Source organism: Bombina bombina, chromosome 7, assembly GCF_027579735.1.
Source record: "Bombina bombina isolate aBomBom1 chromosome 7, aBomBom1.pri, whole genome shotgun sequence".
Classification (NCBI taxonomy): Eukaryota; Metazoa; Chordata; class Amphibia; order Anura; family Bombinatoridae; genus Bombina; species Bombina bombina.
The window spans coordinates 159055384-159127472 of record NC_069505.1 but is presented as its reverse complement, the minus strand read 5'-3'; positions in this window follow the sequence as shown (position 1 = coordinate 159127472).

The following is a 72089-nucleotide window of genomic DNA, read 5'->3' as shown; positions in this document are numbered from 1 at the left end:
ATGCTTTAAAGGTAGTTTTTACATTGAGAATTGTGTATCTCATTAAGGGGAGTTCCTTAATTTTCTTTTTGTGAAGGAAATATAATGCTCAACAAAATGCGTTGATGACTTCTCTCCATTCTGATGACCTTTTGATTCTTGAACCCTAAAGATGAGTTGATTGCCTCAAAGGTGAAATTAATTTAGGGCTGAGTAAGTAAAGAATGAGATGTGCTTCCCCTCAAAGAATAAGTCTTACATGTAAGTTAGGCTAGTTTGAATAGGAAGGTTTTGAGGGAATGTTTAATGCTAGGCAGAGTCTGATGGACTGCGTCAGTACAGATGCAACATAAGACCTGCAGGTTAGAACATCAGGTGTTAATCATGGGGGCTGCAAGATGTAAGTCAGAGCAAGAGCAACAGAGGAAACTTGGTGAGTTTATGGAGACAATGTGAACAATGTGAAAAGTTGTAGAGGGTTAGATTTTTGCTTAGATTCTGAAGGGTAATGAAAGCCACTGTAGACATTAAAATAAAGAATTGACAGAAGGTGACTGGTGGGTCAGGAAGATGATTCAGCAGAGTTTAGAAAAAAAATGCATGGAGAAAAGTCTAGTGACAGATAAAGAATTTAGATAGTAATCAAGTTGGATTAAGATAACTGAAGTTGGAAAGTGACACATTTTTATAATGTTTTACAAAAGGAATTAGTAGGTCACAGACAGATAATGGAAGTGATTAGGGAATGAAAACTCAGGATATCAGCATATTTAGGAAAATGGTGCAATGGTGGAGTCATAAACAGTGATGAAGATTTCCAGCATTGTCAAAGGTTTAGGAGAGGGAAATAGTTTATTCCTTGACATATTACATTTGAACATGTGACATACCATCAGGGAAGTGATGCTTGAGAGGCCATCTGTCATTGGAGTCTAGATGGGAGAGGGATATGCTGAGAAAAAATTGGCTATCATTTTCATAGATGTGGTACTTGGACCCAAATGAGCTTATTAGTTTGCAAAGTCCTTTTAATCAATCATATAAGGTCTCCTACCTGGAGCTCACACTTCCAGCAAGTTTTGGTGAATCTAGGTTATTCAGTTCAGCAGTCATATAATCAAATAAAATATTTACAACATTCAATGAAAACATATAACCTGAATTCTAAACTGTTTAGGTAAACTTTTTTTTTTTTTTTTTTTTTTTGCAATAAGAAGTGGAATGATGGTTTTATTATGACACAAAAGTTATGTCCACTCTGTCAGATTTCATTACAAAAAAATATTCTTTGTTTGGATTCTTGATGGCATATATTCTCACTTAAAAGGCTGATATAAGATTCACTGCTGTAGATGAATGAGTCATCCAGCCACTGCCTGTAAACACAGTGGAAACTCAGATAAAATTGTAATGCCGCGTAAGAATTATGTTTTTATATAATTAATTTGTTCTGAGAATACTAAAAAGTTCTCAATTGACTGCTTTTATTTATTTGGAATTGTACAATGATTTTTGGTTTAAAAAGCTTTTAAACAATAACAAACAAAAAACAAAAAGAAAATAACAACTGATCAAAAAATAGGTGGATGCTAAAACATAAAACAGGTTACAGATTCTTTATATGCAAAGCCTTTGACAGGGTCATATGTTTATTTTTATTCCAAGCAGTTATACAGTCATGGCCAAAAATATTGGCACCCCTGCATTTCTGTCAGATAATGCACCACTTCACCCAGAAAATTGTTACAATTACAAATGTTTAGGCATTCTCATGTTTATTTATTTTGTTTGTATTAGTATGACACAAAAATGTGGAGAAAAAAAAAGCAAAATCTGACACATTCCACGCAAAACTCCAAAACTGACCTGGACAAAATTATTGGCACCCTCAAATTAAAGTGCCATAAAACATGTTGAGATCTGTGCATATCCTAAAAGGGCTAATTAATTAACCATTTGAGTGCTAAGCAATTTCCCACCTGGGTGCTAAGCTGGATTTGAGGGTTTTTTGTTTTTGTTTTTTTAAATATGTTTTTTTTATCTTTTTTTTTTAGATCCCTTTCCAATGGCGGGCCTTGGGGGTCTGTGGCTGCCTAGATGCCTGAGATAGAGGCTTCTAAGCAGCATGCCCCCATTTCCCTATACTGTCCATTGTAATTTTTCAATAAAGTTGCACGGTGACGTCATCATCACGTCATTGCGTGTGACATCAACATGCAAAACGTGAAGCCCCGGTGATGACTGTCGCTATACAGGGCTAGCGACGGCTCTGAGCCGTCTTCAGCACCTGACTGGGAAACTTTGAAATGGCTTAGAGCCGTCGTTAGCACTCAAAGGGTTAAAAATAGTTTGCAGAAATTTTTTTTCAAAATTGCGGACAAGTCTTTTAAAATAATTTTCAAAAATAAGCAAAAATACTTACATTGCTAAGCTGCCTGGAGCAGTCTCGTCCACCCCCCTTATCAGTGTTTAGACACGGGCATTGTATTTTTACTGAGTTTACAGCTTCTAGGCATCCTCCAGCAGATAATCCATATGCACCTCTGCATTATACCAAAGCAACAATAGCTATAAATACAGCCATAGAAGGAAATGTGTGTGTGTGTGTGTGTGTGGGGGGGGGGGGTAGAGCTTTTCAATTCGGAAACTTAAATAAAAGGGTTAATAGTAAGGCACTGCAGTATGCATTTGCAGGTAAAGTAATTGAAGTACATATTATTATTGTTTGTCTCTATCCCAACTTGTTTTATGTCCCTTTAATATTTGGTAGCACACCCCTTGGAAAAAATAACTGAAATCAATTGCTTCCTGTAACCATCAATGAGTTTCTTACACCTCTCTACTGGAATTTTGAATCACTCTTTTTTTGCCAGCTGCTCCAGGTCTCTCAGATATGAAGGGTTCATTTTCCCAACTGCTGTTTTGAGATCTATCAATGTGCTCTATGGGATTAAGATCTGGACTCATTGCTGGCTAGTTTAGTACTCTCCAGCGCTTTGTCTTAAACCATTTCTGGATGCTTTTGATGTGTGCTTTGGGTCATTGTCCTGCTGTAAGACCAATGAACTCTGACAGAGACCCAACTTTCTGACACTGGGCCCTACATTGCACCACAGAATTCTTTGGTAGTCTTCAGATTTCATAATGTCATGCACACAGTCAAGACATCCAGTGCCTGAAGCAGCAAACAACCCCAAAACATCAGTGAACCTCCGCAATGTTTGACTATAGGGACTGTATTCTTTTCTTTAAAAGCCTCATTTCTTTTTCTGAAAACAGTAGAATGATGGGCTTTACCAAAAAGCTGTAATTTTGTTTCGTCTGTCCACAGCACATTCTCCCAAAAGGATTTTGGCTTCCTCAGGGAGGTTTTCATAATCTCCAATCTGGCTTTTTTTATGTTTCTGTTACCATAGCATCCATTTTTATTCAGATGCCGACGTATAGTACAAGCTGACACATTTGAACCCTGTGCCTGTAAGTCAACTTGAATTTGTCTGGAAGTTGATCAAGGTTTTTTATCCACCATTCGAATAATTCTTTGTTGCAATCTTTGATCAATTGTTCTCTTTCGTCCAAGTCCAGAGAGATTAGCTACAGTGCCATGGGTTGTAAACTTCTTGACAATGTTGTGCACAGTGGACACAGGAACATTAAGATTTCTGGAGATGGACTTGTAACCTTGAGATTATCCATGCTTTTCCACAATTTTTGTTTTCAAATCCCAAGACAAGTATTTGCTGCTCTTTCTCTTCTCTATGCTCAGTGTGGCACACAGAGACACACAACAGAAAGGTGGAGTCAATTTTTCACCATTTTAACTGGTTGCCGGTGTGATTTCTATATTGTCAGCACCTGTTAATTGATACGGGTGAGTTTAATTACAAATTACTTGAGCATCACAAACTTGGAATGCAATTATTTCTTACAATTTTGAGAAGGTGCCAATTATTTTGTCCAGTCCATTTTTGGAGTTTTGCATGGAATTTATCAGATTTGGCTTTTTTCTCTCCACTTTTTTGTGTCATACCAATACAAACAAGATAAATAAACATGAGAATGCCTAAACATTTGCAATTGCAACAATTTTCTGGGCAAAGTATTATCTGACAGAAATGCAGGGGTACCAACATTTTTTGCCATGACATATATATTTATATATATATATATACACATAATATTATTTTTACTGTATATATGTTCCATAAACAGTGGTTCACAATTCACTTAAAAACAAGGAGCAGTACACTTTTAATACACAGGCCATATGCTTTATACAAGTGAAATTGTTTTGAATTTAAATTTAATTTTGCACGTTATTAATGTCTAGGAGGAAGTGAAAATATACATATTTTAAGTCAATGTTTGCATCTTAAAATGTATTACAGTTTTGTAGTGGGGTTTGTAGAAGGCTCCCATTCTTATTTTTTGTTATATTTATGGAGGCCTGTATTTTTCCACCAATACATCTGTGGGAGGTGTCCTTATCAATCAGTAAGTAACTGTTACTTGTGTACCAGTTAAGCAAAATATGAATGTCTTCATAATTTCAATATCAATATAACATATTGCATTTGAAGGATTTTGCCTGTTGAAACCTCTACCTACATAGAAAATGTGGATACTTTAGTATTCTGTTTTTTTTTGTTTTTTTTTTTGAGTTTTCAAAAAGCTTTATTGGCCATCAGACAGAAATTACATATAATAACAAGGGTAAAGAACTTAGGAGATACCCCTGTTACAGGAGTGGTCCAAGGACCCAAGTATATGGTATAACAAGACGGTGTGATCACAATTACAAATCAGGTAATTATACAATAAAATAACAAATACATTTCTCTGTAGTGAAATATAAAGACTTAGAATATAAAATTAAAGTGCAATAAAGACACATTGTCCTTAAACTTTTCTAATTCGTTGATTCAAGGAGAAGGGGGGGGTAACAGGAGGAGGTACTATTTTGCTCAATGGTCTGAAATGTAAGTCACGTCCATCCTCTACAACATTATGCCCAATCAGGAGTCAGAAGTCAAAATATTAAGTCTCCACCCTGTGTCATTACTCTCTTTCCAGTCTGCCCAGACAAGTTCAAACATGTTTGAGTTGTTAACTTTATAGTATATATCCTTCTCCATGGTATATATATATATATATATATATATATATATATATATATATATATATATATACACACCATGGTGTTACAAGTTGTGGACCAGTTGGGAGGGGATTCCTTTTCTCATGCACAGGCTATAGCATTTTTAGTAGCTGTGAAAAGGTAAATACAAATGTATGAGTGGTGCTTCGGTAAAGTATGGACCTGCTATATGTAATAAGGCTATGGACGGTGATTTGGGGAGGAGTATACCTAAGCTGGACAGGGCTGAGAAACATTGGTGCCATAAGGGCTGAATTACAGGACACTCCCACCAAATATGTAACGTGTTGCCTCTCTGACCACATTCTCTCCAACATTCAGGTGATGCACTCGGAAACATCTTCGCCAATCTAGTAGGGACATAATACCAGTGGGATAAGAGTTTGTAATAGGTTTCATATAATATTGTGCAGTGGATAGCTTTCTGAGTGAGTTCAAAAGGGTGTTCCCCTATGTGGGGGGGTACTGGTGCATCTAGTAAAGACTCCCAGCGCATTAAATGAGCCAGAGTTTTGGAGAATAGGGGTTCCTCTGAGTAAAGAATAATGGAGGGATAGAGGTCTACACAGCCTATCACCCTTATTCCAAATGGTCTCCCAACTATTTAAATAACTTTTAATTCTATGAAACTCAAAGGGCAAATATGGTGGGATTAGAGTTCCAGAACTAATCTGGGTAAGATGCTTAAAGGAGTCCTGAGGGGCAGAGGACCACAAGTCTGAGACCAGGTTGATTCCTAGTTGTGCCCATTTACCTGGATGGGTTTCTTGCAATCCCGTAAGAAGGCCAGCCATAGAAGTAATAGGAGAAGGATGCAGAGCTATATAAGGATGGTGTCTAAGCTTGTCCCAAATATCTAGACACTCACAAACCACAGGATTAGTCAGGTCTAATTCTCTACGGCAGTGTGGGGGAGTCCATATTAGGTCTCGTAAGTAGATGGTATAAGGCAAGGAAGCCTGCTCGATTGATCTCCATTTAGATTGGGAGTGTTTAACTCCCCATTGTGCCACATGAGTGAGCATTGCCCCCTCATAGTACTGAAGTACAGATGGCGATGCTATACCCCCTGAGGTTTTAGGGAGTTGGAGAATTCTATGCGCCACTCTAGGTGGCTAATCTTGCCAGATATATTTTGTCAGCCCACTCTGAAATTGCAGGAGAATGTGCTTAGGGATCCTAATGGGAAGGCATCTAAACAAGTAGGTAAGCCAGGCAGAAAGGACATTTTTAGTGCAGCTATCCTACCTAGCCAGGATACATGGGATAAATCCCAATAGCTTTTAAGGAAGAGGAGCGATGAGAAAAGAGGGAGGTAATTGTCCTTAATTATCTGGAGGAAACAGCCAGAGAGCCTGACTCCCAGGTGCAAGACATGTTTCTCTGTCCAGGAAAATTAAAATCTTGTTTTCAGATAGGTTAACTGATCGCCCGGGATACTCTTCGTGTACACCTCTATTTTTGAGAGGTTCAACTTGCAGTAAGAGTGGGCTCCGAAAGAGGTCAAGATCTCCATGAGTTTGGGAATAGATTTTGCAGGTTCCGACGAAAAGAAAGTGACGTCGTCCGCAAACAATGCTATTTTGTGTACAGTGCCAAACATAGTGACTCACTGTATTTGAGGATCCGCCATAATTTGTTCCGCCAACGGTTCAATAGCCAATGCAAACAATAAAGGCGACATCGGGCAAACCTGCCTATTGCCGTTTGTTATGGAAAAGAGAGGTGAGCAGAAACCTAGCCCACTCACCGAGGCGGTGGGGGTTAAATAGAGGGCTTTGATCGTGTCTACTATAGCACCAGGAAACCAAAAGCAATCGAGTACCTCCCATAAGTACTGCTACCTCACCCATTTGAAAGCCTTCTCAGCATCAAGAGAGATAACCGAAAGAGGCTTATTAAGTTTAGTAGAGAGTGTAAGGATGTTAAGCAGCCTCCTAGTGTTGTCCGGGCCTTCTCATTGGAGGACAAACCCCACCTGGTCCGAATTGATGAGGGACAGTAAGAGATTCACCACCCGGTTAGCTAAAATCTTAGAATAAAACATTATAGTGTTTATCAGAGATATCAGCCTATAGCTGGCGCACAAGGAGGGGTCCTTGTTCGGTTTTAAGATGGCAACAATTGTGGTTTTGAGGAATTCCTTTTTAAAACAACCTTCCTCTCTAGCAAGATCGTAAAGCCTGAGTAATAAGGGTGAGAGCTCCTGAACAAAGATTTTGTAGAAGTGAACTGAAAAGCAATCTGGACCTGGCGACTTAAAGGACTTTGCATTTTTAATAACCGTCTGTAGTTCCGAAAGCAAGATAGGGGAGCTTAGGAGGTCACGCTGCCCAGAAGTAAGCGTGGGAAGTATTAGGGTATCTAAATAAGCGTGTATATTGTCTAGGGAGGTTGCCTGGGGCTTTTCAGATTTGGATATATTATACAGATTAGAGTAATATTCAGCAAATTCTCCACCTATTTGTGATGGGATTTCAAGGAGGGAATGTGAAGATCGTATGCTGTGGATGCGTGAGGCCCCCACCCTATTCCTTATTTTGTTGACCAGCAAGGTGTCCGCTTTATTACTTTTATAGTAGAACAGCTGCTTTAATTTGGTGAGGTTAAGAATATGGTTCTTAACAGTGGTAATTTTTGATGTTATGGCTGGATCCTGAGTTCACCTATTTTGGGCTTCTAACTTTTGCAGCTTAATGTGGGCTTGTGAAAGGGTAAGGCTGGACTGCTTTCACAGATGTGCCTGCTTGGTGATCAAGAGTCCCCTTATAGTGGCTTTCGCGGCCCCCCATAAAGTGTCATCCCGGAATGACGCATTATCACTAATTTGTATGTAGTGTATGATATCTCTACGGAGATCTTCTCTAAATGGTACATGTGGATGCCAAAAGTGTGTGTTGTCCTTATCTGTTGGATGGAGGGCTCTCCAAATGTTATAAAAACCTGAACAGGACATTAGATTACAAAACCTGTTAGCCAAATGTTCAGCGGGTGAATGCGCTTTGTCTGTATTAGTAATTTTTCTGTCAGCTCTATGGTCCCAAACCATGTTAAAGTCCCCCACCAAAAGGACTCTACCCTGTTGGACCTGGTCTAGAATGTGCAGGATGTGCTTTAGACATTTCGGCTGATGAGAGGGACAGAGGCCAGTGTATAAACCACATGGTTTAGTTTACTAATTAGAATGACATATCTCGCTTGGGGATCTTTGATAACCTGGATTAATTCAAAAGCAAGTCCCTTATGTAGTAAAATCATCACTCCTCTGGCTTTCTTGGTAAAAGGGGCCGATTTAATGTGAGTATAGTGCTTGGAGGTAAGTTTGAGAGGCTCGTTCACTAACCAGTGTGGTTCCTGAAGCTTCAGAGATCTAATCAACAGACTGCATTTGTGAGGGGAATTAAGGCCTCTGACGTTATGGGTTATTAAATGAATGGTGGACATGTCCGGTATGGGGGTTGCAAGTAAAACTAAGGTAATGTGAGTAAGCTATTGGGTGGGGATAGATGGGAAGGGGGGGGGGTTAGGGCAGGTATAGGTAGGGTGGGTTAGACACTAGAAAAGTATCTGAAGATGCGGTGGAAGTAGTCCACCTCAAAGAAGCCCTAGTGTGGGCTTCTAATGGGGTGGGACACTTTGGTAAGGAACAGAGTAAATGAGGGTCGAAATCATCAGCCCCTGCTCTACAAAAATCAAATATTTAACCATCACTGAGAAACAGTAAACCTTAACCTAGAAAAATACAAAGTAGTTTAGAAAACATTTTGATAGTGCATATTTAATCATGTTTAGTTGTAACAGAATAACAGTCCATTACAAACAATAATTTGTCAAGTTACATAGGTTTATGAGCGTGATAGAGAAACGTTCACATAAAGAGTAAGCCACGACATGAAGAATCAAGAAGCATCCCGAGAGATCTACCAGTGTCCAGAGGTTGGTGCATCTTAGGGCGTTTTTATCTTTGGTCTTCTGCTGACCATTCTGGTGCAGAGGCGTGCAGTTTGTGATGAGGAGGTGCTTGTAGTGGAGGAGGTTCAGATAGGAGACCCCAAGATGTTAGAAGAGAAAGACCTTTAGCAATTGTAGTGGCCACGAAAGTTTGGTTGTCCTTCGTAATGATGTGTCTTGTGGGATAGCCCCATCTATATTTAATGTTGGTTTTATGTAGGGTGGAAATGACAGGCTTAAACTGCTGCCTTTGCTGGAGAATATGGGCTGAGAGGTCAGGAAGGAGTTGTACATCTTTAAATCTCTCATTGAGGAGTGGTTTCTTAAAAGCTGCTTGCATTAACCTGTCTTTGTATAGAAAGCTGTGAAAACAAGATATAACATCTTGCGGCTTATCTGGGGCCACCATCCTGGAACGGAGGGCCCTGTGAGCTCGCTCCATGGTGCTGATTAGGCCCTCTGGGGAGCCTACCAACTCACGGAACAAAGCTTGTAGGTATTCTTCAAACTCTTCCGGAGTGACAGATGTAGGGATGCCCCTAAATCTGTTGTTAATGCATCTGGTCCTGTCCTCAATATCTGCCAAATTGAATTCCAATTGTGAAATTTGGTCTGCCAGAATTTCAGAGTATGAGAGTAGGCTAGATTAATCCACAGCAATATCATCCTGCTTTGGCTCCAGTGCCTGCACTCTCTTTCCAATTTTAGAGATCTTCTTCTTGAGTTCGGCAGAGCTGCGCTGTATCTCTTGAGTTATGGATTTTGTTTGCATAGCCAACATTTTTTTCAGCGTGGATTCAGTAATGAAGTGTTGGGAGGTAGTAGCAGAGTGGATGCTAGATTGAGACTCCTCGTCCTGAGAGTCAGGATCTCTTTGAGACTCCATGCTTGGTCCTTTAGTTGACTGTGTGAAGTGGTCGTATACTGTCTTCTTTGACTTAGACATAGACTTGGGGTGCTTCCTGACTAAATAATGCATTTTGGAGGACCCTAAACTCTAATCAGAGCAATATGAAAGAGGACTGTAATACTTTAGAAAATCACAAAATATGCACCGCTGTTGAGAGAAAAGGTTAGATATACAAATACACATAGTAGGCATTACACATATACCTTTAGAACGGAGCTGGGTGGTATCTCACAGGAAACACTATCACATTTTGGGTATTTTTGTGAAGTCACCCTCTAGGGTTAACAATAAACTCTGTTGGAACTCCTGCAGGCAAATAGGTTACTTGGACAGGACACAGGTATGCTCCCTCTCCCCAGGGATTGTGGGGTACTTCCTCTAACGAGGGGGGAAAAGGAAAGGGGAGGTGACCCACCTAGACAGGCTAGGCGGGAAAGGGGGAGGAGAGGGTGTGACCCTGCACAGGTTGCCTCTGTAAAGAAAAATTAAGAATCCTACAGAATAACGCAATGGCACACTATGGCCTTCACACAGAAGTTGTTGGTGCTCCTAGGGGACACCTATTAATCAAGGCAGCTACTAAAGCTAGTCACAGATAAGTTCTCTCCCCACAGGAAACATGATACTGCCTCACCAGACGGGGGAAAGGGGGAGTGGAGGTGACCCACCCAGATGAGCTAGGCGGGAAAGGGAGAGGAGAGAGGGCTAACCGTCGCATATTATATCACACGATTGGCATATAATTTGTAAACAGAGTCACAGCAAGACACTTACAGGAAGAGCCAGCCAACCCCCTCTTATTTCAGGAAATAGGGGAAATGACCCGAAGGAAGGGGAAAGGGTAGTGGGAAGTGACCAGCTCAGACAAACTGAGCCGGAAAGGGACAGTCTCCAAGGGATTCAACTGATCTCAGTACCCAAGGTAAAATTTCAGTACAAAAACATGGTAAGTAAATCAAGTCAAATGACACGTGGCCTAGTGGTACCTAGTATAGAACTGGAACCCTGTAAAAAGAAAAGTTAAGGTTAAGTAAATAATGACACTACACTTTGGGTTAGTTTCCCAAAGACAACCAAGCTGATGCAGCAGCCACAGAGGATTGAAAATGGAATTTAAGGGCCAAACTGTGTCTGGGGACACCGGGCCAGAAGCCACCCCTGGGGGTTCCAAGGAGAGTTACTGAGGTTACTAATGAAGCGTGAATGGTAGCAATAAGAGTCACCCCCAAAGTCTCCAGTGAGGGGACAGCTATAAATGAGAGCCTTTAGGCTACTCAAATGGAGGCAGAGGAAGTCCAAATCAGGAATAGGCCTGAGGCCACAGCCTCTCCCCCTTCAGTCCTCCAGGTAAACCTCAGAGTGTCCAGATCAGTATCTTAGGGAAATACCTATGTGAAGGTTTAATTTGTTAAGCTAGTAGTATCGGGAAATGAGTGTCTAGGAAGCTTGTCCCAGATGCAGCACCTCTTAACCTTCTTTCAGAAATGGATTTCGGTCTCCCTAGACCATGCCGAAGTGGGGTATGGTGGATTTAGGAGTGGGACTCAGCTGCAGGAACATTCCCTTTGTGTGTTTACTTAGTTAGGCCTGTATAGCCCAAGGCAGATCACTTCATATGGAAGATACAGGACCGACTGTTGTGGTGACCAGGTCATGCAGCAGGGTCTTACAGGGGTATAGTAACCAAAATCCCTGACTTCTGGCAAGGTGCAGTTAAGGGCTAAGGAAACAAAATTCAATGTGTGCTCCCTGGGGCTGTCTAGGTCTCTAAACACAGGGTAATAATTATCAGTCCTGGACCTTAAGGTAAACCTCAGTAGGGTGCCTTATACTTTTTTGAGTGTGTTTGATAATAGGAAAACTTGATACTGAGTATGTTGTTTTGTGAATATGAGGCAATTACCTTACTCCTCCACGCCACCTGGGCAGCTGCTCCCGTTGTCAGCTTAGTCAGCAGCTCCTTAGTTGCAATAGACCCATCCACATCTGTCTCCAAGTCTGGGTAGAGGATGGGCAATAAGGCTGATTCGCCTAGGAGGGATGCTCTAACTTCGAAATATCAGCACCCTGTTCATGCGGAAGGAAGATGAAGGACCAAGATGGCGGATCGTTCGTGCAACACCACAGCTCACTTTGGTGGGATTCCCCAGTCCCCTGATCACCTCCTCTGTCTCCCTCCGGTATTTGCCATCACCGACTTCTAATTCCGGCCTCTTCAATTTCACCCAGGCCCCAATCGACTACTCCTCCTCACTGGATCAAGAGCGTGGGTGAAGCGGTATCTCTCCGGTCACCTGTTTAGCCGCAGCCTGCCTGCACTCCTGGTCAAAGCTGTCTCAGTTGCTCTGGAGCGGATCCCCGACCCTCTGGAATGGAAGTACTGTGTAGGGGCGAGTGTGAGGAAGCAACTGTTGGTAGGCCGCAGGGCCGTGGAGTTGCGTGATTTATCTTCTCCTCTTTGTCGTCACACTCTGGTAAGTCTCAGGGGGAGATGCCCCAAGGTCCCACAGCCAATTCACCTCCTAAATCACGGTGTGGGTAGTCTCTGGAGGGGGGCCCCAACCCTCCAGAGAGCGGGATCCCCCGCAGCTGCTGCCGCATCCTCTGCTCAGCAAAGTGCCTCAGATCATCGCTACAGGGGTAGGGGATTCACTCGGTGCAGTAAACTTCTCTTGGCCAATAAAAGTTTGGGTACTGGTCCCCACTGCTAGCAGACCACCTTCAGCCAAAAATATGTTCTTTAGCGCTAGTGAATACTTAGTTTTTTAGCACTCTTAGAGCGGAGCTTCTCCTGAACACATTTTTTCAGTATGGCGGTTAACTCCGCCCCCAATATTCTGTATTTTAAAAGCTATGCAAACAAGAGACAGCAAGCAAGTTCCCAGTGGGAGTGGAATAGATATATCATACCATTATCATTTTAAATTGATCTCTCTAAGTATTTGTAATTGTGTGTAGACAGAGAGATGAGATAAGGAGGCCTAAATGTATAGTGAGGTGGATAGCAATTGGAGGTCTGCCATTTTGAAGGCTTGGCCCATTTAGGACCAGATTACAAGTGGAGCAGTATTTAACACTCCCGCTCAAGAGCTAACTCCGCTAGAACAATATTTTTTTGTGTGCATCATATTACAAGTTAAAATTAAAAAAAGTTTTTGCTCGCACACTAAACCGATGCGCATAAAAAGCAGAACTTTGAATATCGTGCGCGATAACCTATTCCCCCATAGATGTCAATGGAGAAAAAAAGTGGAAAAGAAACCTAACATCCTACTCGTGTGCAAACCCGATCGCATATTCTCAGTTGCACTAGCCTGACATGAATATATCTGAATATTTCACATTCCAATGTTCTTCATATTTCAGAATATGTTTTATTTATTCAAAAATACATATTTCTATACATATAGTATGGTATTTTGGTACAATATACAGTATATACCTATATATATATATATATATATATAAAATTATATATAGGTATATATATATATATATATATAATATATATATATAATAGGGATATCTATTTGTAAATACTTAGAGCTTACTCCCCTATGTGCAGAACATTGGAATGTGAAATTTTACAGTTAATACACAGTGTAACACTTTATTAAAAATTTAAATTGCATAAATATGCTTTTTCCTGTTTTCATCTACTTAAAGTGAAGGTAAACGTTGATGAATGAAAGCCCGGTTTTTAACAATATTATTAAAAACAGGGACACTTTTATTCATCAAAGTTTAGAAAGCAACCATTTTGTTTAAAAACGTACCCTTCTTCTCTTCACACCAGGAGTAGCTTCCCCCACACGGAGATCCTCTCTTCACAAGTCAGCAATGACTAATTCGGCTTCCTCCAATCATGGCTTTCCCCCCAGGGGAATCATTGCCTGAGGCCATGCCATGATTGGAGGAAGCTGGATTTGTCATTTCTGACATGTGAAAAGAGGATATCCGGGTGGGGGAAGCTGCTCCTGCTGTGTAGAGGAGAGAGATAAGTTTTTAAACAAAACAGCTGCTTTCTAAACTTTGATGAATGAAAGTGCCCCTATTTTTAATAGTATTTTCAAAAAACTGGCTTTTATTCATCAAAGTTTACCTTCACTTTAATTGCAAAGGGCTCCAATTCACTTATATGTGTGTCTATATGTGTGTACATGTGTATTTATGTGTTTATATGTATATATATATGTCTGCAAATACATATATACACATATAAATGCATAAATACATATGTACACGCATATATACATGTATACATACATACATATCCATTTGTTCTTTCCTATTACATCAAGGTACAATAATGTATGGCATTAGATATTGGGATTAGGGTTAGGGTATGGAGTTATATATTGAGTTTTACTATTTGTGTCTGCATTATACTCAGGATTAGGTATTTTGTTTAGGATTCCTTTTTGGGTTGAGGTTAGGATTTCCTTTTATGTGTGTGGCATTAGAGATTGGGATTAGGCAGCAGTGGACCTACTCAACAGAGGGCCCTGGTGCAATTAGTTTTTGAGGCTCCCAAAAGTTAACTCAGTAGTAATATATACAGTAATAATCTAATGCTGCTCTGTATAATGATTTTGGCTAGATAGATAGATAGACAGATAAAAGATATATAGATAAATGATAGATATATAGATAGATAAATGATAGATAGATAGATAGATAGATAGATAGATGGATAGATAAATGATAGATAGATAATAGATATATAGATGATAGATATAGATAGATAGATAGATAGATAGATAGATAGATAATAGATAGATATATAGAAAATAGATAGATGCTACACCAAAGGTAGTTCCACCACTGGGATAAGGGTTAGGTTTAGAGTAAGATATTGAGTTTTACTATTGGTGTCTACATTACACTTAGGTATTGGGGATAGAGTTTCTTTTTTAAATGAGTTTAGGGTTTTGTTGTTTTTTTTTTAGATGTGAGGCATTAGACATTGGGGGTAGGGTTAGGTTTGGGGTTAAATACTGAGTTTTAATATTGGTTTCTGCATCACAGTAAGTTTCGGTATGTTGGTCAGGGTTTCTTATTAGATTGAGATTAGGGTTCTTTTTAGGTGTGTGGCATTAGACATTGGGATTAGTGTCAGGTTTGGGGTTAAATACGAAGTTTTATTGTTGGTGTCTACATTACAGTTAGTATTAGGTATTGGGGTTAGGGTCCCTGAGTTTAGATCACTGGTTTTCAAACCTGTCCTGGCCTCCCCAACAGGACAGGTTTTCCAGATTACTTTGGATGAGAGCAGGTAAAATAATCATGGTTAGTAATCAGCTGATTATTTCACCTGTGCTCCAGTTCAGATATCCACAAAATGTGACCTGTTAGGGAGGCCTGGGGACAGGTTTGAAAACCAGTGGTTTATATTAACTTTTTTGGTATAGTTCAGGTCAGAATTGGAGTTATAGTTAATATAAGGGTTAGGGTTAGCCCCATAAATGTCAGATCCGAAGAACTTTTTAGATCAGTATCTGTGCATATTCTACTTTATAGTAGTGTCTATTACATGCTGTTATATGAAAATTGGTGTATACTGTCCCTTTAATTAAAATGTCCAAAATATGTTAAGATACTTTTAGTGTAAACATATAACAATTAATTATATTATAATAAAAACAAATAATGAAGGGGGCGTGTCTCTGGGCAGCACCTTGAATGGTAGCAATATTGGGAGCTCCGTGTGGATCACTGATAATTTGCCTGTTACCAGTGAATTAAATGATCAACTAGTCAAATCATTCTAAAATTCAGACTCTACTGATAAAGATAGTTTGACAGCTGAACTTTTTGTGAGCATTCTGCAGTTGCACTCCAATTCGGAGCGTTGAGGCCTAAGGCAAGCTCTTAATTGAGAGGCTCTCAACACCCCCCCCCCCCCGGTAATACTACAGGCCTGGTAAGCATTGCATAGTCACTGTAAGAACTACTTCACTTCAAACCAACATTATTTGTGATTCCTCAGTACCGTACATGCTATAAACTACAGACAGAAGGAGAATTGAGTGCCTTTTCAACCACGCACGCACCTGTTAAAGATGGCGTCTGGCGCCAGCATCCTACTTGAGGCTGTGGCAAGCTTACTCCAGGAACACCATGAGAATATTTTGCAATCCTGGTCTGCTGAATGGAGTAACCTCCGTGCTCTAACTCAGCGAATTAACCAGCAACGTCTGATTCCAAGCGATTCACCAGAACAACCTGACAAAGTTTTAAATTTTTGGGAGCTCATCCTGCCAAACCCTCCACCCCAAGCCCAAGTTCAAGTTAAGGCAATCCAGAATATAAGTATACCCGTAAGCAATCCTCAGGCTAATTACCCAGAGGGCAGCTTAGACAAGAGAGCGTTAAAACTATACCCCTCAGTGAAGCAACTTGACTTAGAGGCGACTCACCTCTCCCCGATCCTCAAAGACACAGACGAGCTGTTTCAAGAGCAGGAAGACTGGGAGGCCGATGTCCTTGCAGAGTTACAGACCATAGTAGTGCAGCCCAATATTGCGGAGGTTCGCTTTACATGCGATGATGCCGGCTTCCACTATGCAGCATCCCAGGCGATACATATTAGAGAAGACTGGCCAGATAACAGGATATGTTTACCCTAGGGCAAACTTGGATCCTATGAGAAAACCCACAGTAAGAGACACTTACACTTCCTTAATACCAAGAAGCTCACGGAGGGATCGGCTTTCTCGGTGGACCTGCGGGACTTCATTAAGCTTCTGCAGAGGTGAAGGGTCAGCTGGACAACAAACAGTGAGTCAGCCCCTGAAGACACTGTTTGTAGGCACAGAAGTGGCCAGCTTGACTCAGCGATGTGGAGTGGGTTAAAACTTATATACTCTGGGGGTCTTGCTGGACATACATTGGATGCTGCTTTTTCTTTCGCTTTGGACTTTTTTTTTTTTTTTTGCCTATGCTCATGTTGTTTGTATGGGCGACATGATTGAGTCAGATCCAGTAAAAGTTTAGATCTTTTTTTTTTCTTACTCATGTCGCTAGCGCATTTGGTATATGCTGGGCAATGTGCAACTTGTATGCAGCTGTATATTACTCTATGCAGAGCCGCGTTAAAGTTTATCCATATTAACCCAAATAGACAGGTAATGGTAAAATAAGGCTGGGATCACTTGCTACTCACCTCATATAGGGGAATGGTTTTTATGTAAGGATATTATAGTAAATCTTATGAGCACGCCTCTGAAATATCTATGGCATTCCAGCTAAAAAAATACTAAGACCTTAAGCATTCAAACTAAGAATAAACAATGCCCAAGATACTCAATATATCTGAAACTGATAAGGTGGCCTTTTAGCAGATTTTTGAATGTCTACTGCTAATGTTTGATTGTTATGTTCATGTCTATATTATTTTACTAGCCTATTTACCTATTTATCATCAAGATGTAGTTCAATATATTTTGCAATAGTACATTTTAGTAGTTACAGCTAGGACATTTGTTACGAATGTACCCTTAAAAGGCAAAGGACACTCTAATCTATAGCTACCTGTATTATATTATAGAGCGCCCCCCACTAGGGATCAGCTAAGATTTCCCCTGCTTCTGTGGGGTGGGTTTATATTTCAATATTGCATATTTTATAAAATATAAAATCATAATAGCATGGTATTACTTTATAGTGGGTAATAACCAACCCTGTTCTTACTTATAAGAGTCAGTTGCATACAACGTAGCCTTAGACTGATTTGTTCCTTTGTTTAGCATGATCTAATCTGTTCATTGTAGACATGATTTTAGATCGCTTAATAAAGACTTTCTTATGTAAACACTTTAATCTGTTTAAAATGTGCGAATACCTAAAGATGTCTACAATAATGTTTGTAATATTGTGCAGATTTGAAAAGCAAACCTGTGATATTTCAGTATTGTCTGTATGGGCAATTCAGTGTAAGGAAGAAAACAAATAATAAAAAAAAAAACATGTCTACTGTACAACAGGTGTTTGAGATCCTTGAAAAATGCCATAAATATTTGTTCTACTTTGCCAAAATTCCATGGCCAAACACAAATTATTCATCTACCTTAAGACATGAAACCCAACCTTTTTCTTTCATGATTAAGATAGAACATACAATTTTAACCCCTTAATGACCAGACCAGACCATTTTTCAATTTTCTTACCCTTAATGACAAAGGCTATTTTTACATTTCTGCTGTGTTTGTGTTTAGCTGTAATTTTCCTCTTACACATTTACTGTACCCACACATATTATATACCGTTTTTCTCGGCATTAAATGGACTTTCTAAAGATACCATTATTTTCATCATATCTTATAATTTCCTATAAAAAAAATATAAAATATGAGGAAAAAATTGAAAAAAACACACTTTTTCTAACTTTGACCCCCAAAATCTGTTACACATCTACAATCACTAAAAAACACCCATGCTAAATAGTTTCTAAATTTTATCCTGAGTTTAGAAATACCCAATGTTTACATATTCTTTACTTTTTTTGCAAGTTATAGGGCCATAAATACAAGTAGCACTTTGCTATTTCCAAACCCCTTTTTTTCAAAATTAGCGCTAGTTACATTGGAACCCTGATATCTGTCAGGAAAACCTGAATATCCCTTGACATGTATATATATTTTTTTAGAAGACAACCCAAAGTATTGATCTAGGTCCATTTTGGTATATTTCATGCCACCATTTCACCGCCAAATGTCATCAAATAAAAAAAAAAGTTCACTTTTTCACAAATTTTGTCACAAACTTTAGGTTTCCCACTGAAATTATTTACAAACAGCTTCTGCAATTAAGGCACAAATGGTTGTAAATGCTTGTTTGGGATCCCCTTTGTTCAGAAATAGCAGACATATATGGCTTTGGGGTTGCTTTTTTGGTAATTAGAAGGCCGCTAAATGCTGCTGCGCACCACACGTAAATTATGCCCAGCAGTGAAGGGGTTAATTAGGTAGGTTGTAGGGAGCTTGCATGGTTAATTTTAGCTTTAGGGTAGTGTAGTAGACAACCCCAAGTATTGATCTAGGCCCATTTTGATATATTTTATGCCACTATTTCCCCCGCCAAATGCGAGCAAACAATTAAAAAAAAATTCATTTTTCACAATTTAAGGTTTCTCACTGAAAGTATTTACAAACAGCTTGTGCTATTATGGCACAAATTGTTGTAAAAGCTTCTTTGGGATACCCTTTGTTCAGAAATAGCAGACTTATATGGCTTTGGCATTGCTTTTTGGTAATTAGAAGGCCGCTAAATGCTGCTGCGCACCACACGTAAATTATGCCCAGCAGTGAAGGGGTTAATTAGGTAGGTTGTAGGGAGCTTGCAGGGTTAATTTTAGCTTTAGGGTAGAGATCAGCCTCCCACCTGACACATCCCACCCCCTGATCCCTCCCAAACAGCTCTCTTCCCTCCCCCACCCCACAATTGTCCCCACCATCTTAAGTACTGGCAGAAAGTCTGCCAGTACTAAATAAAAGGAGTTTTTCTTTTATTTAAATAAAAAAAAAAAAATGTTTTAGCTGTGATGGACCCCTGCCTTAGCCCCAACCTCCATGATCCCCCCCCAGCTCTCTAACCCTCTCCCCTACCTAATTGCCGCCATCTTGGGTACTAGCAGCCCCCCACAATACCCCAACCCCCTCCCAGATCCTTATATATTTATTTTTTTAAAATCTTTTTTCTCCCCTCTTCCCTCCTCATTGGTGTCAGTGGCCAGCTAATCGCGCGTGCGCACGCGCGCCCCCGTGCACACGCGCACGCGCGCCCCCGCACGCTCCCGGCACCCGGCATGCACATTTTACTTACAGGAACCGGATGCCGGGTAGCGATGGGCCGCCCACCCACCTCCCTGTTATGCTCCCACCCACCAACGAACGGCACCATCGCTACCGGTGCAGAGAGGGCCACAGAGTGGCTCTCTCTGCATCGGAGTCTTCTAAAAAGGTATTGCAGGATGCCTCCATATGGAGGCATCACTGCAATACCCTGAGAGCTGCTGGAAGCGATTGCGATCGCTTCCAGCACTCTGTTAGACAACTGACGTACCAGGTACGTCTATTGTCATTAACTGGTTGTCAATGAATGACGTACCTGGTACGTCAGTTGTCATTAAGGGGTTAAACAACCTTTCAATTTACTTATTTTATCAAATGTGCTTCATTGTCTTGGTATCTATTGTTGATGTGGCAGCAATTCACTAGTTAGAGCTAGCTGAACAAATCTGGTAAGCTAATGAAAAGAGGCATATCTATATATATTTGTATAAAAAAATGAAAATAGGGAGAAAAACTATTGTTTTCTAAAACACCTAAATACTGGTGTTTAAAAATTAGAAAATATCTTTAGTTATTTTTTTATGTAAAACCTAGACCGCGTTAACTGATCATAGGCCTGGTGCAGACCCCTAAAAATCATATAAATTCAGAATGTTTTTATAGGAGAAAAACATTATGACATAGCAGAGCTATACGAGGATACTATGTGTAAAGTAGGGGAAAGCAGCACTCAGAAATAGTTAACTCCTAGTTGATCTAATATGTAGATTGAAGGCTGAAAAAGTGTATCCAAACAAAGAAACATCTAACACATACCGGTCACTTCAAAATACCATGGCCTAGATTTGGAGTTCGGCGGTAAAAGGGCTGTTAACGCTCCGCGGGCTTTTTTCTGGCCGCACCATAAATTTAACTCTGGTATCGAGAGTTCAAACAAATGCTGCGTTAGGCTCCAAAAAAGGAGCGTAGAGCATTTTTACCGCAAATGCAACTCTCGATACCAGAGTTGCTTACGGACGCGGCCGGCCTCAAAAACGTGCTCGTGCACGATTCCCCCATAGGAAACAATGTGGCTGTTTGAGCTGAAAAAAAACCTAACACCTGCAAAAAAGCAGCGTTCAGCTCCTAACGCAGCCCCATTGTTTCCTATGGGGAAACACTTCCTACGTCTGCACCTAACACTCTAACATGTACCCTGAGTCTAAACACCCCTAACCTTACACTTATTAACCCCTAATCTGCCGCCCCCGCTATCGCTGACCCCTGCATATTTTTTTAAACCCCTAATCTGCCGCTCCGTAAACCGCCGCAACCTACGTTATCCCTATGTACCCCTAATCTGCTGCCCTAACATCGCCGACCCCTATATTATATTTATTAACCCCTAATCTGCCCCCCTCAACGTCGCCGACACCTGCCTACACTTATTAACCCCTAATTTTCCGAGCGGAGCTCACCGCTATTCTAATAAATGGATTAACCCCTAAAGCTAAGTCTAACCCTAACACTAACACCCCCCTAAATTAAATATAATTTTAATCTAACGAAATAAATTAACTCTTATTAAATAAATGATTCCTATTTAAAGCTAAATACTTACCTGTAAAATAAATCCTAATATAGCTACAATATAAATTATAATTATATTATAGCTATTTTAGGATTAATATTTATTTTACAGGCAACTTTGTAATTATTTTAACCAGGTACAATAGCTATTAAATAGTTAAGAACTATTTAATAGTTACCTAGTTAAAATAATAACAAATTTACCTGTAAAATAAATCCTAACCTAAGATATAATTAAACCTAACACTACCTTATCAATAAAATAATTAAATAAACTACCTACAATTACCTACAATTAACCTAACACTACACTATCAATAAATTAATTAAACACAATTCCTACAAATAAATACAATTAAATAAACTAGCTAAAGTACAAAAAATAAAAAAGAACTAAGTTACAGAAAATAAAAAAATATTTACAAACATAAGAAAAATATTACAACAATTTTAAACTAATTACACCTACTCTAAGCCCCCTAATAAAAAAACAAAGCCCCCCAAAATAAAAAATTCCCTACCCTATTCTAAATTAAAAAAGTTACAAGCTCTTTTACCTTACCAGCCCTGAACAGGGCCCTTTGCGGGGCATGCCCCAAGAAGTTCAGCTCTTTTGCCTGTAAAAAAAAACATACAATACCCCCCCCCCAACATTACAACCCACCACCCACATACCCCTAATCTAACCCAAACCCCCCTTAAATAAACCTAACACTAATCCCCTGAAGATCTTCCTACCTTGTCTTCACCATCCAGGTATCACCGATCCGTCCTGGCTCCAAGATCTTCATCCAACCCAAGCGGGGGTTGGCGATCCATAATCCGGTGCTGAAGAGGTCCAGAAGAGGCTCCAAAGTCTTCCTCCTATCCAGCAAGAAGAGGACATCCGGACCGGCAAACATCTTCTCCAAGCGGCATCTTCGATCTTCTTCCATCCGGAGCGAAGCGGCAGGATCCTGAAGACCTCCAGCGCGGAACATCCATCCGGACCGACGACTGAACGACGAATGACTGTTCCTTTAAGGGACGTCATCCAAGATGGCGTCCCTCGAATTCCGATTGGCTGATAGGATTCTATCAGCCAATCGGAATTAAGGTAGGAATTTTCTGATTGGCTGATGGAATCAGCCAATCAGAATCAAGTTCAATCCGATTGGCTGATCCAATCAGCCAATCAGATTGAGCTTGCATTCTATTGGCTGTTCCAATCAGCCAATAGAATGCGAGCTCAATCTGATTGGCTGATTGGATCGGCCAATCGGATTGAACTAGATTCTGATTGGCTGATTCCATCAGCCAATCAGAAAATTCCTACCTTAATTCCGATTGGCTGATAGAATCCTATCAGCCAATCGGAATTCGAGGGACGCCATCTTGGATGACGTCCCTTAAAGGAACAGTCATTCGTCGTTCAGTCGTCGGTCCGGATGGATGTTCCGCGCTGGAGGTCTTCAGGATCCTGCCGCTTCGCTCCGGATGGAAGAAGATCGAAGATGCCGCTTGGAGAAGATGTTTGCCGGTCCGGATGTCCTCTTCTTGCCGGATAGGAGGAAGACTTTGGAGCCTCTTCTGGACCTCTTCAGCACCGGATTATGGATCGCCAACCCCCGCTTGGGTTGGATGAAGATCTTGGAGCCAGGACGGATCGGTGATACCTGGATGGTGAAGACAAGGTAGGAAGATCTTCAGGGGATTAGTGTTAGGTTTATTTAAGGGGGGTTTGGGTTAGATTAGGGGTATGTGGGTGGTGGGTTGTAATGTTGGGGGGGGGTATTGTATGTTTTTTTTTACGGCCAAAAGAGCTGAACTTCTTGGGGCATGCCCCGCAAAGGGCCCTGTTCAGGGCTGGTAAGGTAAAAGAGCTTGTAACTTTTTTAATTTAGAATAGGGTAGGGAATTTTTTATTTTGGGGGGCTTTGTTATTTTATTAGGGGGCTTAGAGTAGGTGTAATTAGTTTAAAATTGTTGTAATATTTTTCTTATGTTTGTAAATATTTTTTTATTTTCTGTAACTTAGTTCTTTTTTATTTTTTGTACTTTAGCTAGTTTATTTAATTGTATTTATTTGTAGGAATTGTGTTTAATTAATTTATTGATAGTGTAGTGTTAGGTTAATTGTAGGTAATTGTAGGTAGTTTATTTAATTATTTTATTGATAGGGTAGTGTTAGGTTTAATTATATCTTAGGTTAGGATTTATTTTACAGGTAAATTTGTTATTATTTTAACTAGGTAACTATTAAATAGTTCTTAACTATTTAATAGCTATTGTACCTGGTTAAAATAATTACAAAGTTGCCTGTAAAATAAATATTAATCCTAAAATAGCTATAATATAATTATAATTTATATTGTAGCTATATTAGGATTTATTTTACAGGTAAGTATTTAGCTTTAAATAGGAATCATTTATTTAATAAGAGTTAATTTATTTCGTTAGATTAAAATTATATTTAATTTAGGGGGGTGTTAGTGTTAGTGTTAGACTTAGCTTTAGGGGTTAATACATTTATTAGAATAGCGGTGAGCTCCGGTCGTCAGATTAGGGGTTAATAATTGAAGTTAGGTGTCGGCGATGTTAGGGAGGGCAGATTAGGGGTTAATACTATTTATGATAGGGTTAGTGAGGCGGGTTAGGGGTTCATAACTTTATTATAGTAGCGCTCAGGTCCGCTCGGCAGATTAGGGGTTAATAAGTGTAGGCAGGTGTCGGCGACGTTGAGGGGGGCAGATTAGGGGTTAATAAATATAATATAGGGGTCAGCGATGTTAGGGCAGCAGATTAGGGGTACATAGGGATAACGTAGGTGGCGGCGATTTGCGGTCGGAAGATTAGGGGTTAATTATTTTAAGTAGCTGGCGGTGACGTTGTGGGGGGCAAGTTAGGGGTTAATAAATATAATATAGGGGTCGGCGGGGTTAGGGGCAGCAGATTAGGGGTACATAAGTATAACGTAGGTGGCGGTCGGCAGATTAGGGGTTAAAAATTTTAATCGAGTGGCGGCGATGTGGGGGGACCTCGGTTTAGGGGTACATAGGTAGTTTATGGGTGTTAGTGTACTTTAGAGTACAGTAGTTAAGAGCTCTATGAACCGGCGTTAGCCAGAAAGCTCTTAACTCCTGCTATTTTCAGGCGGCTGGAATCTTGTCGTTAGAGCTCTAACGCTCACTTCAGAAACGACTCTAAATACCAGCGTTAGAAAGATCCCATTGAAAAGATAGGATACGCAAATGGCGTAGGGGGATCTGCGGTATGGAAAAGTCGCGGCTGAAAAGTGAGCGTTAGACCCTTTAATCACTGACTCCAAATACCAGCGGGCGGCCAAAACCAGCGTTAGGAGCCTCTAACGCTGGTTTTGACGGCTACCGCCGAACTCCAAATCTAGGCCCATGACTTTTATTTCCACAACATAAAGCAAAAACAAGAGAAGCATGTTAATTTAAATGCTGAAAATGCCACTGCAGTGGATTGTCTGTTTGGAAAAGTAACCACATGGGTTTATGTTTGATATGTTACAAACAGACAATATGTATCGGAACCTACTAAACATCTAGTTATTAAGGCCTAAAAGGGCTGTTAACGCTCCGCTGGCTTTTTTCTGGCCGCACCATAAATTTAACTCTGGTATCGAGAGTTTAATCAAGTGCTGCGTTAGGCTCCAAAAAAGGAGCGTAGAGCATTTTTACCGCAAATGCAACTCTCGATACCAGAGTTGCTTACGGACGCGGCCGGCCTCAAAAACGTGCTCGTGCACGATTCTCCCATAGGAAACAATGGGGCTGTTTGAGCTGAAAAAAAACCTAACACCTGCAAAAAAGCAGCGTTCAGCTCCTAACGCAGCCCCATTGTTTTCTATGGGGAAACACTTCCTACGTCTGCACCTAACACCCTAACATGTACCCCGAGTCTAAACACCCCTAACCTTACACTTATTAACCCCTAATCTGCCGCCCCCGCTATCGCTGACCCCTGCATATTTTTTTTAACCCGTAATCTGCCGCTCCGTAAACCGCCGCAACCTACGTTATCCCTATGTACCCCTAATCTGCTGCCCTAACATCGCCGACCCCTATATTATATTTATTAACCCCTAATCTGCCCCCCTCAACGTCGCCGACACCTGCCTACACTTATTAACCCCTAATCTGCCGAGCGGACCTGAGCGCTACTATAATAAAGTTATTAACCCCTAATCCGCCTCACTAACCCTATCATAAATAGTATTAACCCCTAATCTGCCCTCCCTAACATCGCCGACACCTACCTTCAATTATTAACCCCTAATCTTCAGATCGGAGCTCACCGCTATTCTAATAAATGGATTAACCCCTAAAGCTAAGTCTAACCCTAACACTAACACCCCCCTAAGTTAAATATAATTTTTATCTAACGAAATAAATTAACTCTTATTAAATAAATGATTCCTATTTAAAGCTAAATACTTACCTGTAAAATAAACCCTAATATAGCTACAATATAAATTATAATTATATTATAGCTATTTTAGGATTAATATTTATTTTACAGGCAACTTTGTAATTATTTTAACCAGGTACAATAGCTATTAAATAGTTAAGAACTATTTAATAGTTACCTAGTTAAAATAATAACAAATTTACCTGTAAAATAAATCCTAACCTAAGATATAATTAAACCTAACACTACCCTATCAATAAAATAATTAAATAAACTACCTACAATTACCTACAATTAACCTAACACTACACTATCAATAAATTAATTAAACACAATTCCTACAAATAAATACAATTAAATAAACTAGCTAAAGTACAAAAAAAAAAAAAAGAACTAAGTTACAGAAAATAAAAAAATATTTACAAACATAAGAAAAATATTACAACAATTTTAAACTAATTACACCTACTCTAAGCCCCCTAATAAAATAACAAAGCCCCCCAAAATAAAAAATTCCCTACCCTATTCTAAATTTAAAAAGTTACAAGCTCTTTTACCTTACCAGCCCTGAACAGGGCCCTTTGCGGGGCATGCCCCAAGAAGTTCAGCTCTTTTGCCTGTAAAAAAAAACATACAATACCCCCTCCCAACATTACAACCCACCACCCACATACCCCTAATCTAACCCAAACCCCCCTTAAATAAACCTAACACTAATCCCCTGAAGATCTTCCTACCTTGTCTTCACCATCCAGGTATCACCGATCCGTCCTGGTTCCAAGATCTTCATCCAACCCAAGCGGGGGTTGGCGATCCATAATCCGGTGCTGAAGAGGTCCAGAAGAGGCTCCAAAGTCTTCCTCCTATCCGGCAAGAAGAGGACATCCGGACCGGCAAACATCTTCTCCAAGCGGCATCTTCGATCTTCTTCCATCCGGAGCGAAGCGGCAGGATCCTGAAGACCTCCAGCGCGGAACATCCATCCGGACCGACGACTGAACGACGAATGACTGTTCCTTTAAGGGACGTCATCCAAGATGGCGTCCCTCGAATTCCGATTGGCTGATAGGATTCTATCAGCCAATCGGAATTAAGGTAGGAATTTTCTGATTGGCTGATGGAATCAGCCAATCAGAATCAAGTTCAATCCGATTGGCTGATCCAATCAGCCAATCAGATTGAGCTTGCATTCTATTGGCTGTTCCAATCAGCCAATAGAATGCGAGCTCAATCTGATTGGCTGATTGGATCGGCCAATCGGATTGAACTAGATTCTGATTGGCTGATTCCATCAGCCAATCAGAAAATTCCTACCTTAATTCCGATTGGCTGATAGAATCCTATCAGCCAATCGGAATTCGAGGGACGCCATCTTGGATGACGTCCCTTAAAGGAACAGTCATTCGTCGTTCAGTCGTCGGTCCGGATGGATGTTCCGCGCTGGAGGTCTTCAGGATCCTGCCGCTTCGCTCCGGATGGAAGAAGATCGAAGATGCCGCTTGGAGAAGATGTTTGCCGGTCCGGATGTCCTCTTCTTGCCGGATAGGAGGAAGACTTTGGAGCCTCTTCTGGACCTCTTCAGCACCGGATTATGGATCGCCAACCCCCGCTTGGGTTGGATGAAGATCTTGGAGCCAGGACGGATCGGTGATACCTGGATGGTGAAGACAAGGTAGGAAGATCTTCAGGGGATTAGTGTTAGGTTTATTTAAGGGGGGTTTGGGTTAGATTAGGGGTATGTGGGTGGTGGGTTGTAATGTTGGGGGGGGTATTGTATGTTTTTTTTTACGGCCAAAAGAGCTGAACTTCTTGGGGCATGCCCCGCAAAGGGCCCTGTTCAGGGCTGGTAAGGTAAAAGAGCTTGTAACTTTTTTAATTTAGAATAGGGTAGGGAATTTTTTATTTTGGGGGGCTTTGTTATTTTATTAGGGGGCTTAGAGTAGGTGTAATTAGTTTAAAATTGTTGTAATATTTTTCTTATGTTTGTAAATATTTTTTTATTTTCTGTAACTTAGTTCTTTTTTATTTTTTGTACTTTAGCTAGTTTATTTAATTGTATTTATTTGTAGGAATTGTGTTTAATTAATTTATTGATAGTGTAGTGTTAGGTTAATTGTAGGTAATTGTAGGTAGTTTATTTAATTATTTTATTGATAGGGTAGTGTTAGGTTTAATTATATCTTAGGTTAGGATTTATTTTACAGGTAAATTTGTTATTATTTTAACTAGGTAACTATTAAATAGTTCTTAACTATTTAATAGCTATTGTACCTGGTTAAAATAATTACAAAGTTGCCTGTAAAATAAATATTAATCCTAAAATAGCTATAATATAATTATAATTTATATTGTAGCTATATTAGGATTTATTTTACAGGTAAGTATTTAGCTTTAAATAGGAATCATTTATTTAATAAGAGTTAATTTATTTCGTTAGATTAAAATTATATTTAATTTAGGGGGGTGTTAGTGTTAGTGTTAGACTTAGCTTTAGGGGTTAATACATTTATTAGAATAGCGGTGAGCTCCGGTCGTCAGATTAGGGGTTAATAATTGAAGTTAGGTGTCGGCGATGTTAGGGAGGGCAGATTAGGGGTTAATACTATTTATGATAGGGTTAGTGAGGCGGGTTAGGGGTTCATAACTTTATTATAGTAGCGCTCAGGTCCGCTCGGCAGATTAGGGGTTAATAAGTGTAGGCAGGTGTCGGCGACGTTGAGGGGGGCAGATTAGGGGTTAATAAATATAATATAGGGGTCAGCGATGTTAGGGCAGCAGATTAGGGGTACATAGGGATAACGTAGGTGGCGGCGATTTGCGGTCGGAAGATTAGGGGTTAATTATTTTAAGTAGCTGGCGGTGACGTTGTGGGGGGCAAGTTAGGGGTTAATAAATATAATATAGGGGTCGGCGGGGTTAGGGGCAGCAGATTAGGGGTACATAAGTATAACGTAGGTGGCGGTCGGCAGATTAGGGGTTAAAAATTTTAATCGAGTGGCGGCGATGTGGGGGGACCTCGGTTTAGGGGTACATAGGTAGTTTATGGGTGTTAGTGTACTTTAGAGTACAGTAGTTAAGAGCTCTATGAACCGGCGTTAGCCAGAAAGCTCTTAACTCCTGCTATTTTCAGGCGGCTGGAATCTTGTCGTTAGAGCTCTAACGCTCACTTCAGAAACGACTCTAAATACCAGCGTTAGAAAGATCCCATTGAAAAGATAGGATACGCAAATGGCGTAGGGGGATCTGCGGTATGGAAAAGTCGCGGCTGAAAAGTGAGCGTTAGACCCTTTAATCACTGACTCCAAATACCAGCGGGCGGCCAAAACCAGCGTTAGGAGCCTCTAACGCTGGTTTTGACGGCTACCGCCGAACTCCAAATCTAGGCCCATGACTTTTATTTCCACAACATAAAGCAAAAACAAGAGAAGCATGTTAATTTAAATGCTGAAAATGCCACTGCAGTGGATTGTCTGTTTGGAAAAGTAACCACATGGGTTTATGTTTGATATGTTACAAACAGACAATATGTATCGGAACCTACTAAACATCTAGTTATTAAGGCCTAAAAGGGCTGTTAACGCTCCGCTGGCTTTTTTCTGGCCGCACCATAAATTTAACTCTGGTATCGAGAGTTTAATCAAGTGCTGCGTTAGGCTCCAAAAAAGGAGCGTAGAGCATTTTTACCGCAAATGCAACTCTCGATACCAGAGTTGCTTACGGACGCGGCCGGCCTCAAAAACGTGCTCGTGCACGATTCTCCCATAGGAAACAATGGGGCTGTTTGAGCTGAAAAAAAACCTAACACCTGCAAAAAAGCAGCGTTCAGCTCCTAACGCAGCCCCATTGTTTTCTATGGGGAAACACTTCCTACGTCTGCACCTAACACCCTAACATGTACCCCGAGTCTAAACACCCCTAACCTTACACTTATTAACCCCTAATCTGCCGCCCCCGCTATCGCTGACCCCTGCATATTTTTTTTAACCCCTAATCTGCCGCTCCGTAAACCGCAGCAACCTACGTTATCCCTATGTACCCCTAATCTGCTGCCCTAACATCGCCGACCCCTATATTATATTTATTAACCCCTAATCTGCCCCCCTCAACGTCGCCGACACCTGCCTACACTTATTAACCCCTAATCTGCCGAGCGGACCTGAGCGCTACTATAATAAAGTTATTAACCCCTAATCCGCCTCACTAACCCTATCATAAATAGTATTAACCCCTAATCTGCCCTCCCTAACATCGCCGACACCTACCTTCAATTATTTACCCCTAATCTTCCGATCGGAGCTCACCGCTATTCTAATAAATGGATTAACCCCTAAAGCTAAGTCTAACCCTAACACTAACACCCCCCTAAGTTAAATATAATTTTTATCTAACGAAATAAATTAACTCTTATTAAATAAATGATTCCTATTTAAAGCTAAATACTTACCTGTAAAATAAACCCTAATATAGCTACAATATAAATTATAATTATATTATAGCTATTTTAGGATTAATATTTATTTTACAGGCAACTTTGTAATTATTTTAACCAGGTACAATAGCTATTAAATAGTTAAGAACTATTTAATAGTTACCTAGTTAAAATAATAACAAATTTACCTGTAAAATAAATCCTAACCTAAGATATAATTAAACCTAACACTACCCTATCAATAAAATAATTAAATAAACTACCTACAATTACCTACAATTAACCTAACACTACACTATCAATAAATTAATTAAACACAATTCCTACAAATAAATACAATTAAATAAACTAGCTAAAGTACAAAAAAAAAAAAAGAACTAAGTTACAGAAAATAAAAAAATATTTACAAACATAAGAAAAATATTACAACAATTTTAAACTAATTACACCTACTCTAAGCCCCCTAATAAAATAACAAAGCCCCCCAAAATAAAAAATTCCCTACCCTATTCTAAATTTAAAAAGTTACAAGCTCTTTTACCTTACCAGCCCTGAACAGGGCCCTTTGCGGGGCATGCCCCAAGAAGTTCAGCTCTTTTGCCTGTAAAAAAAAACATACAATACCCCCTCCCAACATTACAACCCACCACCCACATACCCCTAATCTAACCCAAACCCCCCTTAAATAAACCTAACACTAATCCCCTGAAGATCTTCCTACCTTGTCTTCACCATCCAGGTATCACCGATCCGTCCTGGTTCCAAGATCTTCATCCAACCCAAGCGGGGGTTGGCGATCCATAATCCGGTGCTGAAGAGGTCCAGAAGAGGCTCCAAAGTCTTCCTCCTATCCGGCAAGAAGAGGACATCCGGACCGGCAAACATCTTCTCCAAGCGGCATCTTCGATCTTCTTCCATCCGGAGCGAAGCGGCAGGATCCTGAAGACCTCCAGCGCGGAACATCCATCCGGACCGACGACTGAACGACGAATGACTGTTCCTTTAAGGGACGTCATCCAAGATGGCGTCCCTCGAATTCCGATTGGCTGATAGGATTCTATCAGCCAATCGGAATTAAGGTAGGAATCAGCCAATCAGATTGAGCTCGCATTCTATTGGCTGATTGGAACAGCCAATAGAATGCGAGCTCAATCTGATTGGCTGATTGGATCGGCCAATCGGATTGAACTAGATTCTGATTGGCTGATTCCATCAGCCAATCAGAAAATTCCTACCTTAATTCCGATTGGCTGATAGAATCCTATCAGCCAATCGGAATTCGAGGGACGCCATCTTGGATGACGTCCCTTAAAGGAACAATCATTCGTCGTTCAGTCGTCGGTCCGGATGGATGTTCCGCGCTGGAGGTCTTCAGGATCCTGCCGCTTTGCTCCGGATGGAAGAAGATCGAAGATGCCGCTTGGAGAAGATGTTTGCCGGTCCGGATGTCCTCTTCTTGCCGGATAGGAGGAAGACTTTGGAGCCTCTTCTGGACCTCTTCAGCACCGGATTATGGATCGCCAACCCCCGCTTGGGTTGGATGAAGATCTTGGAGCCAGGACGGATCGGTGATACCTGGATGGTGAAGACAAGGTAGGAAGATCTTCAGGGGATTAGTGTTAGGTTTATTTAAGGGGGGTTTGGGTTAGATTAGGGGTATGTGGGTGGTGGGTTGTAATGTTGGGGGGGGGGTATTGTATGTTTTTTTTTACAGGCAAAAGAGCTGAAATTCTTGGGGCATGCCCCGCAAAGGGCCCTGTTCAGGGCTGGTAAGGTAAAAGAGCTTGTAACTTTTTTAATTTAGAATAGGGTAGGGAATTTTTTATTTTGGGGGGCTTTGTTATTTTATTAGGGGGCTTAGAGTAGGTGTAATTAGTTTAAAATTGTTGTAATATTTTTCTTATGTTTGTAAATATTTTTTTATTTTCTGTAACTTAGTTCTTTTTTATTTTTTGTACTTTAGCTAGTTTATTTAATTGTATTTATTTGTAGGAATTGTGTTTAATTAATTTATTGATAGTGTAGTGTTAGGTTAATTGTAGGTAATTGTAGGTAGTTTATTTAATTATTTTATTGATAGGGTAGTGTCAGGTTTAATTATATCTTAGGTTAGGATTTATTTTACAGGTAAATTTGTTATTATTTTAACTAGGTAACTATTAAATAGTTCTTAACTATTTAATAGCTATTGTACCTGGTTAAAATAATTACAAAGTTGCCTGTAAAATAAATATTAATCCTAAAATAGCTATAATATAATTATAATTTATATTGTAGCTATATTAGGATTTATTTTACAGGTAAGTATTTAGCTTTAAATAGGAATCATTTATTTAATAAGAGTTAATTTATTTCGTTAGATGTAAATTATATTTAACTTAGGGGGGTGTTAGTGTTAGGGTTAGACTTAGCTTTAGCGGTTAATCCATTTATTAGAATAGCGGTGAGCTCCGATCGGAAGATTAGGGGTAAATAATTGAAGGTATGTGTCGGCGATGTTAGGGAGGGCAGATTAGGGGTTAATACTATTTATGATAGGGTTAGTGAGGCGGATTAGGGGTTAATAACTTTATTATAGTAGCGCTCAGGTCCGCTCGGCAGATTAGGAGTTAATAAGTGTAGGCAGGTGTCGGCGACGTTGTGGGGGGCAGATTAGGGGTTAATAAATATAATATAGGGGTCGGCGGTGTTAGGGGTAGCAGATTAGGGGTACATAGGGATAACGTAGGTGGCGGCGCTTTGCGGTCGGAAGATTAGGGGTTAATTATTTTAAGTAGCTGGCGGCGATGTTGTGGGGGGCTGGTTAGGGGTTAATAAATATAATACAGGGGTCGGCGGGGTTAGGGGCAGCAGATTAGGGGTACATAAATATAACGTAGGTGGCGGTCGGCAGATTAGGGGTTAAAAATTTTAATCGAGTGTCGGCGATGTGGGGGGGCCTCGGTTTAGGGGTACATAGGTAGTTTATGGGTGTTAGTGTACTTTAGGGTACAGTAGTTAAGAGCTTTATGAACCGGCGTTAGCCAGAAAGCTCTTAACTCCTGCTATTTTCAGGCGGCTGGAATCTTGTCGTTAGAGCTCTAACGCTCACTTCAGAAACGACTCTAAATACCAGCGTTAGAAAGATCCCATTGAAAAGATAGGCTACGCAAATGGCGTAGGGGGATCTGCGGTATGGAAAAGTCGCGGCTGAAAAGTGAGCGTTAGACCCTTTAATCACTGACTCCAAATACCAGCGGGCGGCCAAAACCAGCGTTAGGAGCCTCTAACGCTGGTTTTGACGGCTACCGCCGAACTCCAAATCTAGGCCTAAATGTTTTACGAAAGACAGCAAAAAATACCATATAATCAGTATATTATGCAGACACAGATGGAAAATCATAAACCATAGTCCTGTATTAAGAGACTGTTGTTATCCAGATTAATATCTTATATGTCTCAAAGTCACTGCTGAAAATGGTATTATGTATCACACATTTAACTGACAAAACCGAGGTAAAAACAGAATTTATGCTTACCTGATAAATTACTTTCTCCAACGGTGTGTCCGGTCCACGGCGTCATCCTTACTTGTGGGATATTCTCTTCCCCAACAGGAAATGGCAAAGAGTCCCAGCAAAGCTGGTCACATGATCCCTCCTAGGCTCCGCCTACCCCAGTCATTCGACCGACGGACAGGAGGAAATATATATAGGAGAAATCATATGATACCGTGGTGACTGTAGTTAGAGAAAATAATTCATCAGACCTGATTAAAAAAACCAGGGCGGGCCGTGGACCGGACACACCGTTGGAGAAAGTAATTTATCAGGTAAGCATAAATTCTGTTTTCTCCAACATAGGTGTGTCCGGTCCACGGCGTCATCCTTACTTGTGGGAACCAATACCAAAGCTTTAGGACACGGATGAAGGGAGGGAGCAAATCAGGTCACCTAAACGGAAGGTACCACAGCTTGCAAAACCTTTCTCCCAAAAATAGCCTCCGAAGAAGCAAAAGTATCAAATTTGTAAAATTTGGCAAAAGTGTGCAGTGAAGACCAAGTCGCTGCCTTACATATCTGGTCAACAGAAGCCTCGTTCTTGAAGGCCCATGTAGAAGCCACAGCCCTAGTGGAGTGAGCTGTGATTCTTCCGGGAGGCTGCCGTCCGGCAGTCTCATAAGCCAATCGGATAATGCTTTTAAGCCAAAAGGAAAGAGAGGTAGAAGTCGCTTTTTGACCTCTCCTTTTACCAGAATAAACAACAAACAAGGAAGATGTTTGTCTGAAATCTTTAGTAGCCTCTAAATAGAATTTTAGAGCACGGACTACGTCCAAATTGTGTAACAAACGTTCCTTCTTTGAAACTGGATTCGGACACAAAGAAGGTACAACTATCTCCTGGTTAATATTTTTGTTGGAAACAACATTCGGAAGAAAACCAGGCTTAGTACGCAAAACCACCTTATCTGCATGGAACACCAGATAGGGCGGAGAACACTGCAGAGCAGATAACTCTGAAACTCGTCTAGCAGAAGAAATTGCAACCAAAAACAAAACTTTCCAAGATAATAACTTAATATCTACGGAATGTAAGGGTTCAAACGGAACCCCTTGAAGAACTGAAAGAACTAGATTTAGACTCCAGGGAGGAGTCAAAGGTCTGTAAACAGGCTTGATTCTAACCAGAGCCTGAACAAATGCTTGAACATCTGGCACAGCTGCCAGCCTTTTGTGAAGTAAAACAGATAAAGCAGAGATCTGTCCCTTCAGAGAACTTGCAGATAATCCTTTCTCCAAACCTTCTTGTAGAAAGGCTAGAATCTTAGGAATTTTTATCTTGTTCCATGGGAATCCTTTAGATTCACACCAATAGATATATTTTTTCCATATTTTATGGTAAATTTTTCTAGTTACAGGCTTTCTAGCCTGAATCAGAGTATCTATTACAGAATCTGAAAACCCACGCTTTGATAAAATCAAGCGTTCAATCTCCAAGCCGTCAGTTGGAGGGAAACCAGATTCGGATGTTCGAATGGACCTTGAACAAGAAGGTCCTGTCTCAAAGGTAGCTTCCATGGTGGAGCCAATGACATATTCACCAGGTCTGCATACCAAGTCCTGCGTGGCCACGCAGGAGCTATCAAGATTACCGAAGCCCTCTCCTGATTGATCCTGGCTACCAGCCTGGGAATGAGAGGAAACGGTGGGAATACATAAGCTAGGCTGAAGGTCCAAGGTGCTACTAGTGCATCTACTAGAGTCGCCTTGGGATCCCTGGATCTGGACCCGTAGCAAGGAACCTTGAAGTTCTGACGAGACGCCATCAGATCCATGTCTGGAATGCCCCATAATTGAGTTATTTGGGCAAAGATTTCCGGATGGAGTTCCCACTCCCCCGGATGGAATGTCTGACGACTCAGAAAATCCGCTTCCCAATTTTCCACTCCTGGGATGTGGATTGCAGACAAGTGGCAGGAGTGATCCTCCGCCCATTGAATTATTTTGGTCACTTCTTCCATCGCCAGGGAACTCCTTGTTCCCCCCTGATGATTGATATATGCAACAGTCGTCATGTTGTCTGATTGAAACCTTATGAATTTGGCCTTTGCTAGTTGAGGCCAAGCTTTGAGAGCATTGAATATCGCTCTCAGTTCCAGAATGTTTATCGGGAGAAGAGATTCTTCCCGAGACCATAGACCCTGAGCTTTCAGGGGTTCCCAGACCGCACCCCAGCCCACCAGGCTGGCGTCGGTCGTGACAATGACCCACTCTGGTCTGCGGAAGCTCATTCTCTGTGACAGATTGTCCAGGGTCAGCCACCAACGGAGTGAATCTCTGGTCTTTTGATCTACTTGAATCGTCGGAGACAAGTCTGTATAATCCCCATTCCACTGTCTGAGCATGCACAGTTGTAATGGTCTTAGATGAATTCGTGCAAAAGGAACTATGTCCATTGCTGCAACCATCAATCCTATTACTTCCATGCACTGTGCTATGGAAGGACGAAGAACAGAATGAAGTACTTGACAAGAGCTTAGAATGTTTGATTTTCTGACCTCTGTCAGAAAAATCCTCATTTCTAAGGAATCTATTATCGTTCCCAAGAAGGGAACTCTTGTTGACGGGGACAGAGAACTTTTTTCTTTGTTCACCTTCCATCCGGGAGATCTGAGAAAGGCTAGGACGATGTCCGTATGAGCCTTTGCTTTTGACAGAGACGACGCTTGAATCAGGATGTCGTCCAAGTAAGGTACTACTGCAATGCCCCTTGGTCTTAGAACCGCTAGAAGGGACCCTAGTACCTTTGTGAAAATCCTTGGAGCAGTGGCTAATCCGAATGGAAGTGCCACAAACTGGTAATGCTTGTCCAGAAAAGCGAACCTTAGGAACTGATGATGTTCCTTGTGGATAGGAATATGTAGGTACGCATCCTTTAAATCCACGGTAGTCATAAATTGATTTTCCTGGATAGTAGGTAGGATCGTTCGAATAGTTTCCATTTTGAACGATGGAACCTTGAGAAATTTGTTTAGGATCTTGAGATCCAAAATTGGTCTGAATGTTCCCTCTTTTTTGGGAACTATGAACAGGTTGGAATAAAAACCCATCCCTTGTTCTCTTATTGGAACTGGATGAATCACTCCCATCTTTAACAGGTCTTCTACACAATGTAAGAATGCCTGTCTTTTTATTTGGTTTGAAGATAATTGAGACCTGTGGAACCTTCCCCTTGGGGGTAGTTCCTTGAATTCCAGGAGATAACCTTGAGAAACTATTTCTAGCGCCCAAGGATCCTGAACATCTCTTGCCCAAGCCTGAGCAAAGAGAGAAAGTCTGCCCCCCACCAGATCCGGTCCCGGATCGGGGGCCATCCCTTCATGCTGTTTTGGTAGCAGTGGTAGGCTTCTTGGCCTGCTTACCCTTGTTCCAGCCTTGCATTGGTCTCCAGGCTGGTTTGGGTTGTGAAGTATTACCCTCTTGCTTAGAGGATGTAGAGTTAGAGGCTGGTCCGTTTCTGCGAAAGGGACGAAAATTAGGCTTATTTTTAGCCTTAAAAGACCTATCCTGTGGGAGGGCGTGGCCCTTTCCCCCGGTGATGTCTGAAATAATCTCTTTCAAATCAGGTCCAAATAATGTTTTACCCTTGAAAGGGATGTTAAGCAATTTTGTCTTGGAAGACACATCCGCTGACCAAGACTTTAGCCAAAGCGCTCTGCGCGCCACGATAGCAAACCCTGAATTTTTCGCCACTAATCTAGCTAATTGCAAAGCGGCATCTAAAATAAAAGAGTTAGCCAATTTAAGTGCTTGAACTCTGTCCATAACCTCCTCATACGAAGATTCTTTATTGAGCGACTTTTCTAGTTCCTCGAACCAGAAACACGCTGCCGTAGTGACAGGAACAATGCATGAAATTGGTTGTAGAAGGTAACCTTGCTGAACAAAAATCTTTTTAAGCAAACCCTCTAATTTTTTATCCATAGGATCTTTGAAAGCACAACTATCTTCGATAGGAATAGTAGTGCGTTTGTTTAGAGTAGAAACCGCCCCCTCGACCTTGGGGACTGTCTGCCATAAGTCCTTTCTGGGGTCGACTATAGGAAATAATTTCTTAAATATAGGGGGGGGACAAAAGGTATGCCGGGCCTTTCCCACTCTTTATTTACTATGTCCGCCACCCGCTTGGGTATAGGAAAAGCGTCGGGGGGCACCGGAACCTCTAGGAACTTGTCCATCTTACATAATTTCTCTGGAATGACCAAATTGTCACAATCATCCAGAGTAGATAATACCTCCTTAAGCAGTGCGCGGAGATGTTCTAATTTAAATTTAAATGTCACAACATCAGGTTCAGCTTGTTGAGAAATTTTTCCTGAATCTGAAATTTCTCCCTCAGACAAAACCTCCCTCCTGGCCCCTTCAGATTGGTGTGAGGGTATGTCAGAACAGTTATCATCAGCGTCCTCTTGCTCTTCAGTGTTTAAAACAGAGCAATCGCGCTTTCTCTGATAAGTAGGCATTTTGGATAAAATGTTTGCTATAGAGTTATCCATTACAGCCGTTAATTGTTGCATGGTAATAAGAATTGGCGCACTAGATGTACTAGGGGCCTCTTGTGTGGGCAAAACTGGTGTAGACACAGAAGGGGATGATGTAGTATCATGTTTACTCCCCTCATTTGAGGAATCATCTTGGGCAATATCATTATCTGTGGCATTGTTGTCCCTACTTTGTTTGGACACTATGGCACAATTATCACATAAATTTAAATGGGGAGACACCTTGGCTTTCATACATATAGAACATAGCTTATCTGATGGTACAGACATGTTAAACAGGCTTAAACTTGTCAACAAAGCACAAAAAACGTTTTAAAATAAAACCGTTACTGTCACTTTAAATTTCAAACTGAAAACACTTTATTACTGAATATGTGAAAAAGTATGAAGGAATTGTTCAAAATTCACCAAAATTTCACCACAGTGTCTTAAAGCCTTATTGCACACCAAATTTCAGAGCTTTAACCCTTAAATTAACGGAACCGGAGCCGTTTTTACATTTAACCCCTATACAGTCCCAGCTATATGCTTTGCTGAGACCCAACCAAGCCCAGAGGGGAATACGATACCAAATGATGCCTTCTATAAGCTTTTTCAGTGATTCTTAGCTCCTCACACATGCATCTGCATGCCTTGCTCTCCAAAAACAACTGCGCATTAGTGGCGCGAAAATGAGGCTCTGTCTATAACTAGAAAAGGCCCCCATCTGAAAAAGGTGTCCAACACAGTGCCTGCCGTTTTTCTAAACAATCCCCAAGATTATAATAACCATTAAAAGTTAGAATCTGCAAAATATGCTTAGCAAAGCAATCGTTTTAGCCCAGAAAAATGTCTACCAGTTTTTTAAGCCCTTATGAAGCCCTTTATTCTTTTATTTAACTAAGAAAATGGCTTACCGGTCCCCATAAGGGGAAATGACAGCCTTCCAACATTACATAGTCTTGTTAGAAATATGGCCAGTCATACCTTAAGCAGAAAAGTCTGCCAACTGTTTCCCCCAACTGAAGTTACTTCATCTCAACAGTCCTGTGTGGAAACAGCAATCGATTTTAGTAACGTCTGCTAAAATCATCTTCCTCTTACAAACAGAAATCTTCATCTTTTTTCTGTTTCAGAGTAAATAGTACATACCAGCACTATTTTAAAATAACAAACACTTGATTGAAGAATAAAAACTACATTTAAACACCAAAAAACTCTTAACCATCTCCGTGGAGATGTTGCCTGTGCAACGGCAAAGAGAATGACTGGGGTAGGCGGAGCCTAGGAGGGATCATGTGACCAGCTTTGCTGGGACTCTTTGCCATTTCCTGTTGGGGAAGAGAATATCCCACAAGTAAGGATGACGCCGTGGACCGGACACACCTATGTTGGAGAAAGCATCCTCAAAATGTCAGTATTCCAGGTATTGCTGTTCTAAGACTTAGAAGCTCATATTTCCAATTTGGCAATTCAACGTAAACAGAAGCATACGACCCTGTTAGCTTGTAGACAGCACGATCCGATTTTGCAAGGCAATTACAAGAGGCATTCAGGTGAGTGGACCGGGACTCCTCCTCTGACGTCCTGTCAATCCCAGGTTGTTCCGTCTGTTTCTTCGCTCAAAAGAAGGCAGATCAGACTTGAAACTCCATTCTTGGGTACATGAAACTCATTTTACCTCCGCTTGACACCTTCCGGACCTTGAAGTATGCACCATTCAAGCTTTCAGGTGCTATACGTTTCCTGCCATTTCATTATTTGTAAAATCAGTTGAAAAGGAAATTGAGCAGTTACCAGATGATTGGATTTGGTTAGACAATTTAACATCTAAAGAAAGACAAGCTCTTAAAGAACTCATGTCAGCAAAAGGAGTAATTTACAAGCCGGCAGACAAGGGAGGGAATCTAGTTCTATTAGATGAAACCTGTTATCTTAATGAGGCAAAAAGGCAACTTCTGGATAAATCCCAGTATGAAAGACTCCAAAGAAATCCTTTGATACAAATAAAATCCAAGCTCTACCATATTTTGCATGAAGCAAAAATGGAGGGGCTAATTTCTTTGGATGAATTTAAGTTTATGAATCCGATAAGTCCGGTGATGCCCACCTTTTACATTATCCCGAAGATTCATAAAAACAAATCACATCCACCCGGGAGACCCATTGTTTCGGGTATAGGGGGCATCAGTGAACACATCGTACAGTATGTAGACTCTTTCCTAAGACCATTTCTTCTTTCTCTTCCATCTTACGTAAAAGCCCCCCCGGATCTTTTGCGTAAGTTAGACGATGTAATAGTTTCTTCCCAAACAATCCTTGTATCCCTAGACGTAGAGAGTCTATATTCGTCCATACCGCATGAGGCAGGGATTAATGCCTGCGAACATTTTTTGAGATCCAGAGGCTCTGGTAGTGACAAACATACTACCCTTGTAATAAACCTATTAAAGTTTATTCTTGAAAATAATGTATTTGAGTTTGATGGTTCAATTTATAGGCAGGTCAGGGGACAGCAATGGGAGCAGTGTGTGCACCCACGTATGCTTGTCTCCATTTGGGAGCATGGGAGTTGGAGATTTTCGAACAGTTTGGGGAGGTGTTCAGCTCCCATGTATCCCTCTGGATTAGATATGTGGATGATATCCTCATGTTTTGGGATGGCCCCCTGGCTTGCCTACATGAATTTATCAAATCATTAAACATTAACAATCGCAACATTTTGCTGACATATGCATATAGCGACAAAGAGCTCCCTTTTCTTGATATTTGCATTAAAAAAGAAGGAAACTGTATCTCTACTGAAAATCATCGCAAAGATACAGTGACTAATAGTCTATTAGAGGCATCTAGTAGCCACCCAGAGTCCCTAAAGAAAGGAATCCCCTATGATCAACTTTTAAGTAGGAAATAAACCATTATTGACTGCAAAGAAGTCTCCTAACTTAAAGGACAAGTTAGTTAAAAGTAGATTTGTGAGGTCTGAACCAGAAAAATGTTGGTTAAATAGATACCAACAAGTAAAGGGAAATTTTCCATGTGGACATTGTGCCTATTGTCCTTATATGTTAAAAAGTAAATCATTCTCAGCAAATACTGGGAAATGATTTGACATTAGATGTTTTTCTAATTGCAACACTATTGGAGTAGTATATCTTCTACAGTGCTCCTGTCCCCTGTTCTATGTAGGGAAAACAAAACGAAAGTTCAAGGACAGGATTCAGGAGCACCGGGATGATATCCTCTATGAAAGGGATACTAGTGTTGCACGTCAATTTAGAGAAGTCCATAATAGCAACACTTCATCCTTAAAATTTGTGGCAATTGATCAAGGGATAATGAATGGCAGAGGAGGTGATAACAATGCATGTCTCTTAAAGGGACAGTATACACTCATTTTCATATAACTGCATGTAATAGACACTACTATAAAGAATAATATGCACAGATACTGATATAAAAATCCAGTATAAAACTGTTTAAAAACTTAGAAGCTGTCACTTTGGCTCTGTTGAAAAGGTAGCTGGAAAGCCCACTGCAAGTGGCAAATAAGACACTCCCCCCCTCCCCCTTCTTTTGCATATGAAAAGACCCTTTACACAAACAGGAGCAAGCTGGAGTAGGTAGTCGAGCGTATTCACATAAAACTTTGGGGCTTGGTTAGGAGTCTGAAAATCAGAGCAATGTTATTTAAAAATAAGCAAAACTATACATTAATTAAAAAAAAAAACTTTATGGGCTATATAAATAGATTATCTACAAAACATTTATGCAAAGAAAAAATGAGTGTATAATGTCCCTTTAAAGAAAGAAGCAAGATGGACATATGTGCTTAAAACTGTGTCCCCCTTTGGCTTAAATGAGAGAATAGAGTATGGGTCTTTTTTAGGCTAAATATATTAAATCTGCTTTACCCATCAATATTTCTTTCTAAGATGTTAACCATGCCTCTTAACAAAAAAATCAAAAGTTTTTTCATAATCTATTAAGATAAAATATCTACCTACATAGATTAATAGAGGTATAAATCAAATCTATTAAGTAGCTCTCAACCGCCTTAACCTAACACAACCTACAAAAAAGTTAAGGTATATTTGTGGTACAAGGTTCAAAATAGACCAGCACGCCTGATAGCATATCACATATTTATTTAAAGCCCATCTGATGACATAAGAGGATAAAAACAGTGTTTTCTCATGTGTCATCTTCAATAATTTTGTGGAAGCTCTGCACATATCGGTCTCTTTACTTTGCCGTGATTTGTTTTTTCTATAATAATACTTGTTTCTGTTTGCGGTTATCTGCTTATGACTAAATGTTTTCGCTATCTTTACATATAGTTTGTACTGTTAGTCTCTTTCACTTAGAGGAAGTTGAAACACATATAGTATGAAATAACAGATAGAGAAGTGAAACCAATTGCATGCATATGATTGGCCAAAGCAGACACACCTCACCACTCCCTTAAGGTGAGCAACAAATTAATGAAGCAAGTTCTATTCCTTGCTTGACAGTCCTGACGAGGCCCCGACCGCACAGCATTGTGGGGCAAAACGCGCGTTGACTCAATCACTTTGTGCAAAGGCAGCAAACGTATAGCACCTGAAAGCTGGAATGGTGCATACTTCAAGGTCCGGAAGGTGTCAAGAGGAAGTAAAATGAGATTCATGTACCCAAGAATGGAGTTTCAAGTCTGATCTGCGTTCTTTTGAGCGAAGAAACAGACGGAACAACCTGGGATTGACAGGATGTCGGATGAGGAGTCCCGGTCCACTCACCTGAATGCCTCTTGTAATTGCCTTGCAAAATCGGATCGTGCTGTCTACAAGCTAACAAGGTCGTATGCTTCTGTTTACGTTGAATTGCCAAATTGGAAATATGAGCTTCTAAGTCTTAGAACAGCAATACCTGGAATAAAAAGAGAGAAGCGCTCAACCTGGAAACGAACAATAGCATAATAGCTTGTTCTATGGCTAGTTACCACCCAAGAAGCAGCCGCTTTTTGCTCAACATGTGCCTTTCACAGAGAAAAACTTTCCTGAAGCATATCAGTCTGATCCTGACTTCACAGTACAGTCCAGCCCCGAAATACCAGGCAATTCTACTCTGAACGAGAGAAACAGCAAAACCCCAGACGTACGTTTCGGCCTATTGTGGGCCTCGTCAGTGAGGTGCAGCCATATCCCTCTAGGCACACTGAGCAACGGGTCCACGTCTGGATTCCCGCATCACACTTAGGGAGACTTCCCAAAATGTCATAATTTGCATTAATAAAAAGAGAGAAGCGCTCAACCTGGAAACGAACAATAGCATAATAGCTTGTTCTATGGCTAGTTACCACCCAAGAAGCAGCCGCTTTTTGCTCAACATGTGCCTTTCACAGAGAAAAACTTTCCTGAAGCATATCAGTCTGATCCTGACTTCACAGTACAGTCCAGCCCCGAAATACCAGGCAATTCTACTCTGAACGAGAGAAACAGCAAAACCCCAGACGTACGTTTCGGCCTATTGTGGGCCTCGTCAGTGAGGTGCAGCCATATCCCTCTAGGCACACTGAGCAACGGGTCCACGTCTGGATTCCCGCATCACACTTAGGGAGACTTCCCAAAATGTCATAATTTGCATAAATAAAAAGAGAGAAGCGCTCAACCTGGAAACGAACAATAGCATAATAGCTTGTTCTATGGCTAGTTACCACCCAAGAAGCAGCCGCTTTTTGCTCAACATGTGCCTTTCACAGAGAAAAACTTTCCTGAAGCATATCAGTCTGATCCTGACTTCACAGTACAGTCCAGCCCCGAAATACCAGGCAATTCTACTCTGAACGAGAGAAACAGCAAAACCCCAGACGTACGTTTCGGCCTATTGTGGGCCTCGTCAGTGAGGTGCAGCCATATCCCTCTAGGCACACTGAGCAACGGGTCCACGTCTGGATTCCCGCATCACACTTAGGGAGACTTCCCAAAATGTCATAATTTGCATAAATAAAAAGAGAGAAGCGCTCAACCTGGAAACGAACAATAGCATAATAGCTTGTTCTATGGCTAGTTACCACCCAAGAAGCAGCCGCTTTTTGCTCAACATGTGCCTTTCACAGAGAAAAACTTTCCTGAAGCATATCAGTCTGATCCTGACTTCACAGTACAGTCCAGCCCCGAAATACCAGGCAATTCTACTCTGAACGAGAGAAACAGCAAAACCCCAGACGTACGTTTCGGCCTATTGTGGGCCTCGTCAGTGAGGTGCAGCCATATCCCTCTAGGCACACTGAACAACGGGTCCACGTCTGGATTCCCGCATCACACTTAGGGAGACTTCCCAAAATGTCATAATTTGCATAAATAAAAAGAGAGAAGCGCTCAACCTGGAAACGAACAATAGCATAATAGCTTGTTCTATGGCTAGTTACCACCCAAGAAGCAGCCGCTTTTTGCTCAACATGTGCCTTTCACAGAGAAAAACTTTCCTGAAGCATATCAGTCTGGACCTGACTTCACAGTACAGTCCAGCCCCGAAATACCAGGCAATTCTACTCTGAACGAGAGAAACAGCAAAACCCCAGACGTACGTTTCGGCCTATTGTGGGCCTCGTCAGTGAGGTGCTTTTTATTTATGCAAATTATGACATTTTGGGAAGTCTCCCTAAGTGTGATGCGGGAATCCAGATGTGGACCTGTTGCTCAGTGTGCCTAGAGGGATATGGCTGCACCTCACTGACGAGGCCCACAATAGGCCGAAACGTACATCTGGGGTTTTGCTGTTTCTCTCGTTCAGAGAGGGATTGCCTGGTATTTCGGGGCTGGACTGTACTGTGAAGTCAGGATCAGACTGATATGCTTCAGGAAAGTTCTTCTCTGTGAAAGGCACATTTTGAGCAAAAAGAGGCTGCTTCTTGGGTGGTAACTAGCCATAGAGCAAGCTATTATGCTATTGTTCGTTCCCAGGTTGATCGCTTCTCTCTTTTTATTTATGCAAATTATGACATTTTGGGAAGTCTCCCTAAGTGTGATGCGGGAATCCAGACGTGGACCCGTTGCTCAGTGTGCCTAGAGGGATATGGCTGCACCTCACTGACGAGGCCCACAATAGGCCGAAACGTACGTCTGGGGTTTTGCTGTTTCTCTCGTTCAGAGAGGGATTGCCTGGTATTTCGGGGCTGGACTGTACTGTGAAGTCAGGATCAGACTGATATGCTTCAGGAAAGTTCTTCTCTGTGAAAGGCACATTTTGAGCAAAAAGAGGCTGCTTCTTGGGTGGTAACTAGCCATAGAGCAAGCTATTATGCTATTGTTCGTTCCCAGGTTGATCGCTTCTCTCTTTTTATTTATGCAAATTATGACATTTTGGGAAGTCTCCCTAAGTGTGATGCGGGAATCCAGACGTGGACCCGTTGCTCAGTGTGCCTAGAGGGATATGGCTGCACCTCACTGACGAGGCCCACAATAGGCCGAAACGTACGTCTGGGGTTTTGCTGTTTCTCTCGTTCAGAGAGGGATTGCCTGGTATTTCGGGGCTGGACTGTACTGTGAAGTCAGGATCAGACTGATATGCTTCAGGAAAGTTCTTCTCTGTGAAAGGCACATTTTGAGCAAAAAGAGGCTGCTTCTTGGGTGGTAACTAGCCATAGAGCAAGCTATTATGCTATTGTTCGTTCCCAGGTTGATCGCTTCTCTCTTTTTATTTATGCAAATTATGACATTTTGGGAAGTCTCCCTAAGTGTGATGCGGGAATCCAGACGTGGACCCGTTGCTCAGTGTGCCTAGAGGGATATGGCTGCACCTCACTGACGAGGCCCACAATAGGCCGAAACGTACGTCTGGGGTTTTGCTGTTTCTCTCGTTCAGAGAGGGATTGCCTGGTATTTCGGGGCTGGACTGTACTGTGAAGTCAGGATCAGACTGATATGCTTCAGGAAAGTTCTTCTCTGTGAAAGGCACATTTTGAGCAAAAAGAGGCTGCTTCTTGGGTGGTAACTAGCCATAGAGCAAGCTATTATGCTATTGTTCGTTCCCAGGTTGATCGCTTCTCTCTTTTTATTTACGCAAATTATGACATTTTGGGAAGTCTCCCTAAGTGTGATGCGGGAATCCAGACGTGGACCCGTTGCTCAGTGTGCCTAGAGGGATATGGCTGCACCTCACTGACGAGGCCCACAATAGGCCGAAACGTACGTCTGGGGTTTTGCTGTTTCTCTCGTTCAGAGAGGGATTGCCTGGTATTTCGGGGCTGGACTGTACTGTGAAGTCAGGATCAGACTGATATGCTTCAGGAAAGTTCTTCTCTGTGAAAGGCACATTTTGAGCAAAAAGAGGCTGCTTCTTGGGTGGTAACTAGCCATAGAGCAAGCTATTATGCTATTGTTCGTTCCCAGGTTGATCGCTTCTCTCTTTTTATTTATGCAAATTATGACATTTTGGGAAGTCTCCCTAAGTGTGATGCGGGAATCCAGACGTGGACCCGTTGCTCAGTGTGCCTAGAGGGATATGGCTGCACCTCACTGACGAGGCCCACAATAGGCCGAAACGTACGTCTGGGGTTTTGCTGTTTCTCTCGTTCAGAGAGGGATTGCCTGGTATTTCGGGGCTGGACTGTACTGTGAAGTCAGGATCAGACTGATATGCTTCAGGAAAGTTCTTCTCTGTGAAAGGCACATTTTGAGCAAAAAGAGGCTGCTTCTTGGGTGGTAACTAGCCATAGAGCAAGCTATTATGGTATTGTTCGTTCCCAGGTTGATCGCTTCTCTCTTTTTATTTATGCAAATTATGACATTTTGGGAAGTCTCCCTAAGTGTGATGCGGGAATCCAGACGTGGACCCGTTGCTCAGTGTGCCTAGAGGGATATGGCTGCACCTATGCTTCAGGAAAGTTCTTCTCTGTGAAAGGCACATTTTGAGCAAAAAGAGGCTTCTTGGGTGGTAACTAGCCATAGAGCAAGCTATTATGCTATTGTTCGTTCCCAGGTTGATCGCTTCTCTCTTTTTATTTAAGCAATACCTGGAATACTGACATTTTGAGGACGCTTTTACCTCGGTTTTGTCAGTTAAATGTGTGATACATAATACCATTTTCAGCAGTGACTTTGAGACATATAAGATATTAATCTGGATAACAACACAGTCTCTTAATACAGGACTATGGTTTATGATTTTCCATCTGTGTCTGCATAATATACTGATTATATGGTATTTTTTGCTGTCTTTCGTAAAACATTTAATAACTAGATGTTTAGTAGGTTCCGATACATATTGTCTGTTTGTAACATATCAAACATAAACCCATGTGGTTACTTTTCCAAACAGACAATCCACTGCAGTGGCATTTTCAGCATTTAAACTAACATGCTTTTCTTGTTTTTGCTTTATGTTGTGGAAATAATAGTCATGGTATTTTGAAGTGACCGGTATGTGTTAGATGTTTCTTTGTTTGGATACACTGTGCTGCTTTCCCCTACTTTACAAATAGTATCCTCGTATAGCTCTGCTATGTCATAATGTTTTTCTCCTATAAAAACATTATGAATTTATATATATATATATATATATATATATATATATATATATATAAAACACAACAACAGGTATTGGCGCACATCCAAACACTTAAGTCCACATTATAACATATTTATATATACTTCAAACAATATATTTGACTGCTAAATATTTTTAAATTGTTAAAATAAAATTGAGATCATTGTCTCACAATATTATTAACATATATTTATGCTGCAAAAAGTTTTGCCTTTTAAATATGCTTTTAAATCAAAATGGGATCTTAGTCACACAATATGGCCATACTCTGCTAAGCCAGTCACCACCTACAAGGTGTCCCAAAACAGACTGGTCCCAACACTAATCAGTTTAGCTCTGCTGGGCTGAGTCATTCGATTCCAATATCCATATACAGAATTCCAACACTGCAGTACTATGTCTCAAACCATGTCTGCTCAGAATGAAAGTCCCTAGCTTCATACATATATACACCACAATCACATTATCTGGAACACACTGCTGGTCCCAACACTAATCAGTATTTTGTGAGACAATGATCCCAATTTTATTTTAACAATTTAAAGAATATATAGCAGTCAAATATATTGTTTGAAGTATATATAAATATGTTATAATGTGGACTTAACTGTTTGGATGTGCGCCAATACCTGTTGTTGTGTTGTTTTGTTATTTTGGTCACTTTGACAGCACTCCCACAATATGTGTGCTAATATATAAAAGGCCTTTTTTTCTATCAGGTGGTGTGCTTAACCAAACCCCTCCTCTGTTTTTTTATATATATATATATATATATATATATATAATGTGTAGCCACCAATCAACAGCAAGCTCCCAACTGTGCATTGCTTTTTCTGAGCCTACCTAGGCATTCTTTTCAGCAAAGAATACCAAGAGAACAAAGCAAATAAGATGATAGAAATAAATCGAAAAGCTGTATAAAACTGCATCCTCTATCTGCATGATGAAAGTTTTATTTTTACTTTACTGTATCTTTACGTCTCTAAAATTGCTTTGGTGTTGGTACCCTGTTTTTTAGTTAAAGGGACATGAAACCCAATTTTTTCTTTCATGGTTTGGAAAGAGCATGTAATTTTAAACAACTTTCAAATGTACTTCTATTATAAAATCTGATTGGTTATTGCACATAGATGCCTCATGTGATTGGCTCACCATGTGCATTGCTATTTCTTCAACAAAAGATATCTAGAGAATAAAGCACATTAGATAATAGAAGTCATTTGGAATGTTGTTAAAAATTGTATTCTCTACTTTGATCATGAATGAAAATTTTGCGGGTTAGTGTCCCTTTAATGCACTGTAATTAGACATAAATATATTCATGCAGAATCCAAATGTTGCAATGCCCCATTTAGACCATTTAACCCACTCAAACTACTAAATTTACTAAAAACAAACCCACTCTATTTTCTGTGAGCACACCATGAAATGATTTATGTACATGGATCATTTTACTGAACCATAAGTAGGCTTTGTACAGACCTTAGAAACACAAATCATTAGTAGTTCCAATTATAGATACATTGTGAAACTGCTTAGTATCAACCACTCCAATGGTCCTAAGTATAACTATTGATGAATGACATCTTTGGCTTTACAGGCAAGGATTTGTTTTGTCACCCTTCTTTTCATAATTTAGATTATCAAAAAAACCTGTTTAGATATTTCATTTGTTAGAACATTCAATGCAATGTTCTTCAAACTTTTCCTATGACAAATTAAATGCGTTTGTGACTGTTTTCCTTTGTCTGGCATGTAATATAATTAGCATTTTCTAGAGCATCTGATCAATTTGCTAAAACAAACAAATAATTAAACTTTTGTTTCTCTCTCTTTATCCTTTTTTATTATATCACATCTGCAAAGTGAAAGGAGGGTCTGAAAAAACACATTGATACTTATAGGGGCTATCCTCATGGAAATCTCTAAAACAAAAAAACAGGGTGTCCCTACAAGTTAAGAGATGTCTCCCATAAAGTAATGGTGTTCATTTTAAAGGGAAACTGTGGGCTCTTTTCCATTGAGGTGGTAAAGTTTGGTAACTGATGGTAAAACATTTCTCTCCAGTTAAGTCTATGGCAATTTTTAATTTTAAAACCAGTTTCCAAACGTTACCACCTCAATGGAAACTAGGCCTTTGTTGGGTAGAGTGAAGTTAGCATGGGCCACTTTAAAAATTAAATCCTGCAGCCAATATAATTACTTTGCTTTCAGTGTATAGTATCTTAAAGGGACTGTGTACACCAATTTTCATATAGCTGCATGTAATAGACACTGCTATAAAGAAGAATATGCACAGAAACTGATGTAAAAAAATCCAGTATAAAACTTTTTAAAAACTTACTTAGAAGCTCCCAGTTTTGCACTGTTGATGAGTTTAGGCTGGGACATCAACTGAAAGGGGCTGAGAAAGCAGTAAGAGCAGACACTCACCGCCCTCTTCTGCATATGACAAGACGCATTACACACATAAGAGCAAGCAGGAATATGTAGACTTCAGTCTGCATCTTATACTTTGGGGCTTGGCTAGGAGTCTGAAAATCAGCACAATATTATTAAAAAATAAGCAAAACTATGCATTGTTACAAAAACTCTCCTAGATGGGCTATATAAATTGATTATCTTCAAAATATTTATGCAAAGACAAATCTAGTGTACAATGTCCCTTTAAAATTGCTTTTATTTTCATATGTATGTGTTTATTTGTCAGGCTAGTGTTTTGTCGATTTTGATACAATCTCATCACCTCTTAGGCAGCAAGCAGTTGCATTACTGTGCCCCCTTTAGAACTGTTTTCTGGAGCTGTCACTCTTTGTGTGAAAAAAACCCTGAGATTTGCATAGATGAAATGCTTAGAGAGTACACCAGACCTGGAGGAGAAATTTCAACAACACTCATGGAACATTTCTGTTTAGTCCACTAGCAGAGGTGGGAAACTCATTTTATAATCAGGAAAATAAAACACTGTATTATAAATGCAAATTTCACAGCATTGTTTTTATGTAAATTATAATTTTATTATGATCTTTACTGAACACATTAAATACCTTTTTTCTGTGCAATTTCAATATGAATTGTAATTTTCCATACAATTTAATAACAATATTATACAAATTTTTACTTCATACTTTTATTTCATTATTTTATTTATTGGTTTTATATAAAAAAATGTAATGGTTTCTTTTGTTAGCACTATTGTAATGTGTCCATTGCCTTCACATATTTAGATGAAGGGAATGACCTTTTGCGAGACACGCTTTTGTAAGGTTTAAGGTAAAAACTGCCTTTAGAGATTTACAAAGTTACCCTGTTAGTTTGAGGTTATGTTAATTCATTTTAAAAAATCCTATTTCTCAAATCTTTTCAATCGGTTTTTAGAATTCAACACCTAATGGGACTTGATAAAATGGAAACCAGCCATTTTTAAAATTTTTGTAAGCAAAGATATATATAGAAACATGTATTTAAGAATAAATAAAACATATTCTTTGGAATGTGAAATATTAATATTTTCATGTCAGGTCAGCGCGCTTGAAAAAGCGCAATTGGGTTTGCTCAACATGTTGGGTGTTAGTTTTTTTTTTGCAGTTTTAGTGCTCTATTGAAGTCTATGGGGCCGATTTATCTATGGCCCCTAATGCCCCTGTTTACGTGCGAGCCTTCAGGCTCACCGGAAACAGCAGTTATGAAGCAGCGGTCTTAAGACCGCAGCTCCATAACTGGTCCGCAGCCTCTGAGGACCAGTTATGAAGCAGCGGTCTTAAGACCACAGCTCCATAACTGGTTCGCAGCCTCTGAGGCAGGGGGCAGCATTGCACAAGCAGTTTACCAGAACTGCTTGTGCAATAATAAATGCCAACAGCGTATGCTGTCGGCATTCAGCTATGTCTGTCGGACATGATACGCTATAGTGTATCATATCAGACAGACAATAAGAAATCGTCCCCTGTGGGAGAATACGTTAGCACATTCGCGATATTAGTAGTTCAGATTTTTTCACTTATTGGGTTAGTGCTTGTGTGAAAACTTTTTACTCTCAACTTGTAATATCCTAACCTACGCACACAAAAAACGTACTTCTAGTGGAGTTAGCGCACAAGCAATAAATAGGGCTCCACTCGTAATCTAGTCCTTGGTGTTGATTTATTTATTGAATTTTTATTTTCTGTCTAGAGATTCCTTATTTTCCCGATTGTAAAATATGTTTGTCTTGATATATCAATAATGAATACATTTACAATTTTGGATCTGTGATTTTAAGGACCTTTTGTGCTTATTAGTGTTTCATTTTTCTTTTTTTTTTGTTTCATTGTTGAATATCATAATTTGAATAAATTTTGAAGTGTTACTTTTACTATTTCATATGTGTTTATTAAAATAGGGAAATAATATCTGCTAGCAAAAATTAATAAAATAATTTGGAAATGATTAATTTAGAGAAATTAAATCAACACTCATTTATTTAAAGAAAAGTTGAGAACAATTCATGTCCATGCTTATATTTTCCCTTATACCTGCACACATATGGTTATATGCAATGTTTTATTTTTACATATATAATTTGAACAGGTCATATTTTATTCAACAGTTTCATGTTTATTTTTCTTATCTGTACCCCTTTCTATAGATTGATTTAGTTTCAGTTCATCCTACCTTGAGAAGCCTTCACCCAACCGGGCCGAAGTCCTCAATGAAGCCAGGCGAAGCGGTCCTCCAGACGGACAGAAGTCTTCATCCAGACGGCATCTTCTATCTTCATCCATCCGGCGCGGAGTGGCTCCATCTTCAAGACATCCGACACGGAGCATCCTCTTCATCTGGAGTCTTCTTGAACAATGACGGGTCCTTTAAGTGACATCATCCAAGATGGTGTCCCTTCAATTCCGATTGGCTGATAGAATTCAATCAGCCAATCGGAATTAAAGGGACATTATACACTCATTTTTTCTTTGCATAAATGTTTTGTAGATGATCTATTTATATAGCCCATAAAGTTTTTAAAAAAAATAAATGTATAGTTTTGCTTATTTTTAAATAACATTGCTCTGATTTTCAGACTCCTAACCAAGCCCCAAAGTTTTATGTGAATACCGTCAGTTACCTTCTCCAGCTTGCTCCTGTTTGTGTAAAGGGTCTTTTCATATGCAAAAGAAGGGGGAGTGTCTTATTTGCCACTTGCAGTGGGCTTTCTAGCTACCTTTTCAACAGAACCAAACTGACAGCTTCTAAGTAAGTTTTTAAACAGTTTTATGCTGGATTTTTGTATCTGTGCATCTTATTCTTTATAGTAGTGTCTATTACATGCAGTTATATGAAAATGAGTGTATACTGTCCCATCCAAGGGTTTTAAAAGAACTTTGATCAGTGCTAACTGTCCCATTAACTGATCTGTTTAATCAGTCACTATTAACAGGAGCTGTCCCAGATGATTGGAGAATAGCAAATGTAATACCTCTTCATAAAAAGGACAGTAGAGAAAAATCTGGCAACTCATAATTTGAATCAATTTTGAAGTGTTACTTTTACTATTTCATATGTGTTTATTAAAATAGGGAAATAATATCTGCTAGCAAAAATTAATAAAATAATTTGGAAATGATTAATTTAGAGAAATTAAATCAACACTCATTTATTTAAAGAAAAGTTGAGAACAATTCAACAATAGATGTCCATGCTTATATTTTCCCTTATACCTGCACACATATGGTTATATGCAATGTTTTATTTTTACATATATAATTTGAACAGGTCATATTTTATTCAACAGTTTCATGTTTATTTTTCTTATCTGTACCCCTTTCTATAGATTGATTTAGTTTCAGTTCATCCTACCTTGAGAAGCCTTCACCCAACCGGGCCGAAGTCCTCAATGAAGCCAGGCGAAGCGGTCCTCCAGACGGACAGAAGTCTTCATCCAGACGGCATCTTCTATCTTCATCCATCCGGCGCGGAGTGGCTCCATCTTCAAGACATCCGACACGGAGCATCCTCTTCATCTGGAGTCTTCTTGAACAATGACGGGTCCTTTAAGTGACATCATCCAAGATGGTGTCCCTTCAATTCCGATTGGCTGATAGAATTCAATCAGCCAATCGGAATTAAAGGGACATTATACACTCATTTTTTCTTTGCATAAATGTTTTGTAGATGATCTATTTATATAGCCCATAAAGTTTTTTAAAAAAATAAATGTATAGTTTTGCTTATTTTTAGATAACATTGCTCTGATTTTCAGACTCCTAACCAAGCCCCAAAGTTTTATGTGAATACCGTCAGTTACCTTCTCCAGCTTGCTCCTGTTTGTGTAAAGGGTCTTTTCATATACAAAAGAAGGGGGAGTGTCTTATTTGCCACTTGCAGTGGGCTTTCTAGCTACCTTTTCAACAGAACCAAACTGACAGCTTCTAAGTAAGTTTTTAAACAGTTTTATACTGGATTGTTGTATCTGTGCATCTTATTCTTTATAGTAGTGTCTATTACATGCAGTTATATGAAAATGAGTGTATACTGTCCCATCCAAGGGTTTTAAAAGAACTTTGATCAGTGCTAACTGTCCCATTAACTGATCTGTTTAATCAGTCACTATTAACAGGAGCTGTCCCAGATGATTGGAGAATAGCAAATGTAATACCTCTTCATAAAAAGGACAGTAGAGAAAAATCTGGCAACTACAGGCCAGTTAGTTTAACTTCAGTAGTAGGGAAATTAATGGAAAGCCTCTTAAAAGAAAGAATTATGACTTACATAAAGACAAACAATTTAGAGGACCAAAATCAGCATGGTTTTACTTCAGGGAGATCATGTCAGACTAATCTAATTGACTTCTTTGATTATGTAACAAAAGTATTAGACAAGGGTGGAGCAGTTGATGTAGCATTTCTAGATTTCAGTAAAGCATTTGACACCGTCCCACACAATTAACTAATTCACAAACTATATCTCCTTGGTCTAGATTCAACAATTGTGAACTGGGTGGAATGCTGGCTTAAGGACAGAAAACAAAGTGTCTTAGTAAATGGAGTTCATTCAGCAGAGGGGGCTGTTACTAGTGGTGTTCCTCAGGGGTCAGTTCTGGGGCCTGTTTTGTTTAACATATTTATCTGCGATATCAGCAAAGGGCTACAGGGGAAAGTATGTCTCTTTGCAGATGATACAAAAATTTGTAACAGAGTGGATGCTCCAGGGGGGGTAGACAAAATGAGAAGTGATATACAACAATTGGAGGATTGGACAAACGACTGGGATCTAAAGTTTAGCACAGCAAAGTGTAAAATAATGCATTTAGGGAAGAAAAATCCAAATGTTAATTACAGACTCAATGACACTTTACTGACTGTTACAGATGAGGAACAGGACTTGGGAATTATTATTTCAGATGATTTAAAACTTAGTAAACAATGCAGTAATGCAGCGAGTAAGGCTAGCAGAATGTTTGGATGTATTGGTAGAGGTATTTGCAGCAGAAATAGTAAGGTTCTTATGCCACTTTATAGATCATTAGTTAGGCCTCATCTTGAGTATTGTGTGCAGTTCTGGAGGCCATATCTTCAGAAGGATATTAACAAACTTGAATCTGTGCAAAGGAGGGCTACCAAAATGGTACATGGTCTAAAAAATAAAACTTACCAGGATAGGCTCAATGACCTAAATATGTATAGCTTAGAGGAGAGAAGGGAAAGAGGTGATATGATAGCAACTTTCAAGTACATTAAAGGTTTTAGTAAAACTGAGGCTGTGGGTATTTTACATAAAATGGAAAATTCAAGAACAAGGGGTCATGAGCTCAAGCTAAAGGGTAGTAGATTCAGGAGTAATTTGAGGAAGCACTTCTTTACAGAAAGAGTGATTGATTTATGGAATAAACTTCCTCAAGAGGTAGTAGCAACAAACACTGTGGTGGACTTTAAAAATGCATGGGACAAGCATAAGGCTATCCTACGAACTAGATAAGTTTATACTGTTAGGTAAGGTCGGGCAGACTTGCTGGGCCTATGGCTCTTATCTGCCGTCAATATCTATGTTTCTATGTTTCTATGTTTAAGGTAGTAAAAATCCTATTGGTTGATGCAATCAGCCAATAACATTGAGCTTGCATTCTATTGGCTGATTGGAACAGCCAATAGAATGCAAGCTCAATCCTATTTGCTGATTGGATCAGCCAATAGGATTGAACTTCAATACTATTGGCTAACTTCATCAACCAATAGGATTTTTCCTACCTTAATTCCGATTGGCAGCCAATCGGAATTGAAGGGACGCCATCTTGGATGACATCACTTAAAGGAGCCGTCATTGTTCAAGAAGACTCCAGATAAAGAGGATGCTCCGCGTCGGATGTCTAGAAGATGGAGCCGCTCCGCGCCGGATGGATGAAGATAGAAGATGCTGTCTGGATGAAGACTTCTGCCCATCTGGAGGACCTCTTCTGCCTGGCTTGGATGAAGACTTCTGCCCGTCTGGAGGACCACTTCGCCCGGCTTTATTGAGGACTTCGACCCGGTTGGGTGAAGACTTCTCAAGGTAGGGTGATCTTCAAGGGGTTAGTGTTAGGTTTTTTTTAAGGGGGGATTGGGTAGGTTTTAGAGTAGGGTTGGTTGTGTGGGTGGTGGGTTTTAATGTTGGGGGGTTGTAATTTTTTTTTACAGATGAAAGAGCTGATTACTTTGGGGCAATGCCCCGCAAAAGGCCTTTTTAAGTGCTATTTGTAATTTAGTGTAGGGTAGGGCTTTTTTTATTTTGGGGGAGCTTTTTTTAGAGTAGGTGTAATTAGTTTAAAAATCTTTTAATTTTTTTATTATTTTTTTGTAATTTAGGGTTTGTGTTTTTTTGTACTTTAGATAATTTTATTTAGTTGTAGTTAATTTAGGGAATTAATTTAATTATAGTGTAGCGTTAGGTGTAATTGTAACTTAGGTTAGGTTTTATTTTACAGGTATATTTGTATTCATTTAGCTAGGTAGTTATTAAATAGTTAATAACTATTTAATAACTATTGTACCTAGTTAAAATAAATACAAAGTTGCCTGTAAAATAAAAATAAACCCTAAGTTAGATACAATGTAACTAGTAGTTATATTGTAGCTAGCTTAGGGTTTATTTTATAGGAAAGTATTTAGTTTTAAATAGGAATAATTTAGTTAATGATAGTAATTTTATTTAGATGTATTTAAATTATATTTAAGTTAGGGGGTGTTAGGGTTAGACTTAGGTTTAGGGGTTAATACATTTAATATATTTGCGGCGGTGTAGGGGGGGCAGAATAGGGGTTAATAAATATAATGTAGGTGGCGGCAGTGTAGGGGGGCAGATTAGGGGTTAATAAATATAATGCAGGTGGCGGCGGTGTAGGGGGGTCAGATTAGAGGTTACTAAATATAAAGTAGGTGGCGGTGGGCCCCGGGAGCGGCGGTTTAGTGGTTAAACACTTTATTTAGTTGCGGCGGGGTCCGTGAGCGGCGGTTTAGGGGTTAATAAGTTTATTAGAGTGGTGGTGGGCTCTGGGAGCGGTGGTTTAGGGTTTAATAAGTATAATGTAGGTGGCGGCGGTGTAGGGGAGGCAGATTAGGGGTGTTTAGACTCGGGGTACATGTTAGGGTGTTAGGTGTAAACATTACCATAGGACTCAATGGGATATCGGGCAGCAGTAAACATGAGCTTTCGTTGCTTTCAGACTCCCACTAATTCCTATGGCATCCGCCGCCTCCAGGGCGGCGGATTGAAAAACAGGTACGCTGGGCCGGAATTGTGTGTGGGCCAAGCGTACCTGGTAGACATTTGATAACTAGCAAAAGTAGTCAGATTGTGCTGAATTTGCATTCAGAACATCTGTAATGATGTAAGCATCGATCTGTGTCGGACTAAGTACGACGGATCGTATGTTACATCACAAAATTCTACTTTTGCCGGTCTGTAGGGTTTGATAACTAAGGGGAATCCAGCGTATTTGTGGTTGACGGCTTGATAAATAGATGCCAATGTGAGAACAATTTGTGAAATACAGACTCATTTATACTTTAAGTGTTAATTGATTTTCATAGACTCAAGTCCATAACTAGAACTAGCTTTGCTTGTGTTGACTGAAAAAATAAAACAGGTGTCAACTAATATAAGGGTATTTTTAACAGGGACTGTAAATTACAGGGAGTGCAGAACTATTAGGCAAATGAGTATTTTGACCACATCATCCTCTTTATGCATGTTGTCTTACTCCAAGCTGTATAGGCTCGAAAGCCTACTACCAATTAAGCATATTAGGTGATGTGCATCTCTGTAATGAGAAGGGGTGTGGTCTAATGACATCAACACCCTATATCAGGTGTGCATAATTATTAGGCAACTTCCTTTCCTTTGGCAAAATGGGTCAAAAGAAGGACTTGACAGGCTCAGAAAAGTCAAAAATAGTGAGATATCTTGCAGAGGGATGCAGCACTCTTAAAATTGCAAAGCTTCTGAAGCGTGATCATCGAACAATCAAGCGTTTCATTCAAAATAGTCAACAGGGTCGCAAGAAGCGTGTGGAAAAAGCAAGGCGCAAAATAACTGCCCATGAACTGAGAAAAGTCAAGCGTGCAGCTGCCAAGATGCCACTTGCCACCAGTTTGGCCATATTTCAGAGCTGCAACATCACTGGAGTGCCCAAAAGCACAAGGTGTGCAATACTCAGAGACATGGCCAAGGTAAGAAAGGCTGAAAGACGACCACCACTGAACAAGACACACAAGCTGAAACGTCAAGACTGGGCCAAGAAATATCTCAAGACTGATTTTTCTAAGGTTTTATGGACTGATGAAATGAGAGTGAGTCTTGATGGGCTAGATGGATGGGCCCGTTGCTGGATTGGTAAAGGGCAGAGAGCTCCAGTCCGACTCAGACGCCAGCAAGGTGGAGGTGGAGTACTGGTTTGGGCTGGTATCATCAAAGATGAGCTTGTGGGGCCTTTTCGGGTTGAGGATGGAGTCAAGCTCAACTCCCAGTCCTACTGCCAGTTTCTGGAAGACACCTTCTTCAAGCAGTGGTACAGGAAGAAGTCTTCATCCTTCAAGAAAAACATGATTTTCATGCAGGACAATGCTCCATCACACGCGTCCAAGTACTCCACAGCGTGGCTGGCAAGAAAGGGTATAAAAGAAGAAAATCTAATGACATGGCCTCCTTGTTCACCTGATCTGAACCCCATTGAGAACCTGTGGTCCATCATCAAATGGGAGATTTACAAGGAGGGAAAACAGTACACCTCTCTGAACAGTGTCTGGGAGGCTGTGGTTGCTGCTGCACGCAATGTTGATGGTGAACAGATCAAAACACTGACAGAATCCATGGATGGCAGGCTTTTGAGTGTCCTTGCAAAGAAAGGTGGCTATATTGGTCACTGATTTGTTTTTGTTTTGTTTTTGAATGTCAGAAATGTATATTTGTGAATGTTGAGATGTTATATTGGTTTCACTGGTAAAAATAAATAATTGAAATGGGTATATATTTGTTTTTTGTTAAGTTGCCTAATAATTATGCACAGTAATAGTCACCTGCACACACAGATATCCCCTAAAATAGCTATAACTAAAAACAAACTAAAAACTACTTCCAAAACTATTCAGCTTTGATATTAATGAGTTTTTTGGGTTCATTGAGAACATGGTTGTTGTTCAATAATAAAATTAATCCTCAAAAATACAACTTGCCTAATAATTCTTGGATTTAAAGGTCACTTAATGGAAATTCATATATTCATCTCTGTATATCCTCATACATTTTTGGAACACGTATTTGAATGATAATGTCCTGGGTAAAGATGCATCTTATTACTTGCATGTAGTGTTCGTCCAATCTCATGAATTACATTGGGCTAGAATGACTTGCAACCCTAATGTCTCTAATTCACAAAATGTCCTCCTCTCTACATTCTGTAGTGAATAGGCTCCATAAAACAACATATAAATGATAATGCTTAAAAGGCTATTAGTGGATGTAGCCAATGTAATATTATTTCTGAAGTTCCATTAAACCAGTACTTATACCCAAGGTTTCTTGAGTTTTCATGCTTTGAGGGGCAAATTAAAGATTTGCCTGTAATCATAGATGCTCATGACATTTTTGAGGGAACTCGTTGTAAAGGCAAGAGCATATTCAAACTTCATTGAGCGTGGCTTAACATAGTATCATAGTAGATAAGGTGAAATAAGACATAAGTCCATCGAGCTCAATTTATACGGATCCTACTTTATTTACAATACATAAGCTGCCAATTGAATTTACATTAATGTAATTAGAAACGTCAACCCATTTAACACAAGCAATCATATCCCTGAAATCCCAGAAATATATCTAAACCATTTTTAAATGTAAAGGTATTGACATTTAAGGTATTGACATTCAATACATCCTTAAGCAATGAGTTCCACAATTTGATTGCTCTTACAGTGAAAAAACAGTTAAAGTTTGTGGAGAGCAAATCTCCTTTCCTCTAGACTTAAACTGTTACTTCTTGTTGCAGACAATTGGTTTGGAATAAACAGAGATTCTGCCAACTCTGTATATGAGACAAATATATTTGTTTAAAGTAATCATATCATCTCTCAAGCACCATTTTCTAGAGTAAACGGACACAATTTAGCTAGCCTTTTTTCGTAGGTTAAATCCTCTATTCCCCTTGTAAATTTTGTGGCCCTTTTCTGAACTTTTTCTAATTCTGTAATGTCTTTTTTTTAAATTGGTCCCTAGAACTGCACTCCATACTCAAGGTTAGGTCTTGCCAGGTGATTTATATAGAAACAGAATTATACTTATTATGAGATATTAAGGGCCATTATAGTAAAATAAACTACATGCTCTAAGTCGTTATGGCATTTAAATTTAAAAATGAATGACCCTGTAATGCTATATGTTTAACTCCCATTCAGAAGCTGCAGAGAACTGCTGGTTACTAGCAGTAACAGTTGCTGTCCCAATCAGTAGCAACAGTATCAGTCCAACAACCCAGTGATGTGACTAGTGCTGCTGATTGGGTCAATGGCAGTTTTCACTCTTGACCAGCAGTGCTCTGCAGCTCCCAAATGACACCCTTTGTGGGGGGTTAAACACATAGGGCCAGCGCTAATTAACACTCCCGCTCAAGTGTTAATTGTGCTAGAAGTAAGCTTTTTGTGCGTCAGGTTGCACTCGCATTAAGTTGAAAGTAAGCATTTTTCTCTCACGCTCTAACTTGATAAGCGCAAAAAGCTGAATATCAAATGAGTGTTCACTTATTCCCCCATAGAAGTCAATGGATTAAAAAAGTAGGAAAAAAACACTTTTATTCATAAATAAATATTTATATTAATATTTGATGGGGGGTTTTCTACAATATGTATCTATACCTACAATATAGTTAGATGATTATAAATAGGTATAGATACTGTATATACAGATATATATTGGAATATCTATTTATTAATACATAAAACATATTCTGCTATGTGCAGAACATTGGAATGACAAATATTTACAGTAAATACAAAGTTAAAACCTTTATTAAAAAGCCTGACATGCGCAAACACCTGCAATAAAGCCCTTATCGCTCACATGCAAAGTTTACACTCCACTCTGAATCTGGCCAATGATATTACAGGATCGCTAGTTTTAAAATGGCATGCTCCAACAAATTAGCGCATGTAACCTTTGAACTGTAATGGCCTTTTAGTATCACAAATGGCTTTTATTAAATTTACGCAATTGGCTGCAATATACATTTTTTCTATTGAATTCAAATATACCTAAATCAATAGTCAATATAATAATTGATTGCTTGTGCTGAAATAAATAAAACAATCTCAACATAACCCACTGAACTATTTTAATGCATAGCTGAGAAACTATGGCCTAGATTTAGAGTTTGGCGTTAGCCATCAAAAGCAGCGTTAAAGGGACAGTCTACACCAGCATTTTTATTGTTTTAAAAGATAGATAATCCCTTTATTATCCATTCCCCAGTTTTGCATAACAAACACAGTTATAATAATATACTTTTAACCTCTGTGATTATCTTGTATCTAAGCCTCTGCAAACTGCCCCTTTTTTCAGTTCTTTTGACAGACTTGCAGTCTAGCCAATCAGTGCGTGCTCACAGATAACTTCACGTGCACGAGCACAGTGTTATCTATATGAAATACGTGAGCTAACACCCTCTAGTGGTGAAAAGCTGTTAAAATGCAATCTGAAAGAGGTGGGGTTCAAGGTTTAAGAAATTAGCATATGAACCTCCTAGGTTAAGCTTTCAACTGAGAATACCAAGAGAACAAAGCAAAATTGGTGATAAAAGTAAATTGGAAAATTGTTTAAAATTACATGCTCTATCTGAATCATGAAAGTTTATTTTGGCCTAGACTGCCCCTTTAAGGGGTCCTAATGCTGCTTTTTAACGCCCGCTGGTATTTAGAGTCAGTCAGGAAAGGGTCTACCGCTCACTTTCTTTCCGCGACTCCAGGCTACCGCAGATCCCCTTACATCAATTGCGTATCCTATCTTTTCTATGGGATTTGCCTAATGCTGGTATTTGGAGTCTTGGAAGAAGTGAGCGGTAGAGCCTCTACCGACAAGACTCCTACCGCCAAAAAAAGTCAGTAGTAAAGAGTTTTATGAGCTAACGCCGGAACATAAAGCTCTTAACTACAGTGCTACAAAGTACACAAACACCCATAAACTACCTATAAACCCTAAACCGAGGCCCCCCACATCGCAAACCCTATAATAACATTTTTTAACCCCTAATCTTCCGACCGGACACCGCCGCCACCTACATTATAGCTATGAAACCCTAATCTGCTGCCCCTATTATCGCCGATACCTATATTTATTAACCCCTAATCTGCCCCCCCCCCAACGTCGCCGCTACCTAACTACACTTATTAACCCCTAATCTGCTGACCGGACCTCGCCGCCACTATAATAAATGTATTAACCCCTAAACCTCCGCACTCTTGCCTCGCAAAAACTATAATAAATTGTATTAACCCCTAATCTGCCCTCCCTAACATCGCCACCACCTACCTACAATTATTAACCCCTAATCTCCCGCTCGCAACGTCGCCGCTACTATAATAAAGTTATTAACCCCTAAACCTAAGTCTAACCCTAACCCTAACACCTTCCTAAGTTAAATATAATATTAATTAAACTAAATAAATGTACTATTATTAAATAAATTATTCATATTTAAAACTAAATACTTACCTAGAAAATAAACCCTAATATAGCTACAATATAACTAATAGTTACATTGTAGCTATTTTAGGATTTATATTTATTTTACAGGCAACTTTGTATTTATTTTAACAAGGTACAATAGCTATTAAATAGTTAATAACTATTTAATAGCTACCTAGTTAAAATAATTACAAAATTACCTGTAAAATAAATCCTAACCTAAGTTAGTCCGGAGACTTCTAACACAATGACGGTACCTTTAAGTGACGTCATCCAAGATGGCGTTCCTTCAATTCCAATTGGCTGATAGAATCCTATCAGCCAATCGGAATTGAAGGAACGCCATCTTGGATGATAAAATAAATCCTAACCTAAGTTAGTCCGGAGACTTCTAACACAATGACGGTACCTTTAAGTGACGTCATCCAAGATGGCGTTCCTTCAATTCCGATTGGCTGATAGGATTCTATCAGCCAATCGGAATTAAGCTAGGAAAAATCTGATTGGTTGATTCAATCAGCCAATCAGATTGAAGTTCAATCCGATTGGCTGATCCAATCAGCCAATCGTATTGAGCTTGCATTCTATTGGCTGTTCCAATCAGCCAATAGAATGCGAGCTCAATATGATTGGCTGATTGGATCAGCCAATCAGATTTTTCCTACCTTAATTCTGATTGGCTTATAGAATCCTATCAACCAATCCGAATTGAAGGGACGCCATCTTGGATGACGTCACTTAAAGGTACTGTCATTGTGTTAGAAGACTCCGGATGAAGAGGATGGCTCCGCGTCGGCTCCTTGGAAGATGGCTCCGCTCCGCTCCGGATGGATGAAGATTGAAGACGCCGCCTGGATGAAGACTTCTACCGGATGAAGGACCTCCTCTGCGCACCTTGGATAAAGATTTTGGCCCGGTTGGGTGAAGACGACTCAAGGTAGGGAGATCTTCAGGGGGTTAGCGTTAGGTTTTTTTTAAGGGGGGTTTGGGTGGGTTAGAGTAGTGGTATGTGGGTGGTGGGTTTTAATGTTGGGGGGGTTGTATTTTTTTTTACAGGTAAAAGAGCTGATTACTTTGGGGCAATGCCCCGCAAAAAGCCATTTTAAGGGCTGGTAAAAGAGCTGATGACTTTTGTAATTTAGAATAGGGTAGGGCATTTTTTTATTTTGGGTTTTTTTTAATTTTATTAGGGGGCTTAGGTGTAATTAGTTTAAACTTCTTGTAATATTTTTTTATTTTCTGTAATTTAGTGTATGTTTTTTTTGTATTATAGATTAGTTTATTTAATTGTATTTTAGTTAAGCTAATTGTAGGTAATTTATTTAATTAATTTAATGATAGTGCAGTGTTAGGTGTATTTGTAACTTAGGTTAGGATTTATTTTACAGGTAATTTTGTACTTATTTTAACTAGGTAGCTATTAAGGGCGCGATCGTAGTTTGCGGCGCAAGCAAGGGAACCCCCGCTGCCTGTAGTTTTAGCTCGCAACTCGAGCTATCACATATACGGTGCCGTCAGATGCTAAAGTGCCATAAGTCTGACAAACCAGCAATGTCCAGAAATCTGCGTAAGTACAAATTTCTGGAGTCGCCAGTGACTTACGGCACTTTAGACACTGCCGGGGCCTACAAAACCTGACTAAGTTATAAAATCACCCGTAATGTCTAACACGCCTCCCAAACATAGCCCGACATGTCTAACCCTCTATCCGCTATCCCCCCTCACTATCCTAACAATAAAAAATGTATTAATCCCTAAACCGCCCCTCCCAGACCCCGCCGCCACCTAATTAAGTTATTAACCCCTAAACCGCCGCTCCCGGACCCCGCCACCACCTACATTACCTACCCCCTAATGTGAGCCCCTTACACCGCCGCCACCTACATTAACTACCCCCTAATGTGAGCTCCTACCCCGCCGCCAGCTACATTATCTACCCCCTAATGTGAGCCCCTTACACCGCCGCCACTTACATTAACTACCCCCTAATGTGAGCTACTACCCCACCGCCAGCTACATTAACTACCCCCTAATGTGAGCCCCTTACACCGCCGCTAGCTATATTAAAATTATTAACCACTAATTTAATCCCCCTACCCCGCCGCCAGCTATATTAAAATTATTAACCCCTAATCTAATTCCCCTACCCCGCCGCCAGCTATATTAAAATTATTAACCCTTAATTTAATCCCCCTACCCGCCGCCAGCTATATTAAATTAATAAACCAATAATCTAATCCCCCTATACCGCCGCCAGCTATATTAAATACATTAACCCCTAATCTAATCCCCTAAAGTAATTACCTCTATTACCAGCCCTTAAAAGGGCCTTTTGCGTGACATTGCCCCAAAGTAACAGCTCTATTACCAGCCCTTAAAAGGGCTTTTTGCGGGGCAATTCCCCAAAGAAATCAGCTCTTTTACCAGCCCTTAAAAGGGCTTTTTGCAGGGCTTTGTCGCAAAGAAATCAGCTCTTTTGCATCTAATCTAAATCCCCCTACACCGCCTCCACTTATAATAAATGTATTAACCCCTAATCTAATCCCCCTACACCGCCGCCACCTATATTAAATAGATTAACCCCTAATCTAATCCCCCTACACCGCCGCCACCTATATTAAATAGATTAACCTCTAATCTAATCCCCCTACAACGCCGCCAGCTATATTAACTATATTAACCCTAATTATATTAGGGTTAATATAGTTAATATACGGCTAGATTTAGAGTTCTGCGGCCAAAGGGGTGCGTTAGCTACGCGTGCTTTTTTTCCCCCGCACCTTTTAAATACCGCTGGTATTTAGAGTTCATAGATGGGCTGCGTTAGGCTCCAAAAAGGGAGCGTATAGCATAATTAACCACCACTGCAACTCTCATTAAGAGCGGTGCTTACGGACGCGGCCAGCTTCAAAAACGCGCTCGTGCACGATTCTCCCATAGGAAACAATGGGGCCGTTTGAGCTGAAAAAAAAAACTAATACCTGCAAAAAAGCAGCGTTCAGCACCTAACACAGCCCCATTGTTTCCTATGGGGAAACACTTCCTAAGTCTGCACCTAACACCCTAACATGTACCCCGAGTCTAAACACCCCTAACCTTACACTTATTAAACCCTAATCTGCCGCCCCCGCTATCGCTGACCCCTGCATATTATTATTAACCCCTAATCTGCCGCTCCGTACACCGCCGCAACCTACGTTATCCCTATGAACCCCTAATCTGCTGCCCCTAACCCCCGCCGACCCCTATATTATATTTATTAACCCCTAATCTGCCCCCCCGCAACATCGCCGCTACCTACCTACAATTATTAACTCCTAATCTGCCGACCGGACCTCACCGCTACTCTAATAAATGTATTAACCCCTGAAGCTAAGTCTAACCCTAACCTAAGTTAAATATAATTTTTATCTAACGAAATAAAATAAATCTTATTAAATAAATTAATCCTATTTAAAGCTAAATACTTACCTGTAAAATAAACCCTAATATAGCTACAATATAAATAATAATTATATTGTAGCTATTTTAGGATTAATATTTATTTTACAGGCAACTTTGTATTTATTTTAACCAGGTACAATAGCTATTAAATAGTTAATAACTATTTAATAGCTACCTAGTTAAAATAATTACAAAAGTACCTGTAAAATAAATCCTAACCTAAGTTACAATTAAACCTAACACTACACTATCAATAAATTAATTAAATAAACTGCCTACAATTATCTACAATTAAACCTAACACTACACTATCAATAAATAAATTAAATACAAATACCTACAAATAAATACAAATAAATACACTAAAGTACAAAAAATAAAAAAGAACTGTTACAAAAAATAAAAAAATAATTTACAAACATTATAAAAAATATTACAACAATTTTAAGCTAATTACACCTACTCTAAGCCCCCTAATAAAATAACAAAGCCCCACAAAATAAAAAAAAATGCCCTACCCTATTCTAAAATAAAAATTGAAAAGCTCTTTTACCTTACCAGCCCTTAAAAGGGCCTTTTGCGGGGCATGCCCCAAAGAATTCTGCTCTTTTGCCTGTAAAAAAAACATACAATCCCCCCCCCAACATTACAACCCACCACCCACATACCCCTAATCTAACCCAAACCCCCCTTAAATAAACCTAACACTAAGCCCCTGAAGATCTACCTACCTTGTCTTCACCCCGCCAGGTATCACCGATCCGTCCAGAAGAGGGTCCGAAGTCTTCATCCAATCCGGGCGATGTCTTCATCCAAGCGGGGGCTGAAGAGGTCCATCATCCGGCTGAAGTCTTCATCCAAGCAGGGGCTGAAGAGGTCCATCATCCGGCTGAAGTCTTCTATCTTTCGACATCTTCAATCTTCTTTCTTCCGGATCCATCTTCATCCCGCTGACACGGAACATCTTTCTTCCCCGACGGACTAACGACGAATGAAGGTTCCTTTAAGGGACGTCATCCAAGATGGCGTCCCTTCAATTCTGATTGGCTGATAGGATTCTATTAGCCAATCGGAATTAAGGTAGGAATAATCTGATTATTGTCTGATCCAATCAGCCAATCAGATTGAGCTTGCATTCTATTGACGGGAACCCTCTAACCCTCTATCCGCTATCCCCCCTCACTATCCTAACAATAAAAAATGTATTAACCCCTAAATCGCCGCTCCCGGACCCCGCCGCCACCTAATTAAGTTATTAACCCCTAAATCGCCACTCCCGGACCCCGCCGCCACCTACATTACCTACCCCCTAATGTGAGCCCCTTACACTGCCGCCACCTACATTAACTACCCCCTAATGTGAGCTCCAACCCCGCAGCCAGCTACATTACCTACCCCCTAATGTAAGCCCCTTACACCGCCGCCACCTACATTAACAACCCCCTAATGTGAGCTACTACCCCGCCGCCAGCTACATTAACTACCCCTAATGTGAGCCCCTTACACCGCCGCTAGCTATATTAAAATTATTAACCACTAATTTAATCCCCCTACCCCACCGCCAGCTATATTAAAATTATTAACCCCTAATCTAATCCCCCTACCCCGCCGCCAGCTATATTAAAATTATTAACCCTTAATTTAATCCCCCTACCCGCCGCCAGCTATATTAAATTAATTAACCCCTAATCTAATCCCCCTATACCGCCGCCAGCTATATTAAATACATTAACCCCTAATCTAATCCCCTAAAGTAATTACCTCTATTACCAGCCCTTAAAAGGGCCTTTTGCGTGACATTGCCCCAAAGTAACAGCTCTATTGCCAGCCCTTAAAAGGGCTTTTTGCGGGGCATTTCCCCAAAGAAATCAGCTCTTTTACCAGCCCTTAAAAGGGCTTTTTGCGGGGCTTTGTCACAAAGAAATCAGCTCTTTTGCATCTAATCTAAATCCCCCTTCACCGCCGCCACCTATAATAAATGTATTAACCCCTAATCTAATCCCCCTACACCGCCGCCACCTATATTAAATTGATTAACCCCTAATCTAATCCCCCTACACCGCCGCCACCTAGATTAAATAGATTAACCCCTAATCTAATCCCCCTACACCGCCGCCAGCTATATTAACTATATTAACCCTAATTATATTAGGGTTAATATAGTTAATATACGGCTAGATTTAGAGTTCTGCAACCAAAGGGGTGCGTTAGCTACGCGTGCTTTTTTCCCCCTGCACCTTTTAAATACCGCTGGTATTTAGAGTTCACAGAAGGGCTGCGTTAGGCTCCAAAAAGGGAGCGTATAGCATAATTTACCGCCACTGCAACTCTCAATACCAGCGGTGCTTACGGACGCGGCCAGCTTCAAAAATGTGCTCGTGCACGATTCCCCCATAGGAAACAATGGGGCCATTTGAGCTGAAAAAAAACTAACACCTGCAAAAAAGCAGCGTTCAGCTCCTAACGCAGCCCCATTGTTTCCTATGGGGAAACACTTCCTAAGTCTGCACCTAACACCCTAACATGTACCCCGAGTCTAAACACCCCTAACCTTACACTTATTAACCCCTAATCTGCCGCCCCCGCTATCGCTGACCCCTGCATATTATTCTTAACCCCTAATATGCCGCTCCGTACACCGCCGCAACCTACGTTATCCCTATGAACCCCTAATCTGCTGCCCCTAACCCCCGCCGACACCTATATTATATTTATTAACCACTAATCTGCCCCCCCCCCCCAACTTTGCCGCTACCTACCTAAATTATTAACCCCTAATCTGCCGACCGGACCTCACTGCTACTCTAATAAATGTATTAACCCCTAAAGCTAAGTCTAACCCTAACCCTAACACCCCCCTAAATTAAATATAATTTTTATCTAACGAAATAAAATAATTAAATTATTAAATAAATTAATCCTAATTAAAGCTAAATACTTACCTGTAAAATAAACCCTAATATAGCTTCAATATAAATAATAATTATATTGTAGCTATTTTAGGATTAATATTTATTTTACAGGCAACTTTGTATTTATTTTAACCAGGTAGAATAGCTATTAAATAGTTAATAACTATTTAATAGCTACCTAGTTAAAATAATTACAAAAGTACCTGTAAAATAAATCCTAACCTAAGTTTCAATTAAACCTAACACTATACTATCAATAAATTAATTAAATAAACTGCCTACAATTATCTACAATTAAACCTAACACTACACTATCAATAAATAAATTAAATACAAATACCTACAAATAATCCAATCAGCCAATCAGATTGAGCTCGCATTCTATTGGCTGTTCCGATCAGCCAATAGAATGCGAGCTCAATCTGATTGGCTGATTGGATCAGCCAATCGGATTGAACTTCAATCTGATTGGCTGACTCTACCAGCCAATCAGATTATTCCTACCTTAATTCCAATTGGCTGATAGAATCCTATCAGCCAATCGGAATAGAAGGGACGCCATCTTGGATGACGTCCCTTAAAGGAACCTTCATTCATCGTTAGTCCGTCGGGGAAGAAGGATGTTCCGCGTCAGCGGGATGAAGGTGGATCCGGAAGAAAGAAGATTGAAGATGCCGCATGATAGAAGACTTCAGCCGTATGATGGACCTCTTCAGTCCCCGCTTGGATGAAGACTTCAGCCGGATGATGGACCTCTTCAGCCCCCGCTTGGATGAAGACATCGCCCGGATTGGATGAAAACTTCGGACCCTCTTCTGGACGGATCGGTGATACCCAGCGTGGTGAAGACAAGGTAGGGAGATCTTCAGGGGCTTAGTGTTAGGTTTATTTAAGGGGGGTTTGGGTTAGATTAGGGGTATGTGGGTGGTGGGTTGTAATGTTGGGGGGGGTATTGTATGTTTTTTTTACAGGCAAAAGATCAGAATTCTTTGGGGCATGCCCCGCAAAAGGCCCTTTTAAGGGCTGGTAAGATAAAAGAGGTTTTCAATTTTTATTTTAGAATAGGGTAGGGCATTTTTTTTGGGGGGGGGCTTTGTTATTTTATTAGGGGGCTTAGAGTAGGTGTAATTAGCTTAAAATTGTTGTAATATTTTTATAATGTTTGTAAATTATTTTTTTATTTTTTGTAACTTAGTTCTTTTTTTATTTTTTGTACTTTAGTTAGTGTATTTATTTGTATTTATTTGTAGGTATTTGTATTTAATTTATTTATTGATAGTGTAGTGTTAGGTTTAATTGTAGATAATTGTAGGTAGTTTATTTAATTAATTTATTGATAGTGTAGTGTTAGGTTTAATTGTAACTTAGGTTAGGATTTATTTTACAGGTACTTTTGTAATTATTTTAACTAGGTAGCTATTAAATAGTTATTAACTATTTAATAGCTATTGTACCTGGTTAAAATAAATACAAAGTTGCCTGTAAAATAAATATTAATCCTAAAATAGCTACAATATAATTATTATTTATATTGTAGCTATATTAGGGTTTATTTTACAGGTAACTATTTAGCATTAAATAGGAATAATTTATTTAATAAGATTTATTTTATTTTGTTAGATAAAAATTATATTTAAATTAGGGGGGGTGTTAGGGTTAGACTTAGCTTTAGGGGTTAATACATTTATTAGAGTAGCGGTGAGTTCTGGTTGGCAGATTAGGGGTTAATAATTGTAGGTAGGTAGCGGCGACATTGGGGGGGGGGGCAGATTAGGGGTTAATAAATATTATGTAGGTGTCGGCGGTGTTAGGGGCAGCAGATTAGGGGTACATAGGGATAATGTAGGTGGCGGCGGTGTGCGGTCGGCAGATTAGGGGTTAAAAAAATTTAATAGAGTGGCGGCGATGTGGGGGGACCTCGGTTTAGGGGTACATAGGTAGTTTATGGGTGTTAGTGTACTTTAGAGCACAGTAGTTAAGAGGTTTATGAACCGGCGTTAGCCCAGCAAGCTCTTAACTCCTGGCTTTTCTCTGCGGCTGGAGTCTTGTCGTTAGATTTCTAACGCTCACTTCAGCCAAGACTCTAAATACCGGCGTTAGAAAGATCCCATTGAAAAGATAGGATACGCAATTGGCGTAGGTGGATCTGCGGTATGGAAAAGTCGCGGCTGGAAAGTGAGCGTTAGACCCTTACCTACAAGACTCTAAATACCAGCGGTAGGACAAAACCAGCGTTAGGACCCCCTAACACTGGTTTTGACGGCTAACGCAGGACTCTAAATCTAGGCGTTAGTTATTATATTATATATATTAACTATATTAACCCTAATTATATTAGGGTTAATATAGTTAATATCGTTATTATATTATATATATATTAAGTATAATAACCCTATCTAGCTCTAACATCCCTAACTAAATTCTTATTAAAATAAATCTAATTAATATTAATATTATTAATTAAAATATTCCTATTTAAATCTAAATACTTACCTATAAAATAAACCCTAAGATAGCTACAATATAATTATTGATTACATTGTAGCTATTTTAGGGTTTATATTTATTTTACAGGTAACTTGGTATTTATTTTAACTAGGTACAATAGCTATTAAATAGTTAATAACTATTTAATAGCTACCTAGTTAAAATAATTACCAATTTACCTGTAAAATAAATCCTAAACTAAGTTACAAATACACCTACACTATCAATAGATTAAATAAACTACAAATATCTAAACTAAAATACAATTAAATAAACTAAACTAAATTACAAAAATTAAACACTAAATTACAAAAATTA